Source organism: Festucalex cinctus, chromosome 1 (genome assembly GCF_051991245.1).
Source record: "Festucalex cinctus isolate MCC-2025b chromosome 1, RoL_Fcin_1.0, whole genome shotgun sequence".
NCBI lineage: Eukaryota > Metazoa > Chordata > Actinopteri > Syngnathiformes > Syngnathidae > Festucalex > Festucalex cinctus.
The window spans coordinates 19517734-19589822 of NC_135411.1; the positions used below are offsets into that span (position 1 = coordinate 19517734).

The 72089-nt window shown below is 39.3% G+C and overlaps 1 protein-coding gene and 1 long non-coding RNA gene across 3 annotated transcripts; both read left to right on the forward strand.

Moving 5' to 3' along the window:
* Nucleotides 1–819: 819 nt before the first annotated feature.
* LOC144018603 (BMP/retinoic acid-inducible neural-specific protein 3-like) lies at nucleotides 820–39320 on the forward strand. 2 transcript variants are annotated; one of them, XM_077520954.1, is made up of 8 exons: nucleotides 820–835; nucleotides 3760–4097; nucleotides 15270–15472; nucleotides 17648–17853; nucleotides 24172–24277; nucleotides 28449–28685; nucleotides 31176–31398; nucleotides 37996–39320. In XM_077520954.1, exons 2-8 carry the CDS (start codon nucleotides 3826–3828, stop codon nucleotides 39122–39124), a joined length of 2376 nt encoding a protein of 791 aa, XP_077377080.1. In that variant the 5' UTR covers nucleotides 820–835; nucleotides 3760–3825; the 3' UTR covers nucleotides 39125–39320. The 2 variants fall into 2 exon arrangements, with proteins under 2 accessions (XP_077377080.1, XP_077377071.1); XM_077520945.1 differs by lacking the exon at nucleotides 820–835 and adding an exon at nucleotides 3349–3704 and having other exon boundaries at nucleotides 3794–4097.
* On the forward strand, nucleotides 18906–23054 carry LOC144017230 (uncharacterized). The gene is made up of 3 exons (XR_013283145.1): nucleotides 18906–19882; nucleotides 20327–20557; nucleotides 20818–23054. It is a non-coding gene; the product is annotated as an uncharacterized LOC144017230 (long non-coding RNA).
* Nucleotides 39321–72089: the final 32769 nt, after the last annotated feature.

Below are 72089 nucleotides of genomic sequence, written 5' to 3' on the forward strand. Positions count from 1 at the left end.
ATGTGACGTATATTTTGATAAGGACTTACAACTCGTACCAATATATCTGTGCACTTTAGATAAACAAGTTTTGTTTATTTTCTATTATTTATTTTTTTTGGTTGGCAACCAGTCCAGGGTGTCCCCCGCCTACTGCCCAGAGCCAGCTGAGATAGGCGCCAGCAGCCCCCGCGACCCTTGTGAGGAATAAGCGGTCAAGAAAATGGATGGATGGATTTATTTTTTATGTTAGTAAGAACAACTTATTAGTATATTTGTAGTGTTTTCAACATAGATGTTGGTGACACCAAGCTAAACCACAAATGAAGACCCTGGAGTAGAGTTGCAGCGTTTAATTGTCTTCATAAGCATGTGGTGAAAACTGTAAATACAAAAATAAAGTCAATCGCTACACACACTGTAACGTCAACACAAAGAAAAAAAAGTGCATCGATCTCATTACAACGATGATTCGATGAAAATAAGCACTAATATCCATGCTACTAAGTACAAAGTATAATAAAATGAAACTTACGTCATTCCTGCCTGATAATTCTACGTGGATGTCGCTGGATAGGGTTTAGGCTCGGCACGTGTTCTCTCTGTTCGTGCAAGATGGCGTCCCGGAAGTACGTCATCGAAAACCGGAAATGCGACATTAGAAACCGGAAGTATGTTAAACGATAGTATTTTTCCTTCTGACATAAGTAAAATTGTTAATTACCATCCAAACAAAAATCCTTTTTATATAATGAACATGTATATATATATTTAACATTATAATTTAAAGCAATAAACTTATTTACGTCAAAAAAGCCGTGAAGGCAACACAATATTATTATAATGCAAGTACTCGGTAAGTTTTTGTACTTCTTCTTACCCATTTTGAACATGTAAATTATGATACTATTGATGATTTTTTTTTTCTTTTCTCCTTTTTTTTTTTTAACTGCAACTTGTACTTTATATTTGTGATGTGTTTATGTCTGTATGTTCAAACAAGATATTTGAAGACATGACTCTAAAAATACTTTGAAAGACGTTAATCATAGGAATGGGATTTTTTTTTTTTTTTTACTGGATTTAAAAGCGTTCACACTTTACTGGTATGTTTTGAATCTTTATTCATTCAATTATTCACTCATCATAAGAAGCTATTAATGCGGTGCATGCCCACATGCCCCTTCAGCACTTCAATAAAATCATGGAAAAAAACTATAGTTATACAATACCTTAGTTCTACTGCTTTGGTCTTAAATTCCTGTGTAATTTGTCCAGTTTTCCTTGCGGAGATGTGGAAAGCCGACAGCGGAGATTTATTTATTTTTTCTTGGAAGGCCAACAGCGGATAGTTGACACGCACGAACCATCGCGATAAACGGGTCTCTCGCAAGCGGAAGCTCCGCTTTGTAAACCGGAAGGCCAACACCTTCCGCACACGTGTAGTGAGAAATAAAGTTGTGCTGGTCTGAGAGGTTGTTTCTTGTATGTTCGCTTTTGAATGGCAAAAAGGCTGACAGTCTAGCTGCATGCCTGACAACGCGCATGCGCATAATTAGCTTACTTGGCTAGCAGTCAGTGGCTTTGCGTCCCGGAGATAGAGGTCCGGTAAATGCCAGATTTCATGCCAGAGGAAGCTTCACCGTTCTCGGCTGTGCTGTGCGGTCCTCCGACGAGCTCCAGGAATGCTTCAGCAAAAATATAATTTCAAGTGGTCGTCCTACTGGAGTAGTCATCACTAAAACGGGGAAGAATTTCGTTCCTCACTTTCAAGAAAGGACGTACGAGAAACATCAGTGGCTAGTTGCAGTTACAGACGAGAAAACGTTATTGTTGATTGAAACCTCTTGCGGCTCTTCTGGATGTCACTTTTTTCCTTCTCCTGGGTTGAGCCCACATCATGAGCACGAGCCAGTTCCAAATACTGTAAATTCCAACCAATGGAGTATATGCCACGGAAGAGGCGGGACTGTTTTTTGCACAACAGTTTGTTTCCGGTTTAGTTTGCAACGTGTGGGCTGCGTCAAAAATACTTGTGCTTCCGACTTTGTGCCCCTGGGTTGCGCGTTCGCAACCCGGACCGGAAATAAACTGATGTGCAAAATCACGTCCCGCCTCTTCCGTGGCATATCCCCCATTGGCAAATTGTGATTTTGTCGTTTCACTCACCACGGAGCTGGTTACATTACAGTGTGTGCGTATCAACCTGCGTCAGTCCTGAATATTTCTGCTTTAATTTTATACCTACACAGTGGTATAAAATAATATTTAATATTGAAATTAATAATAAAAATACCCCAAAAATTTTCACCTCGTGCCCTTGCAGGCGCTCGCATATGTCCCACTTCAGCATGTCCACTCGAAAAAGTCACCGCTCACCACTGGATACCGGCAAATCAAGGGACCGTGTTATACACAAGTATGGACAAAAAACAAAACAAACAAACAACTTTTTAAGGGTGATTTTGAGGGGTGCGTGTTATAGACAGGTGCGTATTATACACGGGATTTTACCATACTTGCAGATTTTTGTGATTTGTGGCAGGGCAGAGGGGTTTAATGTATATGTAACCTAGTCAGAATTTCATAAAAGCTCCTGTCAGTGTAATGTGAAGCCGTCCCAATACTTTTCCCCTGAGTGTATGTCCCAGCGGTCTCTTCCGCTCTCATTTGCAAGTGCATGGCAGCTTACCTTACAATATATCTTTAAGCTTCCACGTTTAAAAGATTTGTCAACTGATGTTGCTACAAGAAAGGTAGAAAATATCTGCATGCACACCTGCTCCTGTCTCACGCATCACCATCTTGGGTGGGGGTACAGTTTGAGGTTTGATAATAGCCTTTTTAGAGACTGACGTTTTTCTTAAAAGATGAAGACAAGATGGAGATTTTCAAGAAATCATTGAGCGTGGAGGTGCCAAACTAAATGTGCTGATTAACTTGACTGTATCAAGAAACCGGCTGTCTGATAATGACCGGTAATTACTCTGAGCGGTAAATCCAGCGATGTGCATGTCATCTTCATATGAGGTGTCTTTAGTCATGCAAGCCCTCAGCTGGAAAGCAGCGGCACAGGACAATAAAATGGAGAAAAAAAATAGGGGAGATAATGAGCCTATTACAGGACTCATTTTAACACATTTATAAACCTGTGGAACATGCTGTGATCCCAAATAATAGAGGATGAATCACGTGAAGGTGGTGCTGACTGATAGAAGCATTCCTGATGCTTATCATCCTGCTGTCCTTAGAACTGCAATCCACTGAGACTGTACACATCACCCTCTCCCTCACTGGCTCGGAGAGAGGTGGTGGTGGATGGAGGAAAGGGGGGGGGGGGGGGGGGTAAAGAGAAAAAGCTCTCTGTGTCGAAGCAGCCGCTCATTCACCAAGCAGCTCACACAGCACAGGGAGGAAGAGGAGGAGGAAGAGGAGAACAGCTGCTGCAGCAGTGTGCGCGCAGAATTTTGCATGAAAATAGGAGGAGTGGGGGAAACAAGAGTTTGAACAACAGCGTTTAATGCTATGTGAGATTCATGTGGGGATGAAGACATCGGCTGTTTGGATCTCGTTTGGATGCGCGGATACCGGGGGTCTGCATCTTTGTCATAAAGTTGCTCAACAACAGATTCAAGTTGAAAAGAAAGAACTCACTGCGATTTCAATGCAGGGAACAGCTTTCACTTCCTAAAGAGTCCATCATTTGGTCCCCTTCGCAAAGTCAGGTGAGTCCAACGAAACACTTCAATTCTTTTGTTTTCTGTTTTTTTTTTTTTTAAGATTCTCAGCAAAGTCTTGTGCTCAACCCTCCCAGTCCGGAGAGAATGAGGTGTCGTTGGGTGAAGCATGAGCCGTCAGAGAATCAGTCATAAGCGGCTGTCTCTGCTATGGACGAGCGCGGCTGTCGGCCTCTGGCTTTTCTGCTTCTGCTTCTGCTGCTGCTGGACCCCGCGGGTCGCTGCCACCGGAGACGCAGCCGCCGGGCCGGCCGGCGGCTCACTCGGTGGCTCGCTAGCATGGCTCCTGTCGGATAAAGGACCCTTCCACCAGTCGTTGGAGTTCACCGAGGCTGCGGAGAGGCACCAGCAGGGCTTTAGCACCAGATACAAGATCTACAGGTGAGGTGTGCTTGTGTGTGAGAGAGCGAGTATGTTCCATGTGTGTATTATATCGCGAAACGGATATATAATTGATGCTTTTTGGGGGCAGTGCACTGTGTGTGCTTGCGATTTCTCATCTCACCTAACATGGCACTGAAAACCAGAGTGGAATTAATCAGTGAAGGCAGCTGCTGTCGAGATGAACTGAAAGCCTGCCCACTCTCAGGATTGCCCTCGCAGGTATCACACCTGCCAACATTGAGATATGTGAAATTCAGCCAAGCTGCCTTTACATATTCGGACTGAAAAGGAGCTGGAAGAAATATTCGCTCACGCCACATGCTGTGATCACGATGCACACAACAAACTTGTGGACATGAATTCAGGGACGACGAGATAACGGTTCAGTTTCTTACCCAGCTGCTGTTCGGCAAAGCTTGGTTACCAACCAACTGGCAGATGTTTTTTTTTTTTTCTTTTCATGGCAAATCTCGCACCTGCCCATGCCAAGTGTTTTTGGAACTTACCACTTTGCCTGAAAACGGTGTTTTGTGTTTTTCTTTCAATGGCTTTACTGTATCAGAATGTAGCATTAAGAGGATGACTCGTAAAGCTTTGCATGCTTTGGCCCATTCAAATTGTTTTCCATTCATATGGAAGGCAATTGATTGTCTTCCATTTGGAAAAAGGGATGGCCGAGTACTGATACCAGGTTTCAGTATCGGGGCAACACCAAGCCATATTTCAATGTATCGGTACTCACAACGACAGCTGATACCAAAATCGGCCCTGCTATCGTGGCTGTTTTACAATCAGAAACTAGAAGTTACAAAATAGAAAAATAGACAATTATAACCGTTAATTTCATGGGCTTTCTATAAAATCACCTGTTATTTACTTATTTTTTTATGTATCCAAAGTACTAGTGGTATCAGTATCAGTGACTACTTAAGAGTTAAGTACTGATATTATTCTGAAAAACGTGGTATCAAACAGCCCTAATTGGAAACTATATCTAGTAGATATTATCATTGACATCATTGACAATTGAAATTGCCTGAAAGGTCAGAATTAGCATTATTGGTCAATGCTAATTTTCTTCTGACGCTGTTGCTGGCATGTTGATGGAATAACATGGCCGTTGCTGTTTCTGTATTTTAAACCAAAAGTCATTGAACAGCAAATGAATCACCTGATTAGCCTACAAATTGAAAGCAATGATGTTGCATTTGTGTCTTGCATTAGACTCTGTTTAAAATCATTTGGCATGTGCAATCTACAGTGAATATTTCAACAACCACAATGACAATAGTATATATATATATATATATATATATATATATATATATATATATTTAGTTCAGGCAACAAAGTACAGTGCTCCAAATTATTATTTAACTAAAACAAATAGTGGAGGGGGCTGACAAAAATCTGTAGTTTTATTTACAGATAATTAATAATTAATTTTGCTCCACAGGTTCTCAATAAGGTTGAGGTCAAGGGATGAAATGAGGACTTGCATGTGGCCACACCATGAGATTGTCTTGCATTATACCCATAGCAGCTAAAGCGTCAGTGGTAATTTGTGCAGCGTGGGATGATGCGTTGTCTTGCATGAGAATTGTTTTACCGCGGAAGGCTCTGTTCTTTCTTCTTTATTTAACTGTGACACAAAATAGCCAGTATGAAATTCAACACATTTTGCAGAGGTCGTTTTGACACCTTCAGGCATTTTGAAGGCCTACCATATCACTCCCCATTATTTCAGCACAAAAAAAAAAAAAAAAATCACTATGCAATCTCCTGGGACATTTTTCAAGTTGTATTTATTTATTAATTTTTGAATATACTGATAATTATCACTCAAGGCAAAATTCTACTTCCACGCTGCTGTATATAATTTGTGCTGCAGAGCACACACAACCAAACATACACATGTATGCATGCAAGGAGAGATGTCGGAGTGACACGACAGGATTATAATAGTTTTGGCATTTTCATTAGTTTTAGAAAAAATAGGTTGTTACTCCATTTTATTTTAGTGTTTAATGTTATCACTTTTAGTTTGGTTTTCCAAAACAAATCTGCAATTAATTAATAATAATAAAAAAAAGTAAAAATAAATAAATAAATAAATAAATTAAAAATAAATAAATATATATATATATATATATATATATATATATATATATATATTAGGGGTGTTAAAAAAATCGATTCGGCGATATATCGCGATACTACATCGCGCGATTCTCGAATCGATTCATAATCGGCAGAATCGATTTTTTTTTTTTTTTTTTTTTTTTTTTTTTTAGGATTCACACCTTGAGCATGGAAGAATGTTAAATGAACGGCACATTAAGCCTTAATATTTTTATTTTAATGCTGTTCAAATGTGAAACAGATTGCAAACTGTTTGTGTACAGTGGCTCACGGTTATAAGCCTCAAGTTTCAGATAAATATATTCATACAAATCTTACAGTGTACATGTACAAATTTACTGATAGTATTTTCTAAATTTGAATGGAAAAAAATCGCAACAATCGACTTATAAATTCGTATCGGGATTAATCGGTATCGAATCGTGACCATTCGTATCGGGATTAATCGGTATCGAATCGAATCGTGACCTGTGAATCGTGATACGAATCGAATCGTCAGGTACTAGGCAATTCACACCCCTAATATATATATATATATATATATATATATATATATATATATATATATATATATATATATATATATATATATATATATATATATACATTGTTTGTCATGTATTTTTTTTAATTTAAGTATTTTTCATGTATGAAGCAAATAAGATGAACACTGATACCATCATGTTGTGTTTCTGGTTGAGTGTGACAGAGACTTATGTATGATATACTGTATAAGTCAGCGTCCGTGTTCCAAACACATAAGCAGCAAGCACGGCTGTCGCTTTGGAGCGACGTCATCTGGAGATACTTTTTTATTGGCTGCCACCTTCTCAGCGATAGTAAACGGACCACAATTCCCAGACCCAGACGACTGTTATTCCTTCTTTGGCCGTTTTCATGGTCTAAAATAGGGGCGTCAAACTCATGTTAGCTCATGGGCCACATGGAGGAAAATATATTATCAAGTGGGCCACATTGGGAAAATAACGGTATATAACTTTAAAACAATTGCTGTCATTTATTCGCAGATTTTCGTGGACCAGCCCTAAATTACGGAGCTCAACTGTAATCATATTGTTCAGAAAAATAACACGAATGCGGCAACACTTTGCCGGTATATGTTCCGGACATGTTAAATCGATCTGTTTTGCATATATATTGTTACCAGAATGCATTGCGTGGCACAGTTAATGATGATATAAGGATGTTAATCCTTGTCATATCTATTTGTGTTACCAGTAATTGAATTTGTGTCGTATTTAACACGTTTATGTCGGTGTATGATTACAAAAAAAGATAAATAAAAATATTTAAACAACCCGTAGTTTAAGTTGTGTGTAAAATAATGACGATTCCCCGTACAAGTTGCATTGCTCATTTGAGGACTGCTTGTGAAATTACGAATTTATATGCTTTGATTGTGGCCGGCTGATTAATTAGTCCGACATTACCTTTTTTTTTTTTTTTTTTCACTTTACAAAAACATCTTGCGGGCCAGATTAACTCATTAGCGGGCCTGATCCGGCCCGCGGGCCTTATGTTTGACCCCAATCAAAAGTAGCCAGGAAACAGACTAGCATGAGAACATCAAAGACATGGTTGCCATCCATCAAATAATTCCGAGCTCTGTGCATCTCCAACATCCAAAATAGCATGACGGTCATCTGTTATTGAAACTCTTTGGAAATGAGTTTTCATGTGTCTGGGAGCCCTGCAAACATTTCTCCTTGTGAATTAGGGATTAGGGGTGGCTGAAATACAGCTTTGTCTTTACAATGAGAGCTTCTTGCGACTCCAGTGACACGCAGCTTTTGAATACCTGCTTCACACTCATCAGCGGATTTAAAACGGCTGCTCTCATAGCATGATGCCTTAAACCAACAGAAACCGTCCTTAATACGCTTTCTGAGCCACACACAAATTATTTAACAGCAATGATTTTCTCGAAATGTCCACAATTTTCACAAGACATAAAACATTCAGCATTCCATGCTGTTCATCAGCAGAGAGAGATTTTTTTTTTTGACATTATGCATAAACTGTGATTTGCCTAATAAGGTGGAACAACAGCCCTGATTAATTTTCTATTAATTAGAGCCAGGGGTGTCGAACTAATTTTTAGAGCTGTCAAAATTAATTGATTAATCGACAAGTAATCAATTATCAAATTAATCGACAACTATTTTAATAATCGAGCAGTTGTTTAGAGCCATTTTTTTAAATTTGAAATTGACCAAATCCTCTGATTTCAGCATATCAACAGTAATTGATTATTGATTTCTGTCGCCCCTTATGAAAGAAGACTGATTATCTTTTGTGTTTAAACAAAATAACACATTTGCAAACATCTGTTTTTACTTTGGAAAACAATGACTGAACCGGCAGCATAGTAGAAGATCAATATGTATGGAAGTGGGTGTGGAAAGTGATACTTAGAAAAAGTTCTGTCCCATTGAAAATGAATGGGGAAAAGTTTATATTTAACGTTAAATTGTGCAAAACTGTAAAGCAGGGGTCTCCAAGTTGGGTCCTCGAGAGCCCCTATCCAGCCTGTTTTCCATATTTCTCTCCACTAACACACCTGATTCATGATCAGGATCGTTATCAGGCTTCTGCAAAGCTTGCTGATTAGCTGATCATTAGATTCAGCTGTGCAGAAGTACGGAGGCATGGAAAACAGGCTGGATAGGGGCTCTCGAGGACCCAACTTGGAGACCCCTGCTGTAAGCAGTGTGGAATCAGACGAGATATACCCCAGGAGACGTGAATTTTTGAAGCAAGCTGAAATTTGAACAGTGTAAATAGGAAGTATTGTGTGGGAGTTGTTACACGGCAAAAAAAGTGTGTAGAATAAAAATCACAATAACAATGCTTCAGCATTCCCACAATTATGAAATAAACAGCAATCACTGGTTAATAAACAGTAATCAGGGAGAAAAATGCTATTGTAATACACTTTAGATACAAAATTAAAATGAATCAAATTAGTCGATTAATCGATTAAATAATCAATCAATTGATCGATTCTAAAAATAATTGATAGTGATAGCACTACTCATTTGTGTTGTGGGCCACATCATATTTATGGTGTAGTTATGGCAACTGATATAAATGTATGATCGCCTAATGCTACCAGATATACACACCAAATTGATGGATAACTAGTTTTGAAATCAGAATTTTTTTTTTTTTTTTTTTTTAATGTAACTATTTTCCATTTATTTTAAAGGAGGTATCGGGAACAAAAATGCTTGCAATATCTCACATCTTACACACGTTAAAAGTGAAGTCAATTTGCAATGAAAGTGAAACACATGATTTGCCTTTGTGGGCCACAAAAATCGGTTTCGCAGGCCAGATCTGGCCCCCGGGCCTTGAATTTGCCACCTGTGAATTAGACTCACCTGGGAAACTAATTCCCCAAACTTTTGTGAGATTCGTGATCTGAAACATATCAACACTCCAACTCAAAAGTAACTTAATAATTTGAAGTTTGTTCCAGTTTATTGCATTAGAAAAAGAGCTCATGTCTGTTTAATCATAAAGAGAGAGAAGCACTCTCAAGAATTATACCTGGGCGGGATCCTCAACGGTACTGTTCTGGTTCTATTGACACTTGACTTTTATACCTAGAAAAGGTTCCTCGGAGTCCAAATTATCCTTATGGAGTCCTTCAGTGTATATTTTATTTACCCAAAGGGATCGCTATGGATTTTGCCTGACTGAGTGTCCAATATGAAGCTACCTTGGGGCTAACATCGCTCCGCTACCTTTCTTGACCTCTGTGATGTACAATTTACCGAGCCTGACGTGTTGTGCTTGCCATTCATTCGGCAGCTAGCGATTACGTTGTATATTTGCTGTTTGGATGTTCCCCCCGTTTCACCTTTTTCTCTCTCCACTGAGTTGTTTTCATCACAATTGATTGCTCACAGTGCATGTAATAATCTGTCATGTTCAGGGCGGAGTACATTCCTTAGCAAACAATTCTATGCTTGCCATATGTGCCTACTGATGGAATTGCTGGCAGCAAAAAAATCACATCAAATCAAATCAAATAAAAATGGGTAAGGGTTTCAACGCCCATCTGTCCGTCCATCAGAGGTGGACACTGAGTCCGTCCGCTCGTTATGATGATCGGCCGTAATGGCATATACTCCACATTGTCCCGGTTGCCCAATTATTTCTCTGCTGAGCAGCTTTCCCCGTGGCAGTGATTGCCTCCCCAGAAGGAGAGAGCGTTACACAGCGCAAGCAGCTCGTGGCACTGTGGGAGTGGAATACAGTACAATAACAGATTTCATTCACTGACATTCGTGTCCAAGAAGCGCATAATGAGACTAGCTTAGTTGCAGCATTATCATATTTTCAAACCTTCCCGACACTCATGACACTCTGTGTACACATGTGGAAATCCTGTCGTGAATCGAGAGAGGGGAGCAGAAAGACTGGGATGTTCGTGTGTCCCCGGGGGGGTACACGCACAATCCCCAATTACAGCCAACATAGCTTGTTCACTGATTTGACTCAATGAGTTGTAGCTGATCGTGAAACACTGACTGGGGGTATTTTTTGACATGATTTCTTTAAAATGGGAGTTTTTGTGCCATTGAAGATTGACGTATGGACAACAACATCGCCAAAGCAATTTCAGTTTACACAGAGAGGCTAAACACGCTAAAATGCACCAATTGATTGTCCTCCTAGCAAAATGGTGTCGTTTTATAGCTGACTCAGGGAATATTTGGATTGACAAAAAGAATTGTGGGATTAATGTGTCACTATGAGACACAGTAAATGAGCAGTTCTTTGGAAGCGCTTTGTCAAATTCATTATCATGAGTGGCGCAACACGCAGCAACACCCCCGTTCCATGACAGAAGAATTGAATGTGTCATATGAGAGCGTGGCCATGTTTTGCGTTTTTTGCAAACAACACTTTTGAGTTGGGAACTTTAAAAGAATAAAAACTCCATTTTGACTTGGGTGAGTATGTTGTGTGCTGAAGGGGTTGGATTCCAAAACGCAGACACAAATAAGGTTTTAGCTATTAACATAACTTGACTAAACTAAAAGCAACGAGAATGCATCGAGAATCACGACACGCCAAGCCCCCCTTGGGCTGTGGAGAAGCACAGCGAAAGAGTGAGCAATAATCCGGCAAAACACACACAATTCTCAGACCAGGTTAGGACCCTAGGCTCAAAATCAGGACTATCCCGGTGAAAATGTGACATCTGGTCACGCTAACTTTCATACCTGTTTCCAAATGTTTGTCATGGACTGCCAAGACTAAGATGTGAAATTGTTCAGTCCCCAAACTGCTGTTGTTAAATTGTTAGCCTAACAGCATAATTGCCGCAATTATGTTCAAATGTTCAGAAGACCAGAAAAACATAAATTCGACAAACAAGATTCCTTTTATCTAGATTCAGTTTGCGGAATACCATCACTTGGATGACTCAGAATCTACACTGACAGAAAAAAAACGAAACAAAAAAAAGAGCTCATTTATATTATTTATTGATATTTTGCAGTTAAAATGACTTAGACGAACAATATTCAGAAACAGTCTAGGTGTTTTTTGTTTCTCTCTCAAGACCATCATTTTATTGCAAAAGTTGCCTCTTTGAAAACAGATATATTTTCAACGTCCGCCTATCTCATTTTGGTTCAATTAACAAATGCTCTTTAGCTGAAATGGGCCAAACTTAACGAGCCGTTTTATTTGAATGATTTCAACACCCTAAAGTTGTATGCTAAACTCTCTTCACTGTTTAAATGAGGTTGAGGGCTTTGGCTAAGAGGTATTCCGTTTTCTTTGGCCTTGATGTCGTTTTAGCTGTAGCTTTGAGGCATGTGCCGAACGATCCTGATCGAAGAAGTAAACAAGTGTGTGTAGCTCGTCTCTGCAGTATTTTTCATTTAATTGGCATTTTGTTCATTCTGTACAGGGGCACCTTGCTTCTTGCCTCTCCCATAAATGCCAAAGTTGGATTCATCAGTAATTCCGGTGATCTCATTCCAATGCAAGCCAATGGTTTGGCCTTGTTGCCCCTCCAAAGACACATTTTCAAGATATAATTATCCTCTGAGAACACCATTATAAAGTGTTCTTCTCATGACACTTTTACTAATTGGACTCGTGCTTTTTATCTCGACTCAAGTAGATTTTATATCTTACAAGCGAACAACCCATGATCTAATAATCATTTCAGAATGTGTCCTTTTGGACCGACTGATACAACTAATCGATTTTGCCTTCTGGAGTGGTCCGCCCCACTCCATTAGAAACGTTCAGTCTAAGCATGATTTGTTGACGAGACAGACTAAAAAATTTTTACTCTGCCACGTTCCCACAATCACAGCAGCACTTTGTAATCAACGTTGAGCTGGAAAATGGAGGCAGGGTCTCACTTTTGATGCTGAATGATGACTGCATGCTAATTTACCTGCGTCTCATCAGCCCATGCTCGACTGGAAGAGATAAAACCCAAGAAAATCAATCATTTTGTTCAAAGGAGTTTAAGGGATTCAAAAAGAAGCCTTAAGTTACAGATTGGTTGCCTTAGAAACTGTGCAGTAGCGTAAATGACTTCATTCCATTATTTAGGCTTCATTTTGCGCAACATTGTATAGTTTTATATCCTGCATTACTTTTAAAGTAAGCAACATTTTAATTTAATTCAATTTTTGCCCCCAAAGTTCTGAAGAGATATTTAAACTTTGAAGGCACAATTGACCGAATTTGAATATTGTACACTGGCTATCAAAGAGTTGAGTTAAAAGATGCCTTTCTCTTTGAAGTGACTAAGCTGCAGTAGCAAAACATATGGTATTCGTGTCATTGAAAATTATTTGGAGTTATATTACAACTTCATTTTCTATTTTTAACAGCCATTTGAATCCAGCTCTCGTATTTATTTCCGTACATGTTAGTTTTGTAATTCCAGTAATACAGTTGTAGAGACCAAAGTAAATACAACCTTTAAAGTTGGTGCAAAGAATTCAGACAGTTTAACAATCTGTTGATGATGATGAGAATGCGTGTATAAAATTTTCACCTTAACATTGTGTTTCTTTATCCTCCAATGCTTTATCTTTATTTGGGCAATATATCATTGCATTGTGACCCAGAAAATCAATTTGTTAAGGGAAAAAGGCTACAACTAGGGCCCGACCGATTAATCGGCTGATTATTGGCCTTCAAAAATCGGCCAAAACAATCGGCCAAATGTCTGATTATTTTCCCTTTAAAACGTTATTGAAGAAAAACAAAGTTTACAACGCTATGAAAGTACCCTGAATGCACCATTTTGCTTGCTTAGCATTAGCAACTAGCAAGCGTGTAGCATATGTCATTCTGTCTTTTTCTAAACGTCCTTTAAGCTGTTTAATGACACCGCAGTTGGAGTAAACTGTAAAACTTAATACACACTGTTAAGAATTACATCCACTGTATATTTAAATAAAAAACATGCTTTGTTTTTAAAACATTGCTAGCCTAGTGCTAACAGGAAGTTATCTAATGCTAACAGGAAGTTAGCATCAACTTCGGCAGTGTTTTTCTTTCAAATAACAAATATCCACACACAGATGAGATAATGCTACGCAAAGGCACAAATAATTCCCAATGTGTGAAAAACTAGTTATTTTAATAGAATTCAATCTTAACTTTCTTCTTTACTCACTTTAAGTGTGTACTCCATGGATGCACGGCACCTCACTGCCCCCAAGAGGCCAAAACGCACCGGCGCCGTCATGATTTGTGTTACTGTTTTTACAGTTGCTATTATTTTAGTTTATTCTCTTCTTATTTCACTTTCTTATTGTTTTTATTTTGCCATTCTCCTTTTGAGTTATATTATAAAGTTGATATTTCAAGGATTCAAAGACTTTCTTTACTAAAAATTCAAAGATATAAACATCCAAGGATTATTTATTTTTTTATTTTTTTGTCTTAACACACGTTTCCCCATGACATGTCACGAAATACAATCCCCGAGGTCCTAGGTTAGCCTAGTAAGTCCCAAAACTTGTGCAAAATAACACAAGATAAAAATATATAAAAGAAAAGGTCAATGCTTTACAGCAGTTGTGGTTTTATTATTGACACATAAATCTATAAAATAACCTTGTATACTTCCTAAAAAAAATTTTTATATGGACTTGCCATTCAGGCAGAGAATGTTAATCGTGAAAGTTTGTGCACAAGTGCCACCCATTGAAAAGGAATTAGGGAAGGGGTTAATTTTATGCATTATATATAGTTTATTTTTAAATAATCGACAGATTAATCAGTAATCTGTATTTTTTTGCCAATAATCGGAATCGGCCTCAAAAAAATGCATATTGGGCCCTACTTACAACACTAAAATACCATCGCCATTGATTTAATCAATAGTGGCCCACAGAAGCCCACCTTTTCGGCCAAGTGCTCGCTTTTTCGGTGAGTAGTTTATGACGCATAGCCTAGAAAAAAATACTCTACCTTTAAAGGTGGGCATCTGTCAGCGACGGAGAGACGGAATTGCCCACTTCTAGATTTATTTACACTATTTGTTTATTAGTTGCTGCTTTCATACATGCAGAACCAGTGAGAAAAAGAATTGTTTGCATCCCCAATCAAATCCAAGTCCTCAAACTCATGCGGGGCAGAGACTGCCATCCAATGGCTAGATTGTGTCCATTACTGTCACTTCACATTCCTCATCTAGTGTCAGATTTGTGTAAGTTAAACTGATTACATTGCACGGCGGCTTCAACTCATTAGGTTTGAGCAGCAAGCTAATTCCAAAGATACATAAACTCCTGCAACCCGCGGGGAAGAACAAGGGACTCAAACCTTACAATTTGTTATTAATTGGATTCGAAAGATGTTGGACGGACAAAATAGAAGTGCCAATATAATCGAAAGCCCTCAGTCACCCACTATGACCTCTTCAACATTGACTTCATGGAGTGACTAGGAGGTGACAAATGCCACGAGGCTGCAGCCAAGTGAGGATGTGTTTTTGTGTGTGTGCAGGGAGTTTGGTCGATGGAAGGTCAACAGCCTGGCGGTGGAGAAACGAGACGCTCTCAGTGGCAGTCGTGGTCTGGCTCTGCCCCTCGACCCCGAATTCATGCACACCATCCGCCAGCTGGGAAGACGACCGACCCTGCGCGCAATTACCGAGAGTCTAATAAAAAAATATGGCACCCATCTCCTCCTCTCGGCCACGCTGGGAGGTAGGCTAAAACACACGGGCCAGCATCTCTCACTTTTCAGTCCATGGGACACTGCTTTTTGCCATCTGTCGCTTTTCCAACAACAAAGAATGTAATTGTCAGTCGACCACTGTTTTGTTTTTGCTGTTGGCTCGTGAAAGAAACAACAGAGTTGGAATACGCGTGGAGAAAAAGTACATTTTTATTCTTCTCATTATAAACAGCATGCCACCCTAAATGGATATTCATCACTGCTATTTTCTCTTATTGAACGTTTTTCAGAAGTGGCTCTTTGTAAATGCTAAATATTTTGAATAATTGCACCGCGAGATGCGCTGCAGACTAATTTTGGCTAACAAAAAAGCATACAGAAAAACATGCTTTAAGGACTAATCCAAGATTACTCTGGCTATCTATCTATCTATCTATCTATCTATCTATCTATCTATCTATCTATCTATCTATCTATCTATCGTTAGCTAGCAAGCTAATATTGTTACCTATGTAACACTATCTATCTATCTATCTATCTATCTATCTGGGGTGGGAATCTTTGACTGTCTCACGATTCGATTCCGATTTTTGGGTCTGCGATTTGATTCAGAATCGATTTTCGATTCAAAATGATTTGATTGACAATGATTTCTGCTTCATTTTATAGATGAGCAAATGATTGTCACGATCGACTCCAGCCTGACTCGCTAATGCTAATTAGCGAGCTACTCGCGGCACTTTTATCCCTCAAAAGAATGGCTATTCATACAAAATGCTTCAGGAATTTATACAGAGAAGCATGTTAACATTACTCACCGGCATATGCTCTTCCTACACTGCAAAAAAAAACAAAAAAAACTACTACTTTTTTTTTTTGGCTTAACTTGATCGGGACTTTTTCCTTCTACTCTCTAATGTGGCTACAACTTAACTGTGTATCAGAACACACGGAACCACACTGCCCCTAAGTGGCCAAATCTAGTACAACATGAATAGCGTTCCCAGTACACAAACTAGGGAAAGACAAGATGAAATAATATGAATAAAATCGATTTTAGGACATTTAAAATCGATTCTGAATCCTACTAAATGAGAATCGTGATTCTTATACGAATCAATTTTTTTTGGCAATTTATCTATCTATCTATCAGGAGTGCCAAGATTAGTGCGTTAATTTTGAGTTAATTTAATGTTCCTGTAATGTCACCAATTTTTTTCACCTTTCTTTCTTTCTTTTCTTTTATTATTTTTTTGAACATATAAACCTGCGACTAATGACCGCCTCTTACTTGGAAAGCCTGTACTGTGGGAATTCAAATCACAATGCAAAATTTTGCAGTAATAAATGTAATAATGATGCATATGTTTGTGGAGATTGGGGTCAAGCTGTATTTTACAATTTAAAAAATGTGCAGAATTTCACAAGTTACTTCATGGTAAATATTAGGTAGCTCTTAATATGAAAAGAAAAATGCACCGAGCTGTCACCAACATCTTATGAATGCAATTATGCCATCTAGTGACAGAAAAATGTCCTCAACACAAATCAACATCACACTAACTTTTTACAGTACGGTACATCTTTTTAATTTTAACTAAATTTTATGAATTGTTAAGAAATTACTGGATCAATGACGAAAAGATGCAGCCACATTTCAATTAGTTTAATTTTTTTTCCACATTTATGTTAACAAGAGCATGAAAATTTAGAAGAAAAAAAATTGTTTGTACATTTAGAACAGATTTAAAATTTGCGATTTATAGGTTCAGTGAGTTAATTATTGAGTGAGTTAACTATTGAAGTCATGCAGGTAATTATGATTAAAAATCAATCATCTGATACCCCTAATATATGTCATATTTATGGTTAAAAGACAATGACAGTGCAATAAATTCCTATTAAAGATTGGTTTTTGCATAAACGCATCCATTGTACTTTGTGAAGGAACAGATTTGCATTTGGTACCAATGGTACAACGAAATGTGACATTATAATAATAATGAAATGACTGTGATTAATGATGATGAATAAATGATCTGCTGCTTTTCTGTCTTTCCCTCAGTTCATCCAAACCGCCAATTCCTCCACAGTACTTAATTACTACTTTTCAATCTAATATGTAGAGATGCTAATGAAAGGTGATTAGTGTTGCTCTGTCAGAGCTAATGAAGCTTGCACTCGCTCTGTGTGACTGTCACCAGGGGAAGAGTCCTTAACCATATTTGTGGACAAAAGGAAGCTGGGTCAGGAATCTTCGGCGGTGGGGGCTGAGGGCAGTAAAAGCAACAACACGACCGGGGCAATTACGCTGGAGGCGCTCCACCAGCTGGCAGCCTCCTACTTCACCGACAGAGAGAGTACGCTTCGCCGGCTTCACCACCTCCAGATCGCCTCCACTGCCATACGGGTGTGTAGAGACATGTAAAAAGACAAGAAGTGTGTTGGGAGATGAAGCAGCTCATCTGCATCGCCTCAAGGCAGCTGGGCTGCTGTCCAGTTTAATAGCTGCACTGAGGACACTAACTGGTCAACCTTGTTCACTCATTGAACCATTTTCCACAGTAAGAAGATAATATTTTGTCTATAATTAATGTGATAACATCAATATTTAAAGGCGCAGTCTGCCGGTTTCACTCTGGAAAAGGCACGTTTTAAATACAGGATTTTAAACAAACAAACTACTTCTCAATTTACAGATCAGGGCTTGTCTTCATTTCTGGTGGTGATTTTGTCCTAGCAATATATCACGACGTGACTGAAAAAGCCAAACAAATGCCCATAAAAAGGAAAATGTCCAATTATGCATTTATTTAATGCCAAAACTTGTACAATATATTAATGAGACAAATTAAAGTGCATAAACATTTATAACATAACACTGCACAACTGGACACATGACATCGATATCTACTGTCAGTGTATCGATAATTTATTGCAACAGAGAGCGCAACAACATATTGCGATATGGATTTTTTCCCCCACCCCTAGTTATTACACAACCAGCCAGCAGATGGCAACAGAGAAAAGGATCTCAACCAGGACCATGTTGAAAAAAAGCTGAATTACTCACAATTCTAAATATATTTGTGAAAAATTATGAAACTTATCTATATTCTAATTCTAATTGCTGCAAAACGGAAACAGATAGAAATATACTTTTTTTTTTCCTGATGAGAGAAGAGACATTTAATCTTTCTTTTGGTAGGTTCCATGCTTTTATAGCAATAGAACAGAATATTGTGTGGGCCTTGCAAAATCAGTCAAAATCCAGTAAAACAGCTGGGAGTGAAGGGGTTAAAAACAAATTTTTCCACTTGCTGTCGACTGATGATGACATCACCCATGCACAACAAATAACAGGTAACGACCAATCATGGCTCAACCATTTTCTGGGTTTGGTCAGCAAACTGAGCCATGATTGGTCGTTACCTGTTTCCTCACTACAGGTAATGTCGTCAGCAAGAGAAAAAATTTGTTTTTAAACGTATCAATTGTACACAAAAAAATAATGAATTTATCAAATTAATTCTGGACAAAATATTAACTTTTTGCTGCTGAAAATGGCTCGATCGTCAAGTATCCCTTTGAAGGCAAAATACATTTTGAAGAAACAGAATATAAAATATTTAAAAGCAAATTAGAAAAATAAAAAGTGTTTTACTCAGATTACTAGAAAATTGTACAGCGCAAGAATATGATTTGGGAAAAAAATTGATTATAAAAATAGTCTGAATCATATGTATGGGGGGAAAAGCATTTTTTTTAACCAGAGCATTTAAACTTATATCTCTAATTCTGTAAACAGCTTATTCCATTTACATACAGCATAACTGTTAAATGCTGATTCACCATTTATGTTTTGAACTCTGGGCTCCATTAATTGACCCAATTCCATCAGCATTTCATTCATGTGATTTATAGACCAGTGGCATACATTTAAAGTCCATTCTACAGCTGACTGGGAGCCAGTGTAAAGTCTTTACAACTGGAATAATATATTCTTATCTCTTTGTTCTGGTCAGAACCCGGACAAAGACCTCCGAAAGAGTGCTAAGATTAAAACTCTCAGTGAAATCACTGAAAAGCAAATCAGGTAGGATGAATACTGTTCGACAAGTGGGATAGACACATGTCTATAGGTCGCTTGCACATGTCGTCACTTCCGCCTCGGATTTCTCGTAGTCGCCATGCTGGGTGGCCTCCATTTACGTAGCGATTCGGTCTAACACGTATCTATCACGTTTGTTTTCTGCGTTTAAAATGGTACATTGTTGCTGCATCGTTGGCTGTTCGAACAAAGCCAAGGGGGAAAATGGTCGGCCTTTCTTCCGAATTCCGAAAATAACTAGGAACCAGGGCCTGGAGACAGAGGAGTGTGGACTCCGGAGGGAAGTCGTTACTTTGGGCTCGTGTGTGCAGCCATCACTTTGTGAGCGGTAAGCTTGTTTACCTTTATTTAATGCATGAGGATTAATAACGTTTCGACCGCCCATATATGGGCAAGTTGCTTATGTTTTGGATTCATGAGCAAGCAAGTTCGGTAGTACAAGCTGGCTAGCGGACGTTAGCCGAAAGCTAACATCGAACATTTTCACCCAAGTAGTGCCAGTGCAAAGTGTTTACTGCTGAAATTGGATTGATTAGTCTTGGGCTCTTAATGCCGATAACATGTTTTTTGGTGGCAAAATGTAAACTTGGAAAAAAGAAACAGAAGGGGGTGATGCAAGAAAACAGACCCCCAGTAGCCTACACATCATGCTAAAGAACTTATCCGGTAGCCTACACATCATGCTAAAGAACTTATTCACGGCCACCCTACTGCGGTAAAATAACCAGTCTTTCCATATTTTATTTGTTTATATATTTGTTTATTTTAACAGGTCGCCCTGCGCCCGTTTTTCTGTCCAATCATCCCGACTGGGCTCCAACATTAAAGTTGGGTCCCAAGTTACAACATCTATGTCTCAGCCCAGTCGGTGCTAAGATATGAACGTGCACAGGAGAGACAAGCAAAGAAAAGACGACTCAAAGTGGCAGAGATTGTTGCAGTTATGCAGCCAGATGGCTCCAGTAACCTGTACCCTCAAGTACTGCTGACATCATTGACTCTGGTATGCCACTCAGAATTCATTACATGATATATTGTATGCATGAGTGAATGTATGTGTTTGTTTGTGTGTGTACACGCACCTTATATTTTAGAGACATTTGGAAGTGTTTATAGAAATAAGTATTTGCCTGTAGCAATGTTCATACATTAAAAAATGCAACAAAATGTGTACATTTCTTTTACACTGACAAAAAAACTATACTACTTTACTATATTAAACCTATTACTGGTACCGTATTTGTTTGTGATTTTTTTCTTTAGGGATCTCATGCCACACCGACTTGATTGCCAATGACATGATGGAAACGAAGGCGGGCATCAAAGCATTGGAGGAGGACAACATGCGACTGTTTGTTTGGCGCTAATAAAGGCAGCGTTTATACAAATTCTATTGTTGGGTTTGTTTACAAAGCTATACATAATACAAATGACAGGATTTGGCTCAATGTGCAATATGGTCTCTCTTAAAGTAATGGCATAAATCTCTATTATTTCTAAAAGCACAAAAATGAAGTGAATAATGATTAGATGTAGTAATTTCAGGGTTAAAAATTTAACTGTTAATTAATGTAGTTTATTTTAGCACAGGTGCCTACCATCCTGAGATGACGGTATGATGTAATGTTGATGGGGTACGCAATGACTTTCATTATGCTATGTACAGAGGAAAAAGTTGCTCTCTTTTAAATTTGTTTTTATGTAAGACAAGTACCAGTACTGTGTTACAGTTTTCCCAATAATCCTTGTTTCACACTTGTCACAAAACCACTGTCCTTTTGGCAGTCTAGATTGGCACACTTCAAGTGATATCATTTGATTTTACAATCTGCTGCAGCACAAAAAACTACTTTATTCCGCATCTTTGAAGTACATGAGCAAGTGGTAGGTGACAGCGGCTGAGCAGGAACACTGGAAGTCCACTGCTGATCTAGTAAATGCTCTCCCGAGCAGTTCAGGTAAGGAGGGGATTTTGGGAAAAAAAAACTCTGGCTTTTCCAACTGGCCAAAACGAGCGATCTGGGTGGACTCGCTCAATCACACTTTGTCCACACCACAAAGTCGCAGAAGTCCGTCCAGTTAAACTCATCTGTGCCTGAATCTGAAAATATTACAAACATTGTAATGAAAATATGAAACATAGAATTAAATAAGAAACTACAAAAAGTAAAGCCATACATACCTGGTAATACTATTGGTGTTGTGACAAGTGATGGGAATTGTTGCCATCTGGCACCAGACAGAAATTGGGTGTTGTGACAGCCTCCTTAACCGTGAGATCATAAGAAAAGCTGTCAGTATGATCAGTAGTTACCATGAACACGTTTTATTGTACTGGAAACTGAAACTAAAAATACGTCCTCTGAGAGTGGTTAACCTTAACCATTTAGAATAAGTTGATTAAGTAACATGTAACTAGTGAAAGGGTAGCATTAAATTTAATTAAGCCACGGGGAGGCTGTGCAGTTACTTTTTATTCTTATACGCTCTGCCATATTTGCCTGTTATAAAATGATTAGAAAAACCACATCAGGTAAACCCAGCTGTGCATGTAAACACAATGATAACAGGAAGCCTGAGAACAAATCAACATTTTTGTGTGCAGAATTACCAACGCCATGTGGTTTACTTACGTGCAACAGCAACCGTTTCTTCTGATGCGATGTTAAAGTTTACACTCTGTATCCACCCGCTTACAAAATAATTGTAAGCCTCCAAGGATTTGTTGGCGTTTTATGGAGCATGTTGTCAACACGAGGTAGGGAAAGATGTCCAGAGATGTCACATTTGGCCAGCAAGCTTTCTCCGTCAAAAAAAAAATCACCCTTGGTCAGGACGTAATTAGGATCAATCCCGCCACACAGAGACACCTTCTGCCTGTATCGTTGTTTTTGATCTTCCGGTAAATCGTGAAAATACTGCGAAAATTACATCAGGTTGATGAGCTCTACCGTGTAACTCGCGAGTGTACCTTGTGAACCGGCGGACACCCAATATGGCGCCCGAAGGAAAAACTCCCATGATGCATTACGATGTGCAAGCGACCTATATGTTGACTGAGTGTGCCTGAAATGAGGCGGTTACACTGTTAAACCATGTGCATCTATGTGATTTATGCTGTACTTTAGTTAACAAAGTTTGTCAGCTCAATCCCATAAACTTATAGCAAAATAGTTAAATGTAACATTGCAAGCAATACTTCATTGTATAATTCAAATGAATATATATGGGCTTGCCAACCCCTAAGGAACGCTTAAGAGGAGTGGACGAGTGCAGCAATTTCAAGGCTTCACAATGAAACACCAATCATCCGTTTTAACATCTAAAGTAGCTATTAGAGAGAACGCATACATCAGCCCGAGGGTAAAACGTAGATGCTAAAGTGAGTAGCTGCTGATGAAGACAAGTGCCACCCCACAAACATCTTCTTATGGTTATCTGTCGGCTTGATCGATTAGCGATATCATCCCATTAATTCCCAAGCCAGGCTGTTTTCCATTCAATGAAGAGCCGAGGAGGAAGAAAGGAGGTGGCGGGGGGGGGGGGGGGGGATGAATATCACTCTTTATGAGGGATGTAAAAACAGCAGCTTCCATTGATATCCTTTCATTAAAATCATACAATGTTGGAAATGCCAGGAAGGATTTGTAACTTAAGCCTCTGCAGATTTGTGCTTTCAAATGTCAAGATTCAACAGCAGGGTCGATTACTGGAGGAATGAAGTTAGGAGTGAATCTGTCTGATGTTAGGTGGTCAGAGCAAAGTAGATTTCCTCCCTCTAATGGGTCACTCTGAAGAGAAGAAGCTTGTAAATTGAGGACCTTTTCGGGTTTTCTTCACAGTGTACTTGCATTCAAATGTGATTTGAGGTCTAAAATACCTTTCATGGGCTGTTTAGGTTATTTAGATGCGCAAGCAAAATGAATAACCATTTGGATGTCAAGGTGGCTAATAACCCTAACTATATACACAAGGGTGTGCACTTTTCCTCTTCAGTTGCACTTCACTTACTCAGCTCCACTCAATATTGGCACATTTCCATGGGTAAAGGGAGATACCAGGTGTTTTTTTTTAGAACCTGGTCAGCGGCAGACACAGCTGATGTAACAGTGCCACTGTTGCTTGAGGAGATTCATTACATTTAAAAAAAATAAAATAAAAAAAAAATAAGATTCATTACATTCAATAAGCAATAAATGAATAAAAATCCAGGGCACACGTATACAAAAGACACAAAAAAGACACATGCTAACGTTAGCATACCATGTTGCTGTTGTGCCTTAGCCCTGGAAGTGGCAGTATTTTACATTTGCTTTGGAATTGTTTATAGTGTATTTTTGTTTAAAACAAAATCTGTATACAGACGTAGTTTTTTTTTTTTACATAGTTTACTGTAATTTTATTTGAAAGTGGAAAACTGACATCACTGAAATCTAGCTGAGTCGAGCTGAGCAGTAGGTTACTGTGTGGAGTGGAAAATGTAGCATTAGTACTGCTAGCAAAACAGCAACTCTTCAGATTGTACATTCATAAAATGTACACACATGACAAAAGCTTCTGTTTTTCTTCTTCTTCTTCTTCTTCTTCTTTTTTTTTTTTTTTTTTAAATGTATGTAGGTAACAGAAACCAGGACTGGACCGCTTGGATGCAGCAACTATGACAATCTGGACACTGTCAGCTCTGTTCTCGTTCACAGTCCAGAAAACAAGGTTCAGCTTCAAGGTAAAAAAAATAAAATAAAATTAAAAAAAAGAAGGTCCATTTTATAATATAATAAATATTTTGGCACCTGTGTATAAATATATATTTGTACGAAGCATTATACTATATTACGTCATTCATCATTCAAAATCAGTTGCGCTTTAGCTTTCGCTAGTTAGCGACTCACAGCTAGCTAGACTTGAAGCATAACTCATGTTAGCTCGTCTTTGCTAAGGGTGTGTCCGATCCACACTATACTCCCCATCTAGTGCACTACCAAGGAATCACACCATTTTGTAGGGGTGCCCGAATGTCCAAAAGAAAAACATGTAGTGCACACAAAATTACCCACAATACAGTTTGAAAAATACTGAACATCGATGGTCACTCAACCGCTTGATATAGACCGCAGTACATTGCAAGTATGAAAAAGTATGAAAGTTTTTGGCCAAGGCAATCTGCCCTATTTCTGTTGCACGGACAATGGTAGGCAATGTTGGATTTTCTGCAATGGTGGGGCTGTTACGGGTAGGATCGCGGGAAGCTAGGTGGAGCCAGATTCATCTCACCAGAGATATGGAGAGCATGAGTGAGAACTAGATTTTCACCCAACGTTTCGGTGTGCGTTACTCGCCAACAGACAAAACTATCAGCTGTTTAAAAAAAACTGCATTTTCTTGCTTCGTTTCAAACCCAACCAGTAGCAAAGCGTGAGTGACATCATCCACGCTGTGATCGCAACATTTATGATCCCGGCGCCCTCAGACTGGTTAAAGGAGACTTCAATCTTTTGCTCCTCTGTCATCTACTAAGAGCTAAGCTTCAAACGACATGTGACACAAGTGGGAATACAAGATTGCAGCTCCTGTTTGAGAGGAGTCAATGTGAAGGTGGCGATGATATATTTTCATTGGAGACTGGTTATTTCAATATTATTAACATTATCATGTATTGTGTATGTTTTGCTTCGTGTACACTGTACAGTTTCTTCATACATCCAAAATAAGCACTTTTCAGAAAACCCAAAGAAGGGCATGCTTGTTTCAACCATTATAACGTTACGTCATCAAAGAGGGAAATTCATTTAAAACACTTTAGTTTGGTCAATAATTTATATGTATTTATTACGGGTGTACTGATTCTGATACCGACCATTCATGAATGAGATCGGCCAATATCGATTTCGATACCGATCACATTGATTAGGTGCACATTTTTCCATTTTAGAGCTTCTCACTAATGATTATTTTAATAATGTATTATTAAAATTCAAATTGCTACACTGCACACAGACTGGTACCTAGTTGGCTGCAGGCTGCTAAGTACAAGCCGCAGATGATGTTTTTATTTATTTATTTATTTTATGATCGTTAGCCGATCGATTAGAACACCATTTGTGCTAGCTTTTATTTTGCCTTGTTTTACTCCGCTATTTGCAGTCTGGTTGGAATTACAATTACCTTACCTACATAAATAAAGGTTCAGTAAAATGTTGTTGCTTGTTTATTGAATGGAATATCTTGGGAGTCATTTTTAGTGCAGTGACGCATATTCAGAAATGATGGGAATGCTGAAAATTGTTGAACCGGAATACCAAAGAAAAAAAATGAATGGAGCTTGTAAATTTGGACATGCCAGCATGTCACAGTAATCCCACAGCAAATATGGAATGTAAGCAATGCTGGGATTAAATTATTTTATTTTGTGCACGTAAATTCTGAACACTGTCCTGCTTAACAAAACATAAAGTTAGAAATGGTTAGTGAGTGGTTTGTAGTATTAAAAACAACCATTAGCTACATTTTATGCGAAGATTACAACTTGTCTGACTATCAGTGCAGTTGCCTATAAACAAGTAAATACACTTTTGACTCGGTCCCAAGAATGGAAGCTCCCAGTGTTGTACTGTTCCAGTGCCCACAGATCACAATGATTATTTTACGTTAATCGGTAAATTATCCATGCTGATTTGGCAGTCGTAATGCAGTGTTTGCAATTTCCGTGACAGCTTATTCCTCACAAGGGTCGCGGGGGTGCCAGAGCCAACCCAGATGGCATTCCGGATCAGGCCCCATGGTTCGAATCGCGCACGAGCCGCGGATTGGTTGGTGGGAAAAAACAACAACAAATCACAGTGGACACCATTCAGACATGTCAAGGAAGCCGAAACATACTCAACATAACACACCGCTTATGCTCAAGCTAAGTTCAAAATAAAGTTTGCCAAATACATTGACGACAATGCAAATTAGGGGTGGGACGATACGGGTAAACCACGATTCGATACTGTGACGATATTTGGCTCACAATATCAATAATATCACGATACACAATATCTACGATTTTTGATATATTGTCAAAAAAATTTAGCAATATATCACAATATGTGACTGAAAAAGCCAACAAATGCCCATAAAAAGGAAAATGTCTACTGATTGAAATATGTTCGAACATACTCGAAATACGTTCGAACATACTCGCAAATATGTTTGAACATACTCACAAATATGTTTGAACGTATTTGTAGGCTACATGCTACAAAGTTAGCATAACTTCCCATAATGCCATGGGGTATTATTTGCGTATGCGCGAGTGAAAACAAAACCCAATTTTTTAGGCACTTGGGCCACATTACCAATTACATTGAAAATTAAGTAGACAAAAAAACAGTGCTTATTCGGAACTTTTACGATTTATTATGTCTGCCGTGCATGATTCCGGTTCGTCATTTTTCGCCCCATAATGCGAATACCCCGTGGCATTATGGGAAGGTGTGCTAACTTTGTAGCATGTAGCCTACATGTACATTCGAACATATTTGCGAATATGTTCAAACATATGCGAGTATGTTCAAACATATTTCCGAGTAAGTTCAAACATATTTGCGAGTATATTCGAACATATTTGTGAGTATGTTCGAACATATTTCAATATGTTCAAACATATTTGCAAGTATGTTCGAACATACTTGCCAGCCAAAAATGTTTACTCCACATTGGCATCTCTATGTTTCCGTAATTGACATCAAAGTTGAGACCAACATCAACACAATGCTATCCCAAACTCACATTCAATCGCTAATTTAGGACGCGAAGAAACCGCTAATTAATTACGCCGTCATTGCATGATACAGCAGAAGTCTCCGACATAAGTGGCTAGCAGCTAGCTGTTAGCATTACCAACGAGTGCCTGGCTGGTTGTTGTAAATGAGTTTGACAGCTGATACCTGGATTATTTGAATTCTTTTTCAATATTCTGGACCAAGGCTACTTTGTAATTCACTCTCCATGTTTAAAGGAAAGGAATGTGGCTTAAATTGCACGTTGAGGTGAGAAGTTTTTTTTTTTTTCATTAAAAAAAAAAAAAAAAGATAATTTTAAACTTTGTGTTCATTTATTTTATAAAACACTTTTGCCCATTAAAACAAAATAAATAAATTCAAGAATTAGATTTTAGGAACACCACTTTAAGCTCTTCGTACCTTGTTATTTTACAGATGGATTAGAATGTTTCTGCCTCATATTGCACTTAAAGTTGTGTTCTTAAATCCTAAATGGCTATTTTAGATATTTTGATTTTTTTTTTTATTTAATGGTAAAAAAAAGCATTTTACAAAATAAATGAAGACAAAGTACAAAAAAACAAAAACAAAAAAAACAACGATCTGGGACTTGTGATACTTCTAGTTTATTAATTATTAATCTGCCTGCAGTAAAGAAACTCCTCCAACCACTATATGAGGAAAAATGGTGTTGCTGCTGTTTTAAGGTCAACCCTTTCATTGTACTGTATTCAAGAGATGTTGAGTACTCCGCTGAAATCACATTGATGTATTTAATGGACCCTTAATGTATCATTTGCCTTTTAGAAAGCCAATTCAAGTACATTTGCCAACATAAGTGTAGGTAATCACTAGATCCATTTTGTGGAGCAGAACATTCCGTCCTTTTTATTGAAAAAATAAAAATAAATGTTTGGCCCACGTTGCATCTATTGAAGGAACACCCTGTAAAAAAAAAAGATATTAGACCTAAATAGACTGAAATACATCAGGCCTAGCTGTAACCATACAATTAGTTTGTCACGGTTGTCATGCAATTTGTTGGTGATAATTATAAGAAGCGGCCTCATTTTCTCATCTTTCACGGGGCAGTATAATAATTGCCTTGGTCCTGTCTTTCACGCTCCACAGGGCTGCAGGTCGTCCTCCCCAGCTACTTGCGGAGCAGCTTCATCCAGGCGGCCCTCAACTACATTGGCTGTAAATCCGAGGGTCATTTTATGTGCCAAAACAGTGAATGCTGGTGTGAGTGCAGTGTGGAGTTTCCGCAGTGTAACTGTCCTCACTCTGACCTGGACACTCTGGAAAACAACCTCGTGCGCATCAGAGAGGCCTGGAGGCGGACCAACGAGGAGTTTGAGGCATCCGGTGAGTCAGGGGCCGTGATTTATTGTTGCCCCTAGAAATCATTTGAAAATGTCAGCGTGACAAGTGCAATCAAAAAGCTGCAGTTAGGGCGCCACTGCTTGAAGTTGAAATGGTTGTGAACTTTAGGATCTTGTTCTGTGAAAGCAGCATTTATACTCGGATTTCAGCGCTAACATGAACAGAAAAGCCGTGTCTTGTTCCTGTTCTAAACTCTTGCTTGGCTGTCAAGTGTTGCCAGTCGGAATCACAAGATCTGCCACTCAAAGTGTCAGATCTCAGCATGCGGCTCTCTATAGGTGCCTGAGCATGGACTGGGTGGAAAATAAAGCTATTTAAAGTCCATTTTGTCTCACAAAAGTGTTGCTTGTGAGCAAAACGTTTCATTAATGGACGACTGTAATGCGATCAGAAAATCTTTAATAAAGTCATGGCCGTATCGCTGCAGTGAGAACACGACTGCGCTTATCACCGGGGGTTGCTAATGCACCTGTAACAGTGTCGAGCTCACTAATTGATTGCGTGACCTCCACTAAGAAGCCCGGTCGTCCTCATTCTGCGCCCCTCTCGTCATTTCCCACAGCTTTGCATCGAGCTAATTGGCTGGCGCACAAATAAATGCTCCACCAATCAAACAAAGCACGGCTCGCGTCCTAGGACCTAATAATGTATTATTGCATCATTTTGAAACAAAGCTATCATTACCATAAACACAACATACCGTCCCTGATTGGATTAGCAGCCTCAACTGGCATTTAGCGAGCAATTTACCCGGAGGTTTGCAGAAAATCTGATCTAATCTGTTCTGGGGCGTGAATAAAAAGGCAGAACCTAAAATTCAAGGTTATCCCATCCCTTGAGTATGATGGAAGAACACTTGAAAGGATTTGTTGGGATTTTAGGCACAATGATGCTTTGCAAATCCAGCTCACAATTCTGAGGTTGAGGGTTCGAATCCCATCTCTAGCCTTTCTGTGTTGCCGTGCTTGCCTGGCATCTCAGATTCCAAAAACATGCTTCTTAGGTTAACTGAAGAGTCGAAATGGTCTTTTCATGTGAATTAAAGCTGTGCGATACTTGAGATTTTGGTATCAATCGATACCAAGTAAATACTGGTGGCAGTGCAAGTATTTTTAGCTAACTAACTCTAACTCAAACTCTAACTCTAACTCAATAAATGTAAATGATAAATACTACCGCTCTGGTATAATACTGATACTCACGTTGCTATCAATTCTATCGATACTTGGAATCGATACTTGGAGTGATCTTCACAGCCCTTATGTGAATGGTTGTTACCGATATGTGTTTGCGATAGTCTATAGCTCACCCATGGCCCTAATTTGAATAAACAGCCTAGAAAATTGATAGATGTTAGGGTTTTACACAAAAAATGTGATTTGTTAAAAATGAATTTGGGCTTATTATTGTGTTTTGTTATTATGACATTTATTAGATTCAAAGTTAACTCTTGTGTGCAGTCCGCTCAGTCCACTGTTTTGTTGGATGTCGTTATCTTATTTCTGTTAAAGGGGAAGTGAACCTTAAAGGGATACTTCACTTGTTTAGCCCATGACAGCAATAAAAAGTGAATATTTTGTGTCTAATTAATTTGATACTTTCATTGTTTTTCACGTACAATTAGTACCTTTAAAAACTAATTTTGCAACTTGCTGTCGACTGAAAATGACATCACAAGGGCTCAGGTAATCAATCACAACTCAGCTGTTTTCTAGGTTTGGTCATGTGACATTCACAAGCTGAGCTGTGACTGGTTACCTGAGCCCTTGTGATGTCATTTTCAGTCGACAGCAAGTTGCAAAATGTGTTTTTAAAGGTACTAATTGTACGTGAAAAAATAATGAAAATATCAAATTATAGACAAAATATTAATGTTTGACTGCCAAAAATGGCTAAAAAAGTAAAGTATCCCTTTAAATATTTCTTGACATCAATGTGACCTCATTAGTCTAAACATGATATTCTGATTAATATTGCATTTGTGGAATATGATTTAATGAAGCAAAATCCAGCCATGTTTAACCATCTTAGGGGGCGGCCATTTTGTCACTTGCTGTCGACTGAAGATGACATCACAGTTGCTCAGGCAACGACCAATCACAGCTCACCTGTTTTCTGAAGCTGAGCCGTGATTGGTTGTTACCTGAGACCTGAACAACTGTGATGTCATCTTAACTCGACAGCAAGTGGCAAAATGGCCGCTTTCTGATATTGATTAAAAAAAACTGTTGGGTTTTGCTGCTTAATTCACTAACCAGAATACTATATTTAGTCTAGTGTGGCTGCATAAAACATATTATTGTCAAGAATTTTTGGGTGGCTTGACTCCCCTTTAATGAAAGTTCTTTGTGAGCTGTTTTGCTTTTCTGGAATAAACAATGAGACGTAGTCAGTATTTTAGTTCACACTGTTATTTCTCTGAATAATAACCACTAGCAAAATTTTCACCTTGATGCTCTGCTCTGCTTCCAGAGGAATTCCGAAGCTTTGTTGGGAAGCTGCCAACGCATTACGCTGTAAACACATCTGTTGTGGAACACTTATGGAGGACAGATGCCAGCCTGCTCCAGCGCTACAGGCAACTGGAGACCGGCAGCCAGCAGCTCTTCACCAAAGCTCGCCGCACCGTCAACAAGCTCTTCAGCCTCAGCAAGAGGTGCCGTAAACAGCCCAAAATCATCCTGCAGAGGCCGAGGTGAGATGCAAAATAGATACAAGTGGAATTTTTTAACCAGCTAAGGTGTATGATGGCTGTTTTTACACAATGAAGTGTTTTTTTTGTGTTTTTTTTTGTTTCATTGCATTTTTGAAAGGCTTAATAGTTTGTCACAACCATCCATAGTAATCTGCAGTAATTACAGGATCACTGTAAATGTACAGGTGAGACTAAGGCTGCTCAATTATGAAGATAATATTGATCACAATTAATTTGGTAGTAATTTAAATCACGATTAGGACAATCATTTGGTTTTTGGTACAAAACAAGAAAAACATGTAAAAAATAAATAAATAAATATATATACATACACACATATATATATATATATATATATATATATATATATATATATATATATATATATATATATATATATATATATATATATATATATTAAGACAAATACATTTCTTTGAAACACAATAGTTATGCAAATCTATAAATTTAAACAACTCAAAATTAATATTCATAATCTTTTATTTTTGTTTACACTTATGCCGATATTATAATTGTGAAGTGCAATAATTGAAATTGTAATTGAATTAATTGCACAACCCTACCAGACACCACATATACAGTACTTCTTTTAGGAATATACACCTGCATCCAATTTGTGGTCAAAAAGTAGTCGGCAAATTGTCAATGTTTGAAAGCATTCCCGTGATTTACATTAGGTGTTTATTTGTCATACTGTTTACAATGTCAAGTGATATTTCATTCCATAATGAACTAGCTCTATCAAGCACAGTTTTTGTTGTTGATACTTCTAGGAAGAGCCTGTATAATACCTCGATTATTATTTTGGTTATGGAGAGTTTGATTTCTCAGGAACTCAGGTCTGAGTGTTTGCAGTGTATTCCTGCAAATTTGACCTTGCTTAAAACAAGCCTCTTTCCTACATTAAGCCAAGCTAATACTTGATAGACTTTACTGCAGAAGGCATGGCTCTTCCTTTTATGCCATGCCAAAAATGGTCAGTTATAAGCACATTTGCCAGAGGTCACATTGACACCTTCGGGCAGCTTTAAAGTAGCTGACCATCTCACTCCCCCATTCGCCCAGCTTATGACATCACTGCCACTGTTGCAGTCTTGATGGAGCAGTGGCCATTCCACACTCACACAGTAATTTCTGTAGAGTCAATTTTACTCTAAACAGAGTAAAATTTACACTTGGAAGAGAGTTAATTATTCAATTAATTAATTTATTAATTAATTTTAAAAAAAATCACTAAAGGGTTGAGGTACAACTTCAGGTTGGGAGACAGCCAATCTACTCACTGAGCCACGCAGCTCCTACAGTGTGTTAGTATATCGCTCGTGTCAGCTGGAATCTTCATTAACTCCAAGTGGCCAAAAACATTGTTCTTCTTAATATAAGCAAAGAGTAGGAGCGGCATGGCTCAGTTGGTAGCGTGGCAGTCTCCCAAGATAAAGGTCGTGAGTTTAGTCAAATTTAGTCAAAATCTCTTCTTGCAAAATGTGTTCAGAATTTCTGAGTGAGAAAATCTGTTTTGTTTTGTGTTTTTTTTCATGGAAAAGGCAAATTCTCTCATACACACTAAAAATACTTTGAGTAAAATTTACTCCAGCCTGTTTTCATGTCTCCATCTGCCAACACAGGTGATTCAAATGATCAGCTAATCAATATGCTCTGCATGACACCTGATAACGATCCTCACCTGTGTTGGCTGAGGGAGACAGGCTGGATAGGGGTTCTCGAGGACAGGGGTTGAGAGACACCGAAATAGAGTAAAATTTACTCTAAATTTTGGACCATCCAAAGTTGCATGGCATTACCCATAAACAAATCCGTTTGAAAATTAGTCCTCATCAGCTCACTGCAAACATTTCTCCTTGGAGGCTCCTACATTGAGAGTTTCCCGGGACTCCAGAGACAGCAAAAGCTTCAAATATGTGCTTGCTGCTCATCAGTGACTTCTTCACAGCTGCTCACAGTTTAACATCTTAATATGGTGTATGAGCCTGACAAAAACTTGCCTTGATTTGCAGTTTGCTTTTTAATCACAATTTGTTAAACAATTCAGTGTTTTTGTTTTTGTTTTTGTAATCTGGATTTTCGTTCCTTTTGTAATCAGCAGTTCTTCTGTTTCCATATTACGCATGTTCCAAACTGTGACTTTCTTTATGTGGGACAACAGCCTTAAGTTATTTTTCCTTTAATCAGACTCATCTGGGAAAATAATTAGAAATTTTGTCTGAGATTTATATCCTTGAGCAAAACACAGGGGAAACAAACACACAAAAACTAAAACCCAATTGTTTTTTTAACATAAATCCTGTATGCGTTAGGAACTGTAAGAACGGCACTAACATGGAATGGACCTAGTCTTCCTGCCAATATGTAACGTTTGAAGGTATTATCAGAGCTTGAACAGACCGAGGTGACAGTTGTGTAAATGGTAAAAGCCGGAATAGCGGGACAGTGTGCGAAGTTTCACGTAATTTCTCCCACACTGTTGTATCTGAAGAAATTGACATACTTCACACCAGATGCTGGTTCGAACGTCATTCATTACACATCTAATTTCCTGATTGGGCGAAGCTGTGTCCCTGTGAAAAGGCAATATCCTGTCTTTATTAGGTTCAAACCAACAGGGGTGAGAACAAAAAAAAAAAAAAAAAAAAACGGTGTAGAAGAGACTCGGAAACTCTCCAACCAGCAGTTTTCTTAAATAGTTAGCAAAGGCAAACTTTCAATCTCATGGCTCACTCTTGCCCTTCTGACAATAATATTCAGATTCAGTTTAATTTATTGATCCCTAAAAGGGCAATTGACCTTACCGTAAATCACGCCCACATGACCTAGTAAACCAATCAAAACACAAGATGTCATGCCTGCGACGGCACATGCGTTGTGCTGCGTACAAACAAAAGCAATCCCGCTCCCATTGTGTTGTTGTCCAAAGTCAAGAAAAAATCAATAAAATTATTAAACGCTGTAGTCACGGCTTGTGGAAGAGTCATACCCGTTATCCCGATCGAATAACCGGCGTCCTGCTGTAGTCACGGCTTGTGTAACACTGTCCGGTTTATTCCCTTCCTTAAACCCTCAAACTACTACGAAAAATGTCTGCACTGGATTAAACTTCGTGGAAGACCACACACACGACTAGTCGAATCCCTCCAAATTAACCATAAACTACTACGTCTGCATGAAGGTAATGTTCAACCTTGTTGTTTTTAGCCAAAGGCTAACAATAGCTCCAGGTAGCTAACTGTCCACATGTTTGTTGACTTACTTTTTACTATAAATGCCAACAGAACAAACTTTGTACACACGATCAGTTGAATCCCTCCAAAATGACCAGAAACCACTACGTCTGCGCTAAGGTAATGTCCTCCATTGTTGTTTTTAGCCCAAGGCTAACGATAGCTCCGGGTAGCTAACTGTCCACACGTTTGTTGATTTACTATTTACTATAAATGCCAATAGAACATTGAAATTATGAGGTAATATACATTCATTCTTACCCTGCTTGACAGGAATAATGTCCAAAATCTTCGGTTTTGCCTACAATCGGTCGAAGTGAGTGAGGCGACTCTTGTCTTTTCCTGACTTCTTCAGCACCTGACAGTGACGTGTATTTCCTTTGTTTTGGGGCAAAATTGCATGGTGAGGGAGTGAAGATACCCTTCACGAAATAATTTAAAGCCCCCTTTGCTTGCTTCAAAGAGAAATATCGGCGTCCTGAAAATACCTGACCGAGAAATCACAAGGAAGATCTGACAACTTTGCCATTAGCCGCATGCTGTTTCGCTAACCTTGCGTGCCACGGTAAGGTCAATTCCTCCAATCACTATCTGTCTAAGAAACATGAAATCAACAATAAAAAACAGAGGGAGGCAGAACAGAAAGTCTGGCGTGTCACCTTTCACCTTTTTCTTATAAGAAAAAAAAAATAGGGAAGGAGGGAGGGTAAAAACAAGGCTCAAACTCTACACCTTTAAAGCCTGGTTCACACATAGAGAGAGTCCGGCTCTTTTTGTCCCGATATTGCCCCTTCCCGACCAAGGACGTCAAACGCCAGACAATCTTTTGTCTTATACGTTTATCTTATAAGATTATCTTTACATGCGAGATGTGTTAAGAGTGGATTTGTCCCGATAATTGGGTCCGAAACCAGTCGGGGCCGACAATCTTAAATAATGAACATGTTCAATATTTACGACAAAAATCTTAACGTCGGCGGGGACGCCGAGGTGCGCCTGCGACTGTAACGTCAAACGGAATGTAGCCAATCAAGAAACGTCCTAACTGAAAAAGACGGAAGTGTGTGTATACAAAAACAACAAGCATATCAGAAAGCATGTCCGACCAGAAGCACAAAGCCCGGTGGACCTCTACCATGTAGGACCAGCTCGTGGGAGAAGTAGTCCGCAAACCACCATCATTACTTCCAGTTCGTCGCGTTTGTTGTTTTCAGTTGTGTTTTTGCCCTTCCGGTTTTGATTAGATCACATATAATCACGCGAGAGGTCTCTCACGGAGGACTGGAATCTTGACCAGTGTTAAGATGATAATCTTTATGTTTGTGAGGGAGCTGTGATGAGATTATCTGCGCACCTTACACACAATACGACCAAAGCTGTTGTTATGCCCGATTTTTTTATCTTTATGTGTGGCATCTGACAAAGATAAAAAATCTTTTAAGATTTGAAAAATCTGGCTTAATGGGGACACAGTAAGTAACCTGGAAAAAAAAAAAACTCTGCCCATACAGCAAAATCATAGACATCACAACAGAATTCTAATACTTGATGTATTTCAATTGTGTTTCAATTCCCAGTTCCTCCCCATATTTTGTCAAAGTAACCCAAAACCAGATACTAATGGCGACAGTTACAGTTGAAGCTGCGACAAGAGTGTGTAAATGAGCCATATACTTTATTTCCATGCCAGCCAGCATTCACCATTACTGTGTGAGCAAGTCTACACTGTAAAAGCACTCAGAGTACTTTCAAGTTAGAAAGGTGCTCTATAAATGCGGCCCATTTACTGTTTACCATTTTTCAAGAATTTCAGCTGCGGCTGTGTTATTGCTATCCATTACTGCTCGGTCTCGTCTTTTTTTTCCTGCTACAGCTGCTGTTTCAGCATTGATCTCAGCCGGGTGCTCGACTTTAAAAGCCTATCACGGCCACTGTGGTCATGACTGCAGTCTGTTGGTTGCTACTTCTACGAGGGAAATTAATGAAATTGCGCAACCCGCCATCTTACTAGTCAAATTTAGACACTGCCTCTCAGTCTGAAATCCAATTATACTTGTTTATTACACACTCGCTGCTTGTAAAATAAAATAAAGACAATATTGGTTTTGGGTCAGTGGGTACATCTGTTTCTTTTATTGTTTGCGTCCCAGTGAAACATTTATTTTATGGGTTTATTAAATTTTCCATGTGTTTACAAGTCATATTGTAAATGTAAAATCCAATAGATTTTTTTTATGTGAACCATGTATCCTATAGTAATACATAACAAGCAGTTATTAGAAAAGCGCATTAAGCGTATCCGTGTGTGTGCCTATCTGTTCTTTCTCTCATTCAATCTTTGAAAACGTGTTTTTATTTGTAAAATGCTAAATAGTATGTTAACTGTGTGATTCAAATCAGATTAAAATGAAATACGCGCCCATTACCCTTCTATTGTGCACACAATAGAAAACCTTGACAAGTGGCCCTTGTAATTTAGAGGCATTGAAATGTCTGAATGGTTCTCGTGTACCAAAATGCATTTCAAAAGAAAAATCCTCCATGTTAAACTAATTGATTTTTTTAAAAGGCAAAGACATTAAAGAGGAAGTCAACCTTCAACATTTCTTGACAATAATGTTATACGTGACCTCACTTGTCTAAGCATGACATTCTGATTAATATTACATTTATGGAATATGAGTTATGTAGCAAAATCCAGTCATTTTTGTTCATCTCAGGGGCGGCCATTTTGCCACTTGCTGTCGACTGAAGATGACATCACAGTTGCTCACCAATCACAGCTCGCCTGTTTTCTGAAGCTAGGCTGTGATTGGTAGTTACCTGCGCAACTGTGATGACATTTTAACGCGACATAAAGTTGTAAAATGGCCGTCTTCTGATATTGATAAAAAAAATTAAAAAAACTGCGGTATTTTGCTGCTTAACTAATTCTCCATCCACCCATCCATCCATCCATTTTATTAACCGTTTATTCCTCACAAGGGTCAGGGGGTGCTGGAGCCTATCCCAGATGGCTTCAGGCAGTAGGCGGGGTACACCCTGAACCGGTTGCTAGCCAATCGCAGGGCACATGGAGACGAACGACCATCCACAGTCATAATCACACCTAGGGATAATTCAGAGCGGTCAATTAACCTGTCATGCATGTCTTTGGAATGTGGGACGAGATCGGAGCACCCGGAGTAAACCCACACAGGCACGGGGAGAACATGAATCATATTCCACTAATACAATATTAACCAAAATACCGTATTTAGACTAGTCGTTAGCCACAAAACGGGGAGAATCTAGCACATTTTCTCAAATCAAACAATTAAAAGATGTGATTCTGTCCTAGGTCTCTGCACTTCTGGTTGAGCTACACCCTCTCCATCTTGTACTGCAGTGAGAACAACCAAGTGGGTGTCTACAATGTTGAGAGTCGCCGATGTTCCTGCCCGTATAGTCATCCGCCTTGCCAAGGTCTCGTCCCGTGCTCCATGGGTGACGGACCTCGCTGTTCATCTTGCTCCAGTGAGAACCGTACGCGATGCGCCAGCTGCAATCCTGGCTTCACCCTGAACCAGGGAGCCTGCAGGCACGCCGTGCCCGACCCTACGGACCCTTACCTGGGTTTGGAAAGCGATCAAGACTTGCACGACATGGAGCTTCGCTACCTTCTCCAGAGACGCGACCCACGCATCACTCTGCATGCGGTTTTCGTAAGCAACGACGTGCGAATAAACACTTGGTTTGACCCGTCGTGGAGGAAACGAATGCTGCTGACCCTGAAGAGCAACCGGGTTAAATCCAATCGAGTTCACATGCTCCTCGGACTCGCCTTGCAGTTTTGCCTCACCAGGAACAGCACCCTTGAGCCAGCGTTTTCGCTCTTCGTGAACCCTTTCGGAGGCAGCCATTCCGAGAGCTGGACGATGCCTATAGGCCAACACGGCTATCCCGACTGGGAACGGACCAAATTGGACATCCCCTTGGACTGCTATAACTGGACGTTGTCTCTCGGAAACAGATGGAAGAGCTTTTTTGAGACGGTGCATTTTTACTTGAGAAGCCGCATGAAGGACGGCATGTCAATGGGATCCAAGAACACTTCGGTGGACGATGAGCCTCCGGAGGCGACAGATCCGCCCAACAGCATCGGTTATATGAAAGTGAACAGCATGCAGCTGTTTGGATATAGCATACATTTTGACCCTGAGGCAATCCAGGACTTGATTCTGCAGATCGACTACCCGTACACTCAGGGATCACAGGACTCGGCTCTGTTGCAGCTGGTGGAGCTGCGCTACAGGGTCAACCGGCTCTCGCCTCCAGGGGCCCCCCACGTGGATCTTTTTGCCTGCCTGCTCCGCCACAGACTGAAACTGTCCAGCGCGGACGTGACCAGGATTCTCACTGCCCTGCAGGCTTTCAGTGCCAGACAACCGAGCCACGTGGAGTACGAGGCGACCAAACTATGTAGCTAATGGCTCCCGTGTTATGTTTTCTATTTTCTTGCCACATACAGTCCAGGCTTGCAACCTCTCTCAGCAGGATCCATTTGTCGTCAAGTGAATGGTACATTGTTCAAGGCTTTGTTGTACATAAGCTATGTGCAATTAAAATCTATGATAATGTCAATGTAGTTTTATGAATAAAAGATGTTTAAATCTTCGCTTTCAATTATATGCTTCTCATTGGTATTATATGGCTCAATCAATTCCATGCACAACATGTGGGAGGGATTCAATCCATTTCGATTGACAGCCAAGTCACAAAAACGTAATTTGGTGTTTGAACACTTTACAACAACTTAATGTTTCTTGCTGAAAGCTTCCCCTACAGTCGTGAAGTAAAGTAAAAATCAAGTGTTGTATTTGTTGACAAAATGACCATGGCAGGCAAAAACATGCAAAATCCAACATCATACTTAAAATAAACACTGCATCATCATTTCATCTTATTTCATTCATTAAACATGAAAGGCAATTGGACATAAACACAAATCAAAGGAAAGGAGGAAAAATTAAAGAAAACTTAAATATGGTTCGAAATAAAAACTGCAGCAAATATTTCTCATTACAGACATCATAAAAAGATTATTTTTTGCCAGCCAGCAAGAAGCCTCATTCAATTTCACTAAAAAGCAAGCATAAAAAAAAAATCTCTGTTCTCTCACTTCTGACTTGTTCTCTGAGTTTCTTCTTCTTTGTGGTGAACTTGTGCACATATTGATACAATATGAGGGCTGCCCGAGATGGTTCACCGTTACTGTAGACCACTAAGCAAGGTGATCCGTAGTTGCCATGGCAATGACAAAGATACTGTTCTTTCTGTTAGACGCTAGTGTATCGTTAAAATTCTTGTGTTGCTGATTAACTGAATTTAAATCACGGCACAAGACTGTCTTATAAAAAAAAGTACACACAAAAAACATGTTTGTGGATAATTTTTGGGGGGAATTTAATCGAAAGAAGTTATGACCATTTTTAATGCAACATTACAGCATATGAACATTCAAGCACTGTTAATAGCTTCCCCATTGGAAAGCTGCAGATGTGTGCGCTGATGTTGTTGTTTTTAAATCCCATCTGGAGCCTCAAAACACAAGGTCTCCATTCTCCTTTTAGGGGGTAGCCTTGGCATAGATTACTAAGTATATCGTTGGAGAGGGGGTGGAGGGGTGGGGGTTGTAAACAGCCCTCCTCTGATCCTCTGCCGTCCCTGACTGCCATTCACACTTACTGTGATAGATGAGCTTGGTAGGCAGTGAGACATGACCGGCATCAAACAGCAGTAAGTTAGCTATCAGCGACGAGGATAGTACCCTCGGATAGCAGGAGGGACAAGAGTGACCAAAAGAAAAATTAGCTTCAATTCCCCAGGAACTGTCAGTACACGAGCCGGCGGCATACAGCCCGGCTTTGATTCAGATCTTTGCATCTAAAGACAAAGATGAAGCTTCATCAACATTCCCCCAACATGCTTCTCCACAGATTAAAGCTCTTGTGGTATTACTCACATAGAATACAAAGAGGTTTGTATGTATTTTGATATGAGAGATGCGATGTTGAGTACGCTCGACTGATAAAAAGAGCAGTTAATGTACTGACTTCAGAAGAGATGCGGTTGAGCTACACCTTGTCCTGAAACATTGATATGTATTGACCGCTTTTATGAAAGTTGATTTCCCCCCCAGGCTATAAACACTAAAATTGGCTAACGGGGGTCATGATTTCGAAACGGTATTTTTTGGAATTCTACTCGAAAAATGTGGTGGAAGTCGAATAACTTGGCAAAACATGACTTCCTTGAAGAGACAATTTTAGTTGACTACAGGCAATAATTGCTATTTCAAACACCAATCATCCATCCATTTTCTTTGCCACTTGTATCTTTGTATCGTTGGTGAGCTGGACTCCATCAGAACTGACAAATCACAGGGCACATAAGGACAAGTATTCACACTCACACCTAAGGCCAATTGACCTTACTGTGGCACGGCCCTCCACGCCCACATTGTGCAGACAAGCAGTTAGCTCCGACATTGTTCGGGTAAGATTAGCGAAACTGCATGCGCTCTATGGCAAAGTTATCAGCTCTTCCTTGTGATTTCTCGGTCAGGTATTTTCAGGACGCCGATATTTCTCTTCGAAGCAAGCAAAGGGGGCTTTAAATTTTTTAGTGAAGGGTATTTTCACTCCCTCACCATGCAATTTTGCCCAAAAACAAAAGGCAATACGCATCGCTGTCTGATGCTGGAAATGTAAGGAAAAGACCGAGTCGCCTCACTCACTTCGACCGATTGTCGGCAAAACCGAAGATTTTGGACATTATTCCTGCCAAGCAAGGTAAGAATGAATTTATATTACCTCATAGTTTCAATGTTTTGTTAGCATTTATAGTAAATAGTAAGTCAACAAACGTGTAGAAGGTTAGCTACCCGGAGCTATCGTTCGCCTTTGGCTAAAAACAACTATTATGAATACCTTACAGACAGCATTAACTAAACTAAATATACTAGTCAAAACATCAATGGAAAACATTACCTTAATGCAGTCGTAGTCGTTCCCGCTCATTCTGGAGGGATTCAACTGGTCGTGTGTGCAAAGTTTGTTCTGTTGGCATTTATAGTAAATAGTAAGTCAACAAACGTGGACGGTTAGCTATCCGGAGCTATCGTTCGCCTTTGGCTAAAAACAACTATTATGAATACCTTACAGACAGCATTAACTAAACTAAATATACTAAATATATTTGGATAAATTCACGTGCATTCATCCATGAATGGCGGCCACTGACCAATATTATCATAGACATCATTTACAGCACAATAGACGGCAACGCCGTCGTGAGTGCGTTGATGCCGCAGCCATATTGGATGCGCAAAGTGAAGCTATTTGTAAAGATGCCTCGTTTAGTTTCTCCTTGGAGACGCATCATCAAGCCTCATTGGATTAGTAAGGAATCATTACCTTTGATTATATTATCCCATTCAAACTCAATCTTACTAATTATTTGCCGATTTAATGGTGAATACAATTGCCACATCCAATATGGCGGATGCGATGACATCGCTTCGAACGGGCCACCTGAATGAACGGTGTCTGCAGCAGAATTAAAAAAGGAAAGCAAGATCCTACGTTATTTTAGATGCCCAAACGATATGTGGCTCCCATGGTTTCTTTTTTCAAGTGGCTCCTTAGTTGCCGACACTAATGTAGTTTGTAGTGTGTCCGTCCCCACTTGCTGGACGATAGTCTTGTGCGCCAGCGTCCTCGGATATCCTTATTTACAACTACGTACATGTTATACAGACATCTTGCCACAGTACACAATACTAAAACAAAAAACTTGCAGCTTCACTTTTACATGACTCTCGCACGCCATTGACGTATTCGTCACGTATAAGCCAGTGTAGGCCTACCTAACATTATCTTTTAGTAAGGCTGTGATGGCTGTTGCAGATAAGACAATCAAACAAAACCACACCAATATTTCTTCAAGTCTTGCAAATAATGCTGTGAGAAAACATTGTTTGGGAATGTCACCCTTATTATTAGTCTTGAAAAAATGGCTATGTTGGCTGTAGCCGCCGCAGAAAACAAGAACAAGTCACGAGTGGGAAACAGTAGCACCAATGAACACAAACAGCCAACACGAACGTAACGTACCTCCTCCACCTTGAGACCTGTAATTGTGTTTACTGATAGAATAAATGAAAAAAATAGATCCATTTTAGAGAGCCATGCCTTAAATGGCCATTGAAGCGACAGGGCAGCCATCTTACTCCTCCCATCTCACGAGCAGACTACTGTTTAAACCACTTTGAAGACTTTTTCTTTTAGCATTCAGTTGCTACCCCTGTTGTTTCTACTAAGTACTGTCTCAAACATTCCCTAATTTCGATACTGTAAATGTAATAGGAGCATATGCCGAGAAACTTTTTAGGGAGGAGTAATATGGCGGCCTCGCGGCTTCAAAATCGGGTATTCAGATCAGTGGTCCGCCTTCTTTGCTGATTCTTCTTCTACGCTTTCCGTTAACTCCCTGTGGCAGTGCTACAGCGCCACTCATGACTTGGCATATATATTACAGCCATTAAACGTCCTAGGCGTCTTCTTTTGGACATTCACAAGTCTTGAGACGGTTCTGTCTGTACAAGATTTGTTTGAGGAGCGAAGCCAGCTTTGCTTCCGTGTAAACAGGGCTTGAGACTGACTGGAATAAAACAACGAATTACAAAGAGACTGGCGATACGAGGCACACCTGGACAAGTCACACTGGCTGAACGGATCTGAATGGTTGACACAAGGAACAGGACGAATGAGAACCAGCGGAGATGAAAACATTTAGAGCAGACATGAGACTTGGAGCATAAACAAAGGACACGGGAAAAGAAGCAATACAACAAAATTAAATTAAATTAAATCCCATCAAAACTGCAGAAATTGATTTACTGATCTACACTACAAGTGGCAAATTCTTATCCTTGATGGCCGGAGTCTTGCTTGTTTTAGATGTTTTCCTCCTCCAACACACCTGATTCAAATGATCACCGCATCAGCATGCTCGACAGGAGCTCGATAACGATCATGATCATTTGAATCAGGTGTGTTGGGGGAGGGATTCTAAAATTACAACTTTTGTGAGTTTAAAAGAAGAAACTATGACTTTCTGATGCACACTAGAAGTGTTATGTTTATCAGTTATGTGTGAAAACTCAAATCCATTCAAGATAGTAATGACAAGTTTGATCTCTCTTGTTGGAGTAGTTATTATTGTCGTTGTTACTGTTGTTCTCTGTCTGGCTGAACAATCCCATCTCCCAGAGGAAGACCGTAGACGTCACACGGTTTCCCCACAGGACCCACAGATTGACTTTGTGTTGTTTATTTGGCGTCTGTGGTGCAGTATGTGTTTTATGCTGTGGGGTGAAGTTTTGCATCCTGGACAGGTGTCTGCTACGCTGTCATCCAGTCTTTAATGGTTAGATTGAAGGGCTGGATGGTGGCCTGGCCAGGTGGACTGTGTCATCTCAAAGGACAGACAACCCGTCAAGCAGTGTTTTTTTTGGGGGGGGGGGTTTAGAGTGATGGATGGGCGAGTGATATGATTATAGATGGTGCCAATCAAACTTGGACTGCCACTGTTGGGAAGAGACTATTTGTATGTGGTATGCTTGGGTTTTGTTTTGATAATTCCTGCCATAGCTGCCATATGGTGTAGTGGGTGGTCTATGTTTGTGGGGGCTGCCGCTCATGTCAAGATGGTCTTTGACTTGGAGGATTTTTTTTTTTTCTTCAAAGTGTAGTTTGTCTGTAGGTGTGGTGTTTGTGTGGCTTGTGATTATCTTCAAAGGTGTGTTCCGTATAATTAGCATGGTGTTGTGGTGTGTCTCCAACAAGCATAGTTCATCACTGAGCGTGTACTTTGTTAATATTTTGTAGTTTCTTTGTTGTATCCTAATATTGGACTGGCAAATGATCTGAGTGAATGTAAAAATTGTGTGGCTTAAATTCCTTGAGTATGCAAACAAGGAAGTAAACTATAAACAGAAATAATACAAATATATTTTCTTGGCCTGAAATCTTCCCCCCATTGATTAACAGAAGGCAACTTTGACATTATTCCACTGGACGTCACATTACCATATCTGATACATATTTTTATCCATATTTGGAAGAGGCCTGAGTCCTATTTGTGAATAACCGAGTTCATGTGTATTGTGTTATTTGAACCCTGTCGTGTAAATCCAGCCTAATTGTTTAATTATACATGCGTTTTAGTTTTAACTCTTAAATTGGGAAAATAACAGCTGCAAACCAATTAGAGTTACTTTTAAATAATGCACACTTTTTGTTACAACTGGACAGAAACAAGACTATAAAGATTAAATCATTAGGCAAAGCACCAAAGCTTTAATTGGAACCGAAATGTTTTTTTTTTTCTTCACAAATTGCCGCATAATGGCTCAAGTCCTGCTGTGTATTCGGGGCATAGACTCATCCTGAAGGAACTGACTTTTTATACATGGCATTCGCATGACGTCATAAGCCACACATTGTGTTTAAGGTAATTGCTATTGTAAGATGGTTAAAATGCTTTTTACCACATAATGTGATCGTGATATCTGTACCCCGCTAGCCGTGGCTAGCACTGGCTAAAAATAGATCATCTGAGAGGTCAAGAGTTTAGATTTTGAGATTTCTCCAAATACCCTCCTTAAGGTCTCTATATTTTCCCAGCAGCCCACACATTGAAATTGTAGTCAAAGCGTACGAAAATAAGAAGTAATGAATCAAAAATGATGATGTAGTAATTTTGTAAACATGCTAGCACAAGTAGCTAGAGCAGTGGGAGAACTAGTAAACTTGGCTTCAAAATAATTTGATATTATTCACCTCTAATTCTCAAATGACAAATGCACAGAGCAACCAATGAACGCCGAAAGTTCAGGAGACAACAGAATGTCTGTGTTTTGGGATCGAGCCATCCTAACCCATAGCATAACGTGAACGTCGCCATGGAGTCCAGAAAACAGCAAATGTTTTGTAATCCAATCGATTCCATTAATCAAATGTTTCAACATGTACAACTCCAAGGAGTGTTGATCTAAACCTTCCGCATATGTCTTCTTTACACAAGTAATGTTACACGAAGATGACATTTATCAATAACAAAATAACATTTGGTGTAAACACAATGGGAACTGAGTACGCTGAGAAGTCGCTACACTAGATGGAGCGACTCCGTGAAGTCATCAAATGCCATGAATAATTCTTGGGAAACAGCACCACCCCACAAGATGCTGTCCTGCTTATAATCCAAGTTTGCACTTCATAGTGTTGATGGTTTCAACGCACTCCAACGTTTCTGTTCTCTTATTATTCATTCAGTGGCGGCGCCCAATTAAAGCTGTTGGGGGCTGGAGAGGAGTGCAGCCACACTGTGTTACACCGGATGGATGGTGAAATAGACGACCGCACAGCAGGGCTTGAGACTGCGACCAATTTACCACAAATGCGATCAACTTTACAGTGAAAAATCATCCATTCGCTGAGCGCAAGTGCACGTTTTAATTACTAGTGCAACAGAACTTTGAGCCATAACCCGTTCGGATCAAGTGTGAGGACGAGTCAAGATAGCCACCACACGCTGCCTGCTGAAGGCCAACCAAAGTAAATGGGTACCAACTAGGGATGTAACGATAACGGCAATATCGTGATATCGCGATATTATAAGTGCCACAATATATCGTTGTCGTCATGTCACGATATTAAAGCAGTACATCTATTAAAAAAAAAAAAAAAGTCAGGTTGATTTCCATTTGTGCAGTTCTAGCACCCTCTGGTGGCTAGTTTTTTAGTGCAGTTAATTTTCACAAGGCATGTTTTGGCTCTTCTATGTTTAAAATACACGCAAATGGTCAGATGAAGGGGGACATAATATGCTTGTGAAACGAGCCAATATGTGTAGGAACTCAATGTGTTGTGCTTGCATTAGCAAATAAGTGCCTCATTATTTTTTTTATATATATTTATATATTTTTATATATATTTATATTTTTCATTCCTATAATGTACAAAATCACAATATTGTGTGTTTTTTAGGATGAGCTTTTTTTCTTTTCTTTTTTTTTCAATATTGACCTTTTTGTGTATTGCCATCCTCCCTACAATATCATAATAATTAAAATATTGTGACCTTCATATAGTGATAATATTATTGCATTGTGATTGTATTGTGATGTTTGGATATGTTACATCCCAACCAACTTACACATGGCCATCAATGCAATAGTGTTGGTAAGCTTTTATTTTGAAATTGACCCTCGAAGCCCACAATGCTTCTGACTTGACTCTTTGTTACGGTCCAGGGCTTTTCGTGGCCGTTTTTTTTTTTTTTTTTTTTTTTAAACTCCCGTGTGGTGGGGGCGTCTCTCGACGACCAAGATCAACACAACCCCGTAAAAGGACACCAAGAAAGCGCTATTTAATTACACCGTCATTGTATGATACAGCACACGTCTCCGGCGTTAGCAGTTAGCCGCTAATGGTAATGTAAATATTGACGTCCCTTGTGAGATTCAAATGCATTCGGACATTTCAATTGTACACAGAAAGAAGTCCATCAATCCATTAAATCATAAAAATTGCAAATATGTAAACAATGTGAGCTTGCTATCAACCTATAAAAGCTAAAAGGAATGATGGCTATTTTACCTAATTGCAATCAATGGTACATCTCGTCACTTATGTTGACAATACTTAATCTAATAGCGAGGCTTCCATTTTAGTGGTTGATATGTAAATGAATCAAAAATAAAAATAAACCTTCCTTTCTTTTACATAATTCTTATAACATTTGTCACCAAAAACAGGAGTGACTTTACATTAGACCCTTTAAACAGCAGGGTTAGGGTTAAACACTGAACAAGAATAATATTCAGAATCATAGAAGAGCAGTTTTATTTTCATCAGTTCATCTGCGCTTATGCTCATGCACACCTGATTGGGAAACACTGATTTGATTGGTTATGAAGCTTTGGTTTTCCCAAGGGGAAGATGGTTGAGAGGCCTCACTATAAGAGCTGCTGGACCTTCTGTATTGAACAAAATGATGTTCACATAAAATAAAAGCATTTTTTCCCCCCCTCAAAGTTTTCGTTTGCAGTGATATAAGATGATTTACTTGTTTTGCTATCCGCTGATTGTTGTTGTAACATATCTTGCAAATTTATTTTGAGTCACTTTCTATCTTTACATCATATGAACCTAACAAATTGAAATGACTGTACATCAGCAAATATGGTCATGACTACGTGCTGCCCCTCCCCCAAAAAATGTGCCACCAAACCCTGTGGACCAACTGGGAAAAAATAGTGTAAAAGTTAGAGTAGAGCCCTGCAGACACCCCCGACACCCTTTTCTTGACGAATTAATTTCTGTCGGGCCACGCCACTCCGGGCACAACGTGGGGGGGGAAAAAAACTGCACTCTGCAGATTTGTTCTCCATTTGAAGTGCTTGACCTCAACCCTATGAGGAAAAGATGTTACCTGTGGAGAAGTGCACATCAAACACCACCTTCATAACACTTCATGAGCTGAAGTCTGCATCTGCTGTATGCTCCAATAAACCAGCTATCACCTGAAGAATTTGCATGTGTCTACAAAGAACTAATGGATTCCGGTTGCAGTCCTAAACTGTTTCAGACACGCAATCCACTGGAGAAGAAAAATGTTGCAATTTGGTAAAAGGTAGACACGCACATGGGGGGGTATTTGAGGGCAGGAGTTCTAAATGCGTGCAAGAAGCTATGCACACATGCTCGCTTGTACACTCAAACACGGGGCAGGGGCTGAGTGATAAGCGGTTGCTTTGGCTTGGCAGTTGTGTGGGGTCTCGGAGGAAACATGAGCTCAGCTAATGTGTGAGTTCTGTTTAACAAGCATGCTGGTGAGGGGAGGCAGAGGCTCAATGAAAGGGGGGGAGAGTTTGTGGAGAGGACAAGCCCATGGGAGGCATCCCAAATAATAGCTGATGATATGTCAGAGCCACCCAGATAACCAGTTTTAATGGCGGGGACAAAAAAAATAAGCACATACAGAGTTCACGTTATGTTTGTCACTTTATTTATGTTCACAGTTTTTATTTCCATTTATATTTAGTTTTTGTATTAAAGTTTTCATTATATTTTTATATCCTTATTTATTTATTTTTAATTTAGTCAGTTTTGCTCCTCCATGCCAATGGGCATGTTGAGTTGGCAGTTTTACTTGGTTCGCTGCAGGTGGATAATTGAAGTTTGGCTTGAATTTCATAACAGATTAGAATTACTGCGTTAGAAGAAGAAGGTGTTTGTTTTGAAAATTAAAGAATGGTTCTGCCGGCAATAATAAAGACCCGCGTTTGCAAAGTGGAAAAACCACAATAGATCAGACAACTGTGACACATATCCAGCAGCAACAAGAAGTCATTTACAATCCAAATGAGATTCGTTGTATGACTATTTGAATATTGTGTCTGAAAAACTTCCACACTGTCACACCTGGGACTTTCAGTTTGAGAGTTTATCTGAAATTGTTTTTCTTCTTTCCGGTCAGGATTGAAAATGTTTTCCCAGTACATTTATTTCTTACACTCACAACGTTGTCTCATCACATGACTCAACACTAATAATTTGTTCAAAATTATTGTAGTTATATGCTGTTTTTATTTATTTTTCTTAATACCAAATGCAATTTTCTGTCTTTTTTTTTGGCTCAGAAACAATTCTATTAGTATTTATAATAATTACTATTTTCAACCACCTATCATCCATTTTCTGTAATACTTGTCCATCTGTCGCCAGTCTATCACAGGGCCATAATTGGAATTTCATTGAACAAAACCAGGGCTTTGTTGTAGCACATAAATGTGCAATAAAATCAATGCTAATGTCATTCTAGTTTTATGGATCAAACACATTTAAATCTTCAGTTTCAATTCAAAGCTTCTCAAAGGTATTAAATAGCACACAATCAATTCCACACATCATATGGGAGCGATTCGAATGACAATAGTAGAGGAATTTTCATAAACACAAATCTCACATCATGAATGAAAATAAGAAAAAGAAAAGAAAGACTGCAGAAAAAGCGTATTTATCAGTCACTCATATCTCAAGGCACCACTGTACTGTACTGCCATCCAACTTTATCGAGCTTCCTTGTAAGGATTCTCAAAAGCCTCAAAGATGTTTTTTGCAGCGTTGGATCGTGCATTGTCTTGAATGAGAATAATCTTACTGCATTACCATAACAGGAAAAGGTCAGGGAGAAACTCCTCATACTTTATTTTTCATTAGTCTCCAGCAGCATGAAATAACTGCATGCTGCTTCTCAGTGACTTTTTAACAGCTGTTAACTAAATGTGATACCTTTGCTTGACAAAAACTTTCCTTACTTCACCTTTATGGGAATGAACCTGTTCAAGTGACTCACAAATTATTTACCAGAATGAAGATTTTTATTTTATTTTTTTTGAAATGTCAAGTGATTCATTCTTTTCACAAGGTAATGGACTATGCCACTCTTCATCGACAGAACAAACCTTCTTTTTGTCCGTTATGCATTAAAAACTGTGACTTGCATAATAATAATGAAAACCTAATTTTCTATTAATTAGGCTCACACGTTCTGAGGCTCCATACTTAAGACTCCTGAAGGACCCCCACGCCTTGTCGTCTCCCACGCACACGCACTTTTAGTCTATCCTAGAGTTGTTTTATTGTGCTTTGTCAACTGTGTTTTAAGTTTGAGCTCACAGAATTGTCAAAAAGGCGACATTCCTATTAGCGCTACCTAAAATAGGCTAAATCACAACTATCAATTCAAATTGTTGCTTCTAGTAATTTCATAAGTCTTTTTTTTTTTTTTTTTTTTTACTTTTTTATTCTGGATGGAGTCAAGCGTTTTGACAACCAAACTGCGAGGAATACACAGTGAAAAAACACAACAGCAAGTGACATACGAAGGAGCACAACAATCACGGCACTTCCGCAACCATCGCAGTGATGTTTGAAGGTAAAGTAAAAACATTTCAACCATTTTCAAACTTTTATACATTCATTTACATTCGTTTGTATTGTATGTGGTATTTTTTGGGGGGGAAAAAAAATAAGGCTGTGCATAGGGGTGTTCCAAAAAATATCGTCTACGATATTAGTGGGTATTTATTTAGGTGATAAAAATTTGAACTATTGTGAAATTGACGCGATGACGTAATGCGTAACATTATACGTCTTCGTGTCAATTAGGACATACACGCATCGTTCGCTGCTGCATAAAAAACAATGTAGGAGCGTGAGACTGCAAGAATTGCAGCTAGTTCTGTCGCAGGAGTGGGAGTGAGCTTCGTCGTGTGGAGGCAGTTTTGCTACAAGAGGTCAGATATAGTCTTCCCTCGCTATAACGCGGTTCACTTTTCGCGGTCTCGCTGTATCGCGGATTTTTTTTAAAGTGCAATTTTGCATATTTTTTTGCAGTAATATACCCATTTTATAAAATTTAAGGAAGTTTTGAACATTATCAATGTTTGAACAAGAGAGAAATGTGAGAACATGTAAATGTCTCAATGAGAAAAGTGTCTAAATTGTGTGGTAGGGGATTTTAGAACCTTAAAACATTTATAAGAATTGTAAAACATAAAGCTAACTACTTCGCGGATTTCCTTTATTGCGGGTATTTTTTGGAACCTAACCCCAGCGGAAAACGAGGGAACACTGTAATGCTAAAAAAAACACACACACACACACAACAAAAAACAGCGAGTGTGTAGTGTGCCTGTCTCAACTGACCTTACCGTAAACCATACATGACCTAAACCATAAACCGTATGACCTAGTAAACCAATCAAGACGCAAGACGTCATGTCTGCGACGGCACGTGCATTTTGCTGCGGACAAACAAAGCAATCCAGCTCCCGGTGTTGCATTACGTGGTTAGGTGTTACGGGTACCGGACTGCAGCACCCGATGGCAGTTATAGGTTTACCTGTAAAACAGGTTAAAGTTGTAAAACAAAGTAAGACCACAACCACGACGCTGTTGTCTTTCGGCTCTCATTTATTTATATATTCACACAAACTACAATAATAAAAAATACACAGACTGCCTAAGTGCTTCGTCCCATTTACTTAATTTAACCAGCATTTACAATACTGTATTCTATTTGCCTATCTTGACATTCACATTTTCTTTGTCATAGAAAACAATAACACAAACATTTCTGTTACTATGGTCTTCAAACCAAATCAACATCCACACACACATTATACTGTACACCTCTTTCAATTTCAATTTCCTAAATAAAGTTTTGGTTCACACTGCAATATGCATAAAAGTGCATTTATAACTTAAGATGCTAGCGACATCCATGGGACTAACATATAGCAAAAAGTACATACGTAAAGTACATACGATTTGACAATATACAATAGTTAGAAAAGTTAAGTTCTTATTGCTTTTTAAACAATCACAAGAAATATACTTTTACACAAATTGAGCCAGTCATTCGCCAAATCAAAATCCCATTCAAACGAAAATTATATAATGTCCAAGTCGGTTACATTCAATTCACGGAAAAGACGCCGCCATTTCACTGACTCGACGCTCGGCAAACGACGACGACGATACACATTAACTGTACACGACGCATTCTACACATTGTTTCAATTCGAAACTGAAATACAACAGACACAAACATATGAGAACATTCATAAACCACTTTAAATGCTGTACCCACCTGTAAAACAGGTTAAAGTTGTAAAACAAAGTAAGACCACGAAAACGACGCTGTTGTCTTTCGCCAGTTCTCATCGGCTCTGAGAAGATGGCCGTGCGCATGCGCCCCATACAACAGTGTCAGGCACGCAACTGACCCGTGGTCTTACACTTACACCTATTGGCCAAAATAAGTCATGTCTGTTCTTGCCATTAAATCGAAGGACACAAAATACGCATTACAAAGGAAATCAAGATACTAAAAAGTTTGGAAAAAATAAACATTGTGTCACACTCCGTGGACATCACATAGGCAAAACCATGAAAAAAAATATCTATAAAAATGGTTAAACAGTGTAATCACGGCTTGTGTAAGAGTGACAACCCTTATCCCGATATGTGTGCGTGGGTGAGAGAGAGAGAGAGAGAGAGAGAGAGAGAGAGAGAGAGAGAGAGAGAGAGAGAGAGAGAGAGAGAGAGAGAGAGAGAGAGAGAGAGAGAGAGAGAGAGAGAGAGAGAGAGCGAGAGAGCGAGAGAGCGAGCAGTTAACCGACCAACTGGGAGGAGTTGTCCGGTTTGTTCCATTCCCTAAACCCTCAAACAACTACGAAAAATGTCTGCGCTGGATCAAAATTTGTAGAAGACCACACACACACAACCAGTCCAATCCTCCAAAATGACCAGAAACTACTACGTCTGCACGAAGGTAATGTTCTCCATTGTTGTTTTTAGCCAAAGCTAACGATAGCTCCAGATAGCTAACCGTCTACACGTTTGTTGACTTATTTACTATAAATGCCATCAGAACAAACTTTACACACACGACCAGTTGAATCCCTCCAAAATGACCAGAAACCACTACATCTGTGCTAAAGTATTTTTTATTTTTTTTTTCCCCCTCTGTGCTAAAGTAATGTTCTCATTGTTGTTTTTAGCCAAAGGCTAACCATAGCTCCCGGTAGCTAACCGTCCACGCGTTTGTTGACTTACTATTACTATACATGCCAACAAAACATTGAAACTAGGGTAAGGTAATAAGGTAATATAAATTCATTCTTACCATGCTTGACAGGAATAATGTTCAATAAAATAATTAAATAATTAAAAATAATTAGGGACAAAATATTAACTTTTTACTGCTGAAAATGGCATATAAAGCATATAAATATAATATAGCATATAAATAGAATACGTTGACAGAATTTTAATGGCCAGGGAGATTTATTTTTTATTTTTTAAACTAGAATAAAGTAAAACAGGACAACCACTGTAAACCAAATATTTCCTACATGCGTCAACAAAGCAATATATGGATTGTTGCCCTCAAGGATGGACCTTTGTGTCATAAAAGCAAATGAAGTTACTGATTAGATGGTTCCGAATAATTCAGTCCTGGCCATTTGCTCCTCGCTATCAGCCATAATCAACACCATCATCTTATTTCATTTGGAGAGCTGTGAGCCGCACAATAAAATGCTGAGGATCACTTCCCCGCCATGATTAACAACAACACAGCCTTTTGGATTTACATAAAGTATTTCCATAACGAGTCATTCTGTGGCACACACAGAGGTAATACAAAGCGAAGGTTGCCATTCTCTACCCCACCCGCTCATTATTGCCCAAGCGCTAATGACACAGCGAGGATCAAGGAGCTGTATGCAGATGAAAGAGAAGATGGAGAGGATTTACAATGCTTCGCAGATCACTGATACGCGCGGCATAAACAGGAGTGTGCCTGGGGTTTGCACCACAAGGGATTCGGGATTTAGTCTCTTGATTCAGCGTCGTCCTCTTTTAACTCTCAGCATTAGAGAGGGAGAGAGCAGAAACCCCGCTGAGGGCCACCGGAGCTCCAACCTGCAACATCTAAGAATGTAAAAAAATAAAATAAAAATCAGTTGGTTTGGATTTTACGACGGCGTATTAGGGCCACATATAAATATAAATATTAGTGACAATTTTGCGAGAGAAAAATTCGGAAATTTGCGAGTTTATAAAGTGGCAAATTTGTGAGAAAAAACTAACTAAAATACAAATAAAACCCAAAAACAATAATTCACTAAACAAATAAAAATCAATTGTAAGTAAATAAAATACATGTTGACAAATCAATGTGTTACACAAGTATCTTAGTTGAAGTGTCGAATCTGCTGGTCTCCGTCATTCACTTGCATTTACTTAAATTACGCTAGCTTATGATTGGTTCGTGTTGGTCAGGTGATAGTGGATCAGGAAGTGTCGCTGTAGCTGTCGTGTATGACAAGTAAAGTTTAAATTTAAGAATGAATCCGTATCCACCCTGCCTTATATTTATTTATTTATCATTTCATCCTCACATTAGACTATAAGCTACGTGTATTTCTCGTAAGTTTCTGAGTTTTTTTCTTGCAAATTTGTCACTTTGTAAACTCGCAAATTTGTTACTTTATAAACTTGCAAATTTACGAGTTTTTTTTGTTGTTTTTTCCCTCGCAAATTTGCCACTTTATAAAGTGGCCGGATATTGCCCCCGCCCTTTAAAAAATATATATTTATATGTAGCCCACTCGCCCTAATACCCCGCAGTAGGATATGCCAAGCTTGTACACAGGAAATACACGCTATCTGCTCTTATTATCTCTGGGAAAACAACATGTATCCTCTCAGTGGCTCTTCAGCACAACTGCTATAATTGTCCATTAATCAGGATCTCGGGAGTGCTTGTCTTCTTAAGAAGCTGATTAGATAATCAAGGCTTGTATTCACTTATGTGTATGACTAACAGATATAATGTAACTTCAGAGAGAGTGACATATGGCGTGCAATGTGCGGCAACGATTGGAGGACATTTCATCACCTCATTAAGATCTTCACTCCAACAGTCCCCTCCTCCCCTTTCAAATGTTTACCCCCCAAAACACATTATAAGCTGCTTAAGTTCTAAAAAAGACATGGTTTCTTCTTTTTTTTTTTTCTTTCTTTGGGGGATAACATAATTACAGCAAAACAAAATACTTCTAATGTGGCCTCACTACTTGTGAGCTTTGTCCAAACGCTCGACGCTAGAGCAGTAAAGGGTTCTATGATGGCACACCGGCTACATATTTGTGAATTTGTCCCATGTGCTAGTTGCAGGAAATGGCTCCATATAGCTACTGTGCGCTGTATTTTTAATGGTATTAATGTGCCAATTCTCAAACAAACAATTAGTACGGTTCATTTGTTCAGCATTGTTGGCTGCCTGGAGCCCGGCAGCACTTTCTGCACTCCCTGATCACATTAATCAAACTGTGGCTTTACTCATAAAAAAAAAAAAAGCATCTGAAGACCATTTTGTGATTAGGTGGGAATAAGCTCTTTAATAAAAGCCATTGGAATCAGCACTTCCAGCCCGTGGGGACTGTTAGAAAGCAGAAGCTGCCATATCTGGACGGACGGTAATCTCACAGCTGGGGACCTGGTGGCCAATTATTGGGAGGAAAGCAGCATATCCGCGCGCAGCTTAGAAAACCCGAGCTGGATGTAGTAATTACGTCTCAAAATCACAAGCCATTGATCTCTCTAAATGTGTTGTTCGCCAGCAGAATAAATGAGCAGATGAGGATTGTTTCCTTGTCTGCCGTTGTGCGTTCTGCTGAAGTAGCGTTGAAGTTACTAATCACAGGCGGGTGACAAATCTCACCTCCAGTGAAAATAAACTACCTGAATGCCCTTTGAAAGTTGTTGCCCCTTCGCTCGCCAGGCTGTCTCTTCAATTAAGAGAGAATTCACGACAGCCAAGCGGCAAAGACTTCATCTTAACTGGGTCACAGTAAATCCAGTCATATGGTCCGGGCACATCGTGTCTTTTGCTTGTGGACCGGGTAATGCCACTGAGCTTTAGATCAGCAGCGCACACACACACCCACACACACACTGAGTCACACACGTTCGCCGAGGCAGGGCAAGTCAGGTTCAGATAACCTGAGGAAGGGCAGAGAGATGTAAGCACTGACTTTTACTCACTTTTAACATTCCGCAGCTACAATCTGCCCTCTGCAAGCAGCCGAGCATTATCACATTGCTGCCGTTAACTTGCAAACAGTTGTGCCGAGTGTGAATAAGTAATTTCGGAACTGATTGGAATCGACAAATTACATTTGCTGCACCGGTTCACTTGCCTTTTGATGGTCATGGGGTGTTAATAACTTGTGGGGGCGCTTCTTGTTTGAGTGAATTAAAAAAACGTTTTGAAAGAAATAATTGATTTCTTGACTTCATAAAACGTTTTCAGGAAAAAAATATGCCTGAAAAATCAAATCTCCTTGGAGTTAAAACCATCATCACGCATGACATAGCGAGAAGTCGGCAAGTCTGCTTCATGTGAATGGGTTTTCAACCGATTTTCGACCAGGGAGCAGCACTGCTTTTCAGTAGGACAAGTGTTGAGATTGATTTTTTTTTTTTTTCCTTAAGTGTGAGTGCAATTTCTGACTGTGAGTGGGCTGCATACTCGTTCTATTCTTGGAAGCACAGTGCGAGGCAGGGACAGTCTAATGCTATGGCTTGCCCTCAACTGAATTTATTTTATTTTTTTCAAAATGTGGAAAATGCACAAGGGGAAAAATGGCTGGACGAGTTGCAAAGGTTAAAAAGCACAAGTGGATCTGCTGCAAGCTCTGGAAATTTGACCTGACTTATCCAGAACTTGAAAGGTTTGCGTATCATACAGTGCATGCACCTCTTGACCTTTTTAATGTAGTCCTCCTGGCTTTAGTTTCTTCTTTCTCTCATGTTTCCTGTGAAATCGAAGCTTTATCTGAACAGCATGCAGTAGAATCTTAAGCCACTTTCACCTTTGTTCCTACTGTATGATCTGATACATAAAGGTGCCGTCTAGACATCCGTCCATTCATTTTTTACAGCCCTTATCCTAGCCAAGGTAGCTGGAGCCTATTCTAGCTGACTTGGGGGGCAAACTAAACTGAAGCTGACCTGGTTGTCCCTCAATTCACACTGTAACTGAGTGGGAATTGAACCCATGCTCCCAATACAGAAGTGTTAATCAATTATAACACCTTGAAACTTGACCACGTTAGTCCTTTAGAGAGATGGTCCAACACCTCCGTGGTTAACAAGAAGTGCCAAGGAAAAAGAATCAAATTGATTAGGTTCAATCTTTTGTAATAAGTAAAATTATTTGTGATGTGTGCTTGTTGCCTACATTGTTATAGAGATAGAAACTAGAATTTCATAATAATGTTCATTTTTATGGTATGCGGAATAGTAAAGTGGTTGGTAGCCCACCATTTTTAATATAAAGAGAAAACACTTGTACCAGTCTATTTCAGTGCGGATGCACAGTATCTTCGCCCCAGGACAGCAAACGAATAAATTGAACAGACAGAATTTGACAAACAGACTCACATTTTGCAAACCAAAACAGAGTGAATTTACTAGCTAAGTGACACTCCAGTGACAGGACGAACAGCTCAAGGAACATTTGGTGACAAGCTCACAACAATCCCTCGCATTGCAAATGTCTTAAATTTGACATGACATCAGTTAACTGTCAAAAGCACAGACCGTTAAGAGATTGGAAATTCGAGTCATCTGACGCTTTAAACGGGTTTGATGTATGTGTATTCACAGCAGCCAGTACGTGGGACCGTACTGAGTTCTATCACTTCAAATGCAATACATACAGGACGGGATATTACCTTTGCTGCACCTGTCACAGAGGCTTCAGATGGTTGCAGGGAGTGAATCTGCAGATCTGCAAAAGTATTGATTTATTAGTGTAGTAGCTTGATTGCTATTGTAGTTAGACGGTTCAAATTAACAAAGTTAAATACACGTGTCGTCTCACTAAATCCTGACAGAAAGCCACAATTACAAACAGATGCCAGTATGATGATGTGCAGTTTTTCATTACATAAAACACAGTATTAATGCCAATTAAATGAATGAGTGAAGTTCTAAGCTCTGCTCGTAATTGCCATGGGGTAAGAGTTTGTCCAAAATTTCTCCTGCATGAAAAGAAACCAAATTCAGTATGATTCTACTTAAGCACAATAAAACGTAAGATGTGAGGCCACCAACGTTGCCAAATTGCCGCCTGGCAAGAAGTTTGTTTGTCCTGGGACTTCAGTTGGCTGTCAATACAATTTACACTATCCATGATAAGTTTCTGGAAACAGAATTTCTACCATTCAGCGTAACGTCTGCTACTCCCGCCACTGATGTAAATGTAGAACTTCTAGAGCAGGCATGTGCGCAAAACCAGGGAAAGTCTACCCGCAGGGGCGCCCTGGAACTCAGCGTCAACACAAGCTCGTTTCAGCATATGCTTCGGAGAGTGATCAAGCTTTACCCATATCGACTTCAAGTTGTTCAAAGAATTGCAAATGAGAATCTGTTCTTAATTGCCTTACCTGAACATATAATGGTTTAAAAAAAAAAATTATACTCAACAACCTGAAGTCGGTACAGGAAACTTGCCACGGAAAGCGTTGGATCAGTCTGACGGCCATAAAAAGTCTCAAACTGGCACTGGATTCGGGGAGAGAAAAACTTCTTGCCAGGCGGTAATTATGCAACGCTTCACCAAAGTCAACTGGCAAACCACGGGCAAGGGAATGCTATGCTTACAAAAACTGCAAAAGCCTAAGCAGTCAAATGCTAACAGCCTCACGTCTCTGTCAAAATGGTACTTAAACAAAATGGGGGGGGGGGGGGGTGCATAGTTTTTGGACAACAGATATATTAAATCAAACAATGTGAATGTATTCACTTTGCATATTAAATTCAATTCAGTGTGTAGATACTGATGGGTATGATGGATGATTTGATATGATTGGGTTCCTCTGACTAAAAATGCTTTTGTACATGTGGACAGGCATCAGCCAGAAAAATAGCTACTGTAATAACGGGACACACCTTTTCCTTCCTTTAAAAAAAAAACAAAAAAAAAAAAAACTTATTGTTTTATTGCTGCCATGCATTAGCCTCAAGTGTTGCTAATGAAAACATCAGATTCACAGCAAATTATGAGACATTAACAAATCTGCACCCTCACGGTGCAGTGTATACAAATATTCCCCATCGGACTAATTACTAGACTGCACGGTATGTTCCCAAGCAAATCAATGTCGAGAGCAATAATCAGCAAAACCTTTGCAGGTCACAGCAGTGCCAGTGTCAGAGCACATTCGGAGGGGGGCATTGGGTCAGTGCGACAGAGCAAAATCTGACGCTCAGTAAAATGATAGATCGTATTCATTTTCTGTCAACCAGTCATACAATAATCCATCTCTTGTACAAAAACATGTGTTTGCATGATGATAAGAAATTACCAATTGAAATGCTTTAATCCATGCAGAATTTATTTAAACTTAAGCAACTGACATTAACATGAAGCTGAATGATACATTTAGGAACAACAAGCAGAATTCTGGTGAGTTAAAGAGAAGCTAATGTGAAGCATCTTTGTTTAAACCGCATTGGGGTTATTAGCTGGAGTGAAACGTTGCATTGTTGCAGTCTTTCTAAGACGGTAGCCTACACAAGAATGTTCTTTGAAAATTGTAACAACTGCGTGCTTATTAACTTCTCCCTGACTCTGACGTGTTTCCATAATGGCAGTATAAAATGCAACGTGGGATATTTTGCTAGCCAAATCTTCACAAGTATCCAACCGATGCCGCCTCCGTTTAAGCTAGCTGACAAGAACAACATTCAGGTATTCCGTGTGTTCTTAGTTTATTTGTACTTTCAGTTGGAACAATGCTTGGGCTGTGACTGATGACATTTCATAAGATCACAATGACATAAGAAAGGACAAAAATGCCAACTGTGAAACAGCTTAGCTCAGTAGCGTCTTGACTGAAATGCATTCACAGCACAGTTTTACCGACACTAAATCCCCTTAGTTTAGGCCTTCAGAACTTTTTGATGTGGGCTCTCTTCTTAAAGTTACAATGTATATCGGAGCTCTTAGAAAAGTTGTTTCTCTCCCATCTGGAAGCTTCTTGGACTCATTCAGCATTGTGGCAAGTTTCTTACTCATTCTGTGCCCTGAAGCAGCATCTCTATTCTCCTGAGGATGACAAATGATTCAATGATTGTTTTAGACTGAGGGAATCGCATCATTCTTTCACATTTCCCATCAGCTTTTGACACCGCCTGAACTGTCTGAGACCACCTTGAGCATTTGTCAGCAGGGAAATGGCCTTCAATGATTCCAATATCTGACAGTAATCTTGAGCCATAATGAATATATAAAGCATATGCAGATGACACCCTGCTTTATTTCCTGGCCTTGTATTAAACTCCCCAATGAGCTCAAATGAGGACATGAAGTGGTTGCAGATAAACCATCCTGCAGCTAAACCCGAATAAAAGTTGTTTTTCCCCGTGCATTCTCTTTTAAATACGGCAACAAATACTCAGAGGCCACTAACACTGATCGTGAACTCCATATCATACGATAAATATATCAAATCTGTTGTCAACATTTGATCACTTTTATCCAAGCTCACTTGCAAAGTTATTCTTTTGGCTTTCATTTTGACAGTTGCACTTCACTCTGTAGGATTCCGTCAGTCGCCCGCAGCTTGTTGTAAATGCAGCCGCTTTGACTGCTCACTTGTGCGTCGAGACCGCGGTGCTCATGATCTGTCCTCCCAGCGCTGGTCACAATTTCAATTTACTTTACAATTATTTCATTATTAATGGTTAATACTGCCTTCTTAGCCTTTCAGTCACCACAAAGCCTTGCAGATTTGCCAGTGACTGTTCTTATTTGCACAATAGGAATTTTACCCTGGGAGTCATTTGGATGACATGCTGGCAGAAAACCGCTTGACTGGGCTTTAATGTTGGTGGACCAGCCAGGACAGCTGTCATTGACGAAAATGTTATTGTTGAGAGCTACTTGCAGGGTTTGTACAAACTTTTCACTAAAACTACTAACAAAAGTGACAAATGGTCCAGTTTTTATTTCCAAATATGTTGCGATATCTCCGGCATAGAACTATTGTTTTGTTCTCTTACCCCGGGTTTACACCGGTTGCGTGTGCGGTGCGGTGCGTCTTGACTGCGTACTCCGGACGCGTCAATTTTTTGGCCAATCCACACCGGCTCCGCACAGCTGCGGTCCGGCAGCTCCGTCGCCGACCACTTCCCGCCGTGTCTCGCGTGACCGCGCGCGATCATGTGGCATTAAAACACACAGAAAGTCTGTGCTCAACAGAGAAGCAAAAAGAGAGGTGGACTTTTATTATTTTGTGGCTTTCTACCTCCAATATAAACCTCTCCTCGTCCATGTTCGCTGTTGTCTAAACCGTGAATGAGCACCTCGCACGTTAACTCCAGGCCCGTCTACGCCCACATCACGTTTTGCTAGCATGCTTGCGAAATAGGAGCTGGCGAGTGTTTTATCTTGAAAGGTAACAGGAAATTTATTTTGAAACTGCGTCGGTCTTCCTGTCCCGCTCGATGTGTTTTGTGCTAGCTTGCCATTTGCCGGAGGCCTACCGCTGCGGCGTCCGGCAAAAATAGAAAATAGGTCTATCCTTGCGGAAGGGCTGCGGCACGCCGCAGCTGAGACGCAGTCGACACGCAACGCACCCGCAAGCGGTGTAAACTGCACCATTCGAATGAATGGAATCTAATTGCTTGCGTCGCCGGAACGCACCGCAACCGCACCGCAACCGCATCCGGTGTAAACCCGGGGTTACTTTGTTCAAATACAGCAAGTAGATAAACTACACTGCGAAAAAAATAAACAAAAGGAAGCCCTAATCATCATATGTGTTAGTCCAAGTCAATTACATACCAGGGTATTGTCCATTGGCTGAGTAATAACATTGAGGAATCAATGTCATGTGATTATGCTAATGGGACAGGTGCAAAAGAGAAATAATTAGTAGGACAATTGCTAATAGGGAATGTTTTTACAGGTGGTTGTCATAGTCAATTTTCCTCTTTCCACCCTCTCGGACTGATTTCTGGTTCATTATTTTGTTTTCCCCATTAATGGGATCATGACGGCACATTCGTACGTGCAGTCACAATATCAAGCGTGTGGATGAGATACCAGGAGAAAGGCCAGTACAAGAGTTTGTCAGTAGTTTCAGATGATGAAGGGATTGTTGCTGTTGGTTGGTCCACCACATCCTCTGAAAACCATCTAGCACATAAGGTACCATACAATGCCAAACCATGCCACTTTCTTTATATAGCACATTTAACTCATTCACTGCCATTGACGGAAAAAGACGTCAAATGATGCATTTTTTTTGCTGGTCTGGCAATGAATGTGTTAATAAATAACTTAAAAAAAATAATCAAAGTGGCCCTTGCAGCTTTCTATTTTTCTGTCTGTGGCCCTCAGAGGAGAAAGTTTGGACACCCCTGCTGTACATTATATCAACAATTTATAATTGCTTCATTAATTTTTACCACGTTTAACTCATTCACTGCCATTGACGGAAAAAGACGTCAGAGCATTTTTTGCTGGTCTGGCAATGAATGTGTTAAAAGATGACAAAAGTTGACACTAAAGTCTTGTACAAGTCACAAGCAGGGCTGGACTGGCACAAAAAAATCAGCCCTGGCATTTTGACTTAGTCCCACCGGCTTGGCCCGGCCCGGCCCGGCCCGACTCCTGCCAAACGTGTTGTTCTGCCACTGATATTTATTGATGATGTTTCAGTTTGCTGTCTATAGTCGAACTATATTAATGGATGGGTCAGTCTCAATTGTGGGCCAGTCTATGGGTAAAATGTAGGCAAATAGTACAGTGGTACCTCGACTTACGAACGTCCCTTCATACGAAATTTTCAAGTTAGGAAACTCCTCAGCAGGAAAATATTGCCTCTTGTTACGAAAGAAGTTTCAGGATACGAAAGGCAACGTACTTACAGCTGCTCTGCCATTGGCTATTACCTTAGCATACCGTATGTGTCTATGTTGTGTACATAGATAGATAATAGATATGTGTCTATATAGCGTCCTTGTCATTCGCCCCTCGGGCCATGAGGTGTTCAGATAGTTTTACGTAAATGTATTAACTAACAGCTGACGGATTTGTGCAAAAATTCAAACAATTGGTGATTGATGAAGGCTATGTTGCACAGTAAGTTTTTAATTGCGACGAGACGGGCCTTTTTTGGAAAAAGACGCCTCGCGATGCCTGAAGTTTCCATGAAGTTTCGGAATTTGTTGAAAAGAATCACCCAGAAAAAGTGTTCACGATTCGGCCGATCGCTCACTATGATGATGTTTGCCTTGGAAATTTTCGAAGGATTGAAAAAAAACAAAAAAAACAAACATCCTTCTTTACAAAACACCAGGCAAAAAACACTTCTGAGCAAGAACATGAACCAAAGAGGGCAAAAACCAATGAGGACAGCAGTTAAAAAGGTAAATGATCATTATTTTTATTCTTTACTCTGTTTTTTGTTTTTTACATTATGCACAACTCTTATTTATTGTGCAATAATCTATATATATATGCATTATGTTGCTAATTAATTTTTTTTTACAACTGTTTCCTACTAATTACCATTTATTATTAGTATTTCGGTGTACTTAGGGGATCATTTTGCGGGGCTTGGAACGGATTAGCCATTTTACATGTAAATTGCTGTTCGGTTTACAGTTTTTTCATTAGACGACGACGGGTCTGGAACGGATTAAATTCGTAAGTCAAGGTACCACTGTAATTGAAAAGCGCTGCATCGGCCCCAAAAGATGTCGGCCCACCAGGCTTCTGCCCTATATGCCAGATGGCCAGTCCAGCCCTGGTCACAAGTTACATCATGTATCATTGGATCTGCTATTGTGAAGCTATTTTGAATATGATTTTTTTTTCTTTGTTTACACTATTATTTCAAGGTATCGCTTACATTGTATACAATATCAGCTGGACTCTTGTGGCCATTTCATTATCAGGAAATGGAAATTAAAAGAACAGAAAATTGACAATTCCATGACATTTCAAGAAAATATATTGGGATATATGGGTCTTTCTTTTAAATTATCTGTCATTGTTTTTTGGAGGAAGTGTATATATCAAAAGTAGTAGTGGCATCAGTAATTGGTATCTATCGGTGACTACTCAAATTTGAGTACTTATAAGTGGGGATGTTCGTTACCACTTTTTTTTTTCAGACCGATACCGATACTCAGACCCTCAGTACTCACCGATACCAACTGCCGTTACCAGTAGTGCATTTTGACAAATAAAAAAAATCACTAAGAGATGTTTTTAAACAAATATATTTCCTTTAATTTTGACCAAAAAAGCCCTGCGATTGGCTGGCAACCAGTCCAGGGTGTCCCCCGCCTACTGCCCAAAAGCCAGCTGAGATAAGCTCTAGTCCCCCCCCCCACCCCGCGACCCTTGTGAGGAATAAGAGGTCAGGAAGATGGATGGATGGATTGACTGACCAAAAAACAAAACAAAACAGCACAGTCACTCTTCAATAGTCTTAACGCTCAAAATAAAACACAAAAATGTGTTTTTAGTATTTTGAAGTATTCCAAACCGGTGAAGTTTTGGTGAAAAACTGCTGCAAGCTAGCGCCAGTTACAGGCAAGGAGGACTCACTTAACGACTTCCCCCTCTGCCATCGCTCGCTTGTACTCGTCTGCGTCACGAGTACTCGAGTACTTGAAAAAAGGCTGGTATCGGCCCGATACCGATACCTGGTATCGGTACTCGCCCATCCCTACTTATAAGCCTGTATCGGTCTGAAAAAAATGTGGCATCGAACATTAGTAATTTTTACTGATTGCTCTTTTTTGTGTAGTTCTAAATGAGCAATAAATGTATTTCATTCATCAAGATCTAAATGATTAAAGTGTTTTGTTTTGTTTTTATGACAGTGTAGTTGGCACTCATAACATTCTGACAGGCCACAGTGTACAATACAGCAGTTGCACTTGTTCAGGTATATTCATCTCTCAAGATGAAGGAAACGGTGGCCCGCCTCGCATTGTTCAAATTCTGTTTCCTTGACAACTGACTCCTCAATGCAGCATGCAGGCACCCAATTTCGCCATTTGATGCTTTCGTCCTTAATTTTACCTCTCATTAATCAAAGCCAATAAAAAGGATAGTTACAGCGAAAATAATTGTTACCTTCCCCCGTCCTTTGGAATGCGCGCGTGTATGCGTGTGCGGTCTTCTCATCAGCTTCAAAACAGTGGAGGCCAGTGAAGAGTGCTAACAAGACGTAAAGTGCTTAAAGATGTTTGAAAGTAAGACATGTCTTTACTTTCTGCGGCTAAACACATCTGTACCATGAGAATGCACTTTTTTTTTTTTTTTTTTTTTTTTTTTTTTTTAAGATGATGAAGATAGAGTGGCTCAAGTCCTCCTGAAGATGAAAGAGATGTCTGATCCTCTCTGTGGATTCATTACTCTCAATTCAGGTGACTTTTACACACTCTCGCCAACGCTCTCTTTGCTGCTTCTTTCCCACCCTCAACCCCACATTGGCACGGCCATGCAACCCCCCCCTCCCGCGCTCATGTGTCACATCCCTCTTTGTGGCTCAGTGAAGTCATCTTCACACACACAGACGTCCGCCCAATGGATCAGAGGGATGCTCAAAGCGCTGTGATGGGCAAATGGAGACAAATTGGTTGGATTTCAGAGATGCTTGTTACGTTTCACTGACTGGCTTCCTTGAAGCACGTCTCAATATTGAAGCATTTAACTGTTAAATAAACTGCAAGCATACTAACAGAGTGGAGGGCAAGGCTCTCTTAAGATGTGATTTTCGCACCTGGAGATTTATCTATACAAGTATTTGGACTATTTTGAAGTGTTTGTTGTGGTTTTTTGTACATTTTCCTACGCAACTGTGCTACAGTCATCATCTGGGGTGGCTTGGAATCAATATCTAATAACGTGAAAAAATACTAATAACAAAAATCATACTCACCTGAGATGTTGATTATTTACGGAGCCCCTAAAGTGACATGGGAGAAAAAAAAAATATATATGTTTCTTGTCCGGACGACTTTCTCGTCTGGACAAGAAACATATATTTATATTTATTTATATATATATATATATATATATATATATATATTATTATTATTATTATTATTTATTCATTTATTTATGTATTTATTTATTTATTTATTTATTTATTTATTTATTTATTTTCTCCTATGTCACTTTAGGGGCTCCGTAATTATTAAATGCATGTTTTGTTGTAAATTTCCACGATCCTTTTGCGAGTATAGTTGAACTTAACATCGGCCAGGACTACTTATTCTGAAGGCCTTTGGTAGATAAGATTCAAAATGCTGAAAACTGATTGAAAAAAAAAAGAAAATGTCTTCCACATTCTCATACTGAAAGCAGTGGCAGTGAAAAGCTCAATAACATCAAAAGGCCTGCAGAAACCATGGAAGACAAATTAACTGGATGCTTGCAGAATCCTTTTTTTTTTGTTAAAGAAAAAAATGCTTTCACATCAGCTTCTGAAATCAAGAATACTCGGGAGAAAGAAGTGTGTATCATTATCAAAATATGCAACTAAGAGATGCCTTTGTGAAAGTCCCCTGGTAATGTTCAAGAACAGTAAAGCGAATGGCCGCTTATATATGTTTGCTGAAGCGAGGTGGTTGTTGGCAGCGGCCAACGTGCGGTGAAACGTATCCATCGACCGGCCCACAACAATTTTGGCTTGGAATGGACCGGCCGTTCGGGAGGGGGATGACAAAAACACTTTTTTTTTTTTTTTTTTTTTTTTTTTTTTTTAGCATACATACACATTTGAGCATCGGTCCATGGCCTGTTGTAATTTGAGCTCAACGTTTACTTCTTTTTTTTTTTTTTTTTTTTAAATCATAACTTATTACTTCAGTAGCTCTGGTATGTTCATGCAGCAACCTTTCGGCATTTTTCTGAACTGTCAATATGAAACAATGTCCTTTTTTTTTTTTTAATTAAGAGACACAATAAAAAAAACAACAATGTTTTTTATTATTATGATTCAATTGATCAAATTAATTACCGTATTTTTCAGATTATAAGTCGCAGTTTTTTTTCATAGTTTGGCTGGGAGTGCGACTTATACTCTGGTGCGACTTATGTGTGAAATTAACACATTATTATATCATTTCACATGTAATTTTCACACTAAACCGCAAGAGGGCGCTCTAGGCCTGTGTTGATAAGTTCAACACTGCCGGTAGAAGAGCATCGTCTACCTCCCGAGTTGGGGGAGTTGTTTAAAAGTGACACAGAGGATGAAGATTTCATTGGATTTAGTGATTTGTAGTGAAACTGATAGTTTGGTAAACTTGTTAGCATGTTCTTTATGCTAGAGTTATATGAATAACTTGTAGTGGTGGGAACATAATTCACCCACGGAACGTTGGGACGAAGGGAGAGTTCCGGGTGGGAAGGTTTTGTTATGTGGAAAAGGGGAGTTAGCCTGTTAGCTTCTAGCTGAGTGGGGAGTTGCTGTTAAGACCTCAGAAGCTGATGTCAATAAAACGCCAGCCTTTGGCTCCGTGCTTCAGCAATCCGCCTCCGACTCCCGTCACTGCTCGCTACAAACTCTTAATATGTTACGTCGTTACTGACATTACTAGGCATGTCAGTCATGTAACGTTAGTATACCGTACACTTATTCAGCCTGTTGTTCTCTATTTTATTTTTATTCTAAATTGCCTTTCAAGATGACATGTATGTTTTTGGTGTTTTTGGTGTTGGATTTTACCAAATAAATTTCCCCCAAAAATGCGACTTATACTCCAGTGCAACTTATATATGTTTTTTCCTTCTTAATTATGCATTTTTGGCTGGTTCGATTTATAATCCGGAACGACGTATAATCCGAAAAATACGGTAATTGCAGTAATTCTTCATTGCATCCAATGTAGACCTATGAAACCCCTAGAATATCCACGTGCACATCTTTCTCCATACATGCTCACATCAACCTCTGAAATTGATCACACAAATAATTTGTATCTTATGGATAGTAAATGAATGAATGTCGTCTTATTCCTCACTGCTCACGACAGCTTTAATAGCGTTTAATGAGGAAAACGCTTATGTCCATAAACTGTCAGTCACGCTTTTGCACCTTCTCAGTCCAAGCTTGCTTTCTGATCTTTTTTTTTTTTTAAATCTGTCGCTCAACTGCTATTATTCTCCCATGGTTTCCTTGGTGCAAATACAACGTTGTCATGTGTGGTAAATCAGGGTCCACTCAACTTGTCAAACTTTGTGAGCGTGTTTGCACCGGTATATGATTAGAGCAATATCCTTGGAGAATAAGACATGTGCGTACAAATTAAGAGCAATTTACGACGCTATCAGCGGTCACAGTGCATTCTTAGTGGATTTGGTCCTCAGTTGGCTGAACCCTTTGATCACCTAAAGCGTGTGGTAACCCCACTGATGCTGGTCACTGCAAGAATAGTGCTTCTATTGCCCCAAGCAGGGTCACCTCATTACCGTCTTTCCCAATCGTAACTCTTTGACTGCTAAACGTTATCCAAAAAACAACCCCGACAGTGCCATCCAATTGTGAGCATTTTTCACTCATCTTTCACGGCAAACAGAATCTTGTGCACTATGACTACATAAACATGGTGGATACCATATGAAAGAATGGATTCCAATTCATTAAAACAAAAAGAACATTTCTACCTTATTCTGTTCTTTAGTAATAACCATTTGAAAATAGGTAATTTGAATGACACAAGTGAAACTAGAAAAAGATGAGGAGAAAACAAGCTTTTTTTGTGAAAAGATACATTTTCTGCACAACAGTGACTTTGACACAAATATTTTTGTTTAGTGACGCGCTGTGAATTAGATTTAATGTGACAAAGGCTTTGATCATTCACGTCGTCCTTGAAAATGTTCTATTTCATCAGATTTGTCATGTTACAATGCTGCCATCTACTGGCCATAGTTAGTGGGTTTTTTTGATTTCACAACTCCATTGAACAGGCAGCACGCCACTGCTCATTGGTTTAAAAAAAACAAAAAACGGAGTTGACGTCAAATAACGTTTATGGCGGCATTCATTAGGATTTTAGCATACGTCATTAAACGTTTTTGGCGGTCAAAGAGTTAAAAGAAGAGCAAGAAAAAAATATATATATATTCAAATACTGCCTCCAATCATTTTCATCTCCAAGGCACTGATGAGGTAGAAGAGTTTGATGCGCACATCAAACCATTTGTCACCGTTTCTCTTGACAGAGAGACACTGACTGTATTCCGATTACCATCCTGCCGGGATAGAGCTGCAAAAGAGGTCTCATCTTCTCCAATTTTGAGCTCACTCCTATTGTAGTTTCTACATTTTAGCATGGGGAGTTAAACTGAACAACGTTGTATGCCTTGTTGCATTTTGTGCGCTTAAGCATATCAGGTAAATTTTAGATTCTCCGGTAGAGCGCGATTGCCAGTAGCTGGTATTGACCTTACACTTGGAATTGATTTGGCCAGTAAAAAAAAAATTCTGTCTCCAGAAGTAATCGAAAACTTGACTGCGCCCGTATTTATGTATGCCGTGTGTGCTGCAAGCCTTCAGGCTTGGAAATTTGGTGGATCTTAGCAACTCAGTTGTTGGTTACCTCTGATCAAGGTAAAGAAAAATGTTGTGGCGCTTCGACTGCTAGAAGTCACAATTCCTGTTCTGCGGCCTCCTTCCGATCCTTTCACTGGCGATGCAAGTCCTGCGGCGCCTTTCAACCCAGCCCCACAAAAGTGCCGTCAACTATGTCGTTTCCTGGGGCATGACTTGGTACTATCACAGCTTTTTTTCTGATACCGCCAGTATCTCTGTTGACCAGCTTAGTATAAGCTCCGAAAGAAGTTTCCTGTGGTCAGAGAAGTGGCTTTCAAGATCTTAGTGATAAAAACCTTTCTCATAAGATAGAAATGTTTGATGTTTGGTGGGGCTGTTATGAAGTTGAGGTTGTTGCTGCCACCTTTGGTCTGTCCTTTTATGTTTCCCAAGTGCTGGCAGTTGATTGGTGAGCGAGTATAAATGGCAACTGCCTCTTCCACTTGTCGTACTCCCAGCTGCGCCATACGTTCTGATTATCTGTTGTCATCTTCGACCATGGTTGAACATTTGTATTTATTTTATTGTTTTTTTTTCTTAATTGAATTTCATTCACAGAGGATACATGAACAGAACATACTTGGCATTTTTACAACATTGATACAGCAACCTAAGTGATAATATTCTAAAGGGAAAATAAGCACCAAACAAAGAGAAACTGACAAAAAAAAAAAAAAAATACAAATATATAAAAATAAACAATACATAATTTTTTTTAAATATAATAAATTAAAAATAACATAAAAATAAAATGAAAATATGAAAAAAGAAATAAAAAAATAATTAAAAACAAAAAATACTTACAAAAATACAATGTTCAATAAAATAAACAGTGCCTATTCACTTGCCAATAATATTCCACACTTGCCAATTCAATAATACAGTCCTATGTACGCCAGATCAGTCATAGTCACATTACGCAGACATACAGTATTGAGAGCTGTGTACTGTACATCACAACGCTACTCTGGTTCAGTCCAGAGTTATTAAGTCATATTGGTGCTTTGTATCTTAAATTGAATAACCCTAAAATTTTCTGCCCAATAATACAATCTAAAATTCGGGAACGCGAGGCCACCGTCAGTTCTCGAAAATTGCCTCTGTATCCTCGGGGACCTCTTGTCCCGTACAAAAGACAATATAAGGCTCTAACTTCCAAAAAAAAAAAAAAAAAAAAAGCCTGAGTAAGAAAGATGGGGCGGCACTGAAAAAGATAAAGAAATCTGGGCAAGATGTTCATCTTAATTGAATAGACCCTTGCAACTAGCGAGAGCTGAAGTAGAGACCAGTGATCCAAATCGTCTTTAACACGGATTAAGAGAGGAAGAAAGTACGTTTGTGTGTATTTCAGAAAGCAGTCCAGATAGCAGTAGGGGTGGGCAGCCATTTTGTTTTCAATATTTTCTCTTGCGTTTATATGGAGGGAGTCTGTGAAGAAACCAGTGTTTGATTTTCATTATTTTGGTTTAGGAAGTTAAGTTGGCACAGTGGATATTTTTGTTTGATGTTGACTGCAATTGCTGTGGCCTTGGTCGTCTTTGGGAGCGGGCAAAAATGGGATCACCTTTTAGGTTAAGTACCGGTTCACCTAATCTAGTTGTAACACAAAAGAACACTAATGAGGGCCTCACCTGATACTCGAACTTGACATTTTGTTACTCAGTTAGTCATGCTGATTGAGTGTGTGACAGAGCTGACGACACTGACTTTTTATCTGTCACTGGTCATCTATCCTCTTCATATTAGGGAGTGCAGAGAATAGGTAAGCAGGAGAGGAGAGAAACACCAACTTGTCCTGACTCTATTTCACGGATGGCAAAGCACCAAAGACATGCAGGCTGACTATGACACATTGGGCCACCAAGCTCATCCTCATAAATCTTTTGGAAACTGATGGAGTGATTTCAGAATCAGACCCTAATTCTGTCCTTATAGAACCCAGTGAGCTACGGAAGGAGATAAAATTCAAGGGAATTAAATTCTTTGTGTGGTGATTATGTGACTGTTGAGATGACATGTATAACATTTGGATGAACTTATTTGTTAAGAAGCTTATATTTTGACACCCGTACAATGTCACACCGTTGGTGAATTTTTTTTTTAAT

Coding starts and splice junctions, on each gene's coding strand:
- LOC144018603 (XM_077520954.1), top strand. CDS start 3,826: ATGAGCCGTCAGAGAATCAGTCATAAGCGGCTGTCTCTGCTATGGACG. Junction 4,098..15,269: donor ACCAGATACAAGATCTACAG/GTGAGGTGTGCT, acceptor GTGTGTGTGCAG/GGAGTTTGGTCGATGGAAGG. Junction 28,686..31,175: donor CGAGGAGTTTGAGGCATCCG/GTGAGTCAGGGG, acceptor CTCTGCTTCCAG/AGGAATTCCGAAGCTTTGTT.